The sequence below is a fragment of the Coenobita brevimanus genome, chromosome 42, assembly GCF_032717465.1.
Source record: "Coenobita brevimanus isolate Jiangsu-jjx chromosome 42, ASM3271746v2, whole genome shotgun sequence".
NCBI classification, from domain to species: domain Eukaryota; kingdom Metazoa; phylum Arthropoda; class Malacostraca; order Decapoda; family Coenobitidae; genus Coenobita; species Coenobita brevimanus.
The window spans coordinates 861071-933159 of NC_136995.1; the positions used below are offsets into that span (position 1 = coordinate 861071).

At 42.1% G+C, this 72089-nt stretch overlaps 2 protein-coding genes and 1 long non-coding RNA gene across 3 annotated transcripts in view; 2 read left to right on the forward strand and 1 right to left on the reverse strand.

Annotated features, from left to right (window-relative positions):
* The window catches only part of LOC145397622 (uncharacterized), an 8852-nt gene extending 2629 nt beyond the window's left edge, over positions 1-6223 (forward strand). Inside the window, exon 3 of the long non-coding RNA XR_013897008.1 lies at positions 5613-6223. This is a non-coding gene — a long non-coding RNA (uncharacterized LOC145397622). The remainder of the gene's footprint in view (positions 1-5612) is intronic.
* A 6410-nt stretch (positions 6224-12633) lies between these two features.
* spel1 (DNA mismatch repair protein spel1) lies at positions 12634-43047 on the reverse strand. The gene is made up of 21 exons (XM_080270690.1): positions 43011-43047; positions 42876-42925; positions 40353-40476; positions 39347-39489; positions 36259-36369; positions 34069-34236; positions 31086-31271; positions 29296-29542; positions 28412-28559; positions 25569-25674; positions 23802-23916; positions 21785-21930; positions 21018-21189; positions 20129-20350; positions 19722-19871; positions 19073-19155; positions 17566-17657; positions 17037-17181; positions 15657-15734; positions 14481-14573; positions 12634-12795 (listed from the first exon to the last, which is right to left on the reverse strand). Exons 1-21 carry the CDS (start codon positions 43045-43047, stop codon positions 12634-12636), a joined length of 2778 nt encoding a protein of 925 aa, XP_080126816.1.
* Positions 43048-50304: 7257 nt separating this feature from the next.
* LOC145397623 (uncharacterized) overlaps positions 50305-72089 on the forward strand; it is a 24414-nt gene continuing 2629 nt past the window's right edge. Inside the window, exon 1 of the mRNA XM_080270662.1 lies at positions 50305-50344. The gene's annotated coding sequence lies outside the window, so the exon portion shown is untranslated. The remainder of the gene's footprint in view (positions 50345-72089) is intronic.

Below are 72089 nucleotides of genomic sequence, written 5' to 3' on the forward strand. Positions count from 1 at the left end.
ACTTCTTTTACCATGTTCTGAAAGTTATATCATACATCCATACCCCCATTACTGGTACACTGAGGCCCGAATACAAGAACGAGGTCTGAGTGGTCAAGTCACTGTTGAGAGAGGCACTCCAAAAACAGATTTGCAGAAACAAGGCTTGGGTCTCTTGCAGGCCGAGCTGATGCTCGTAGTCCACACCACCTGTGAGTGGACTTGAGCCTTGTGGACCCATTATTTTTGTTGGGCAAATTCACTGAAAACTATTATTTACCAACAAACCGTGGTACAACAGTAGATGGTGGATGCATTAGATCCTTACCAAAAATATTCATCCATCCATCCTATGTTGCTCCATGAGGAGCGTAGGAGCCCGGGGCTAGGCAAGTTGGTCCTGACATTTAAGTTGCGAGTGACCAGCCTCACTTATCCATGAGTGGCATTATATGAGCAGTAAACCTCAACCATCCCTTGGATATAAACCTGCATAGGCTCAGTCTGATTTGAGCGCCATAATTTGGTTATATGGTTACCACCCAGCGCAGTAAATGGTTTCCTGGTGTATAGGAAACCATTTGGTTTGTCACTCAGTGTAGAGTAACCCACAGGCGGGAAGAGGAAAGAAAGAAAGAAGAGGTCGGGAAGATGTGTGCTGTATTTTGTATACTGGTTTATATTTTACTGAAATGATTTTCCATCATTTGATATTACAAGTGTTGCAGTACAGTTTGTTAGCATACAGCTGGCAGTGCCTGTGGGGCACTACCACCATTTTCAGACACAGTGGAAGTAATATTATCACCAAAGCTTTTGCCTGAAGGAAGAATACTGCCCCTATCCCTGATTTTCCTTTTTATTGCCTTCATGGCAAACAGACATAATCTGTGATCAATATAACCACCAGTGATTTTGTTTGTGACGTTGTGGTGGGGGGGGTATCAAAAGCTTTGCTAATGTCTAGTGTGACTAGGAGAGTTCTGTGTGGTGGCCTAGCTGAATTCATGCCATCAAAAACTCCCTGTGTAAGGTCTGTAAGAAGAGTGGTTGTGGAGTGTAGTGGCCTGAAACCATGTTGTGATGGGGCTACGGGGGTGTGAGGTGTAACTAGTTGTAGTACCAGTCATTCAGTGATTTTGGAGGGGGTGCAGAGGAGTGTGATGGGGCGGTGTGAGGAAGGTAACGTGGGGTCTTTGTTGGATTTGGGGATAGTGATGCCATGCTTCTAGATGTTGGGTATTATGTTGTGTGAGTAGCTGTAGTTTGATATGGTGATGAGTGCTTGTATGCCTTGTGGTCCAAGGTGTTTAAGGTGTAAGTTGCTTATGTTGTCTGGTCCACAGGCAGATGAGTGCTTAAGGTTGCTAATGATGTGCTTTCGTCTGGTTGTAAGTGAAAGGTGCGAAATCTGGGTCTGTGGGGAACTGTCTCTTACATCGGATGATACATCATTCGTCGCGATGAGGGTTTAGGTGACTGACGTGAGGAGTGATTGATGAGAGTGTTTGCCTGTTGTTTTTGTGAAGGTATGGTGTCTTGTTGTTGTGTAGGCAAAGTGTGATTGTTGGAGAGTGTGATGCTGTTTAGTGTTTTGTAGCATTTGCTGGTGTTTTGTTTTGTGGTCAGGTGTTTGGAGATAATTATTCCAGTTTAGTGTTTGCTGTTCTGATATTTTATTGTTTATCTGAGTGTTGAGTTCTTGTATTTGTTGTATGATGTCTTGTGTATGGGGTGTTAGGGAGTGTCGTAGCGTGTCCTGTTGACTGATGAGGCTTTGACTTTCGTGTGTGAAGTTGGGGTCTTGTCTCTTTTCTGTTCCCTCTAGGGATGTGTCTTTTGTCTGCATTTTGTATAATTGTATTGAAAGTGTGTGCAGCAGTGTTGATGTCTGTGATGGATGTACTGTTTAATGTTTCAAAGTGTTGTTCTGTTTCATTTGTGAAGGCCTCTCAGTTGGCTCTCTTAAAATTAGTGTATGTGTGTCTGTGGCCAGCTGGGGTGATTCTGGTTTTGGTAGTGATGATGATTGGGGGGTGATCAGACCCAAGGGTTCTGACCACTCTCCAGGATGTAGTGGGGGCGAGGTTCGTGGAGCAAAAGGTGATGTCTGGGGATGATGGGAGGAAGAGGGCTTGGTGTGGGGTATGGGTATGTTAACAGAGATTGTTCAGTATGAAAAGATGACCTGTTTGGGATTGTAGTACTAGCCCTCTGTCTGTGTCAGGGTTGTTGACATGCCAGGTTGATGCCTTGGCGTTGAAATCACCACCCAGGATGTGTTGGATATGTCAGTGGTGTGGTGTATTTGTGGAGAGTAATTGTGTGGTACTGTGGGGGACGACTGGGGTGGAATGTGTGTGTTGGCGATTGTTATATGTGATTTGTTACCAGCGCGTAAATTGATTGAATTTCTGTTGCGGTGTCGTGTGGGGAGTAGTGACTTTGTGTGTGCACTGGTATCTGAAAAGTTGATGGATTTGTGTACCAGGGTGATGAGTCCACCGCCACCACTATCGGCCCGGTCTTGTCTAATGGTTTGAAATAATGAAATGTAGGTGTTTTTTGTGTTCTGTATTGCTTTGTTTCTTTTAAGATGGCAGTGTGTATGTTTTGTTGTTTGATGAATTGTGTGAGTTCTTGTTTTTTGGTGTTTATGCCATCTGTGTTTAATTGAAGGATGTGTACAGTATGTTGTGTGCGTGATGTGTGTTGGCTGCTGCAGCATGGGGGGGAGGTGGTGGTGTGGATGGAGGGGAAGGGGTAGGAGAGGGTTGTGATGGAGGTAAGAGTTGGGTTGAATTAGGTTGGGCTTTTATGGGATGGGTTTGGGGATTGGATTGATGGGTTAGGCTGAGGGAGTGTAGGAGTAGGGTTGGTGGGGCAGTTAGTGGGTGGGGGGAAGGAGCATAAGGAGCAGAACCAGGTGTTTGTGTAATGTTTTCTGGATGCAAGTGTCATGCAGGTGTAATGGGTCCAGTTCTTGCAGGAATCGTACAGAACTGAACCCTTTGTCTGTCGGCTTGAAGTGACAGGTTTTGAGCATGTTGGACATATGTATTTGTTGGTGGGTTCTTGATTGCTCTGTGTCCCCGGCTAGAAGAAGTCGTCGAGAAATGACCACCGGGGAGTCATTTCTCGGTGTAGAAAAAACGGTGTTGTTGTATGTGTTGTGTTGAGAGATGTGGTACTTGCCCGGGCGACCGAAGCCACTCCCAGGTTCTCGGGCCCATGATGGGCCGGTGGGGAGGGGTTGCGGTGGTTTGGTCCCCATGCTGTCCTCGTCTTCTGCTTCGACAGCCTCTTGGGGGTAGACCCACGGCGAAGACAACACCACTCCAGGTCCTGCCTAGTAGGTTGATGTGGTTGGCTGTTTTATGTATACAGTATTTTAGGTTCTTGGTCTTGTGAGTTAGGTGCTCAAAGGTGAATGTGATTTGACTCCATTAGCACAATGTAAGTGGATGAAAATGTAGGATACACTTTTTTAACTGAAGGGGTTAGATATGGCCATATTAAAGTCTTAGTTTGTGAAACATATACTAAATTTGTGTAATTATTGTAACCCCCCATCCCTCAGTGTCTAATGTTTATATTTTAATTTTGCAGGTGAGTGACCTCTAACTAGTATGAAGATCTTGTTCCTGTTAACAAGATTGATCCTTCTGTATAGGAAGTGTCTTAGGGACCAAGAAGATTTGGTGATGTTAAAATGTTATTGTTTTCTTTTAACTTTGCCCAGAACTGCCATGTCCATCACGAATGCTTAGTTTTAAAACTAGGAATATGCTGTTCACAAAGTTATGTGAAAGGATGTTGAATCATCATTCTTTTTTGCTCTTGAGCTGTGTGAAGATCAGCTGCAGAAGGATAAAAATCTGGTCAAAGCAAAGATGAAGGAACTGTTGTATATACAGACTGCCCTCGTTTATTTTTAAATGAATAATTTACAGAGAAAAAAAGCAGCTTAAATTGACCTGAGTCTGAAGTTGCCATTCTCATGAAAGTCCACTATCCTCCTGTGAGGGAATTGAAGGATACTTAGTATAAATGGATTGTGGAGCTTTGTTCACCAGTGCCCCCTTGTGAAGGAATGAACGTCTACTGCTGTATAAAGTTCCATTGCAGTAGTGATATTTTGAGCTGACAAAATCCCTAACCCATTTTGTCATAATATCAGGGTGGATATTATTGGAGAGCTGTAGTTAAAGACCAGTCTTTCTTATGATTGTCTTGCATCATAAAACCACAGTGTTGTATTTGTTTTTAGGTCCAGTACCTTTAATTAATAATGTAATGCCTATAAAGCTGATTTCCCAGTGTAGAAAAAAAAATTTAAACTACTGGATGTAGAGAAAAGGTACTATATATATTAAAATATCTTTAAATGAGGATAGTCTGTATATCCAGCACATATTTTTAGATGTAGAAGCATCTGTGGATAGACCCAGTCAGTACCCCACCCTGCCAAAACTGACCCAATCAAACCCCACTCTGCCAAAACCGACCAAATCCTAACCCACGCTGCCAAGACCAACCAAAACCTATTCTATACTCTGTCATAACCGACACAATCCTACCTCACCCTGACAAAACTGACCCAGTCCTACCCCACCCTGCCAAAACTGACCCAACCCTACCCCACCCTGCCAAAACTGACCCAACCCTACCCCACCCTGCCAAAACTGACCCAACCCTACCCCACCCTGCCAAAGCCGATCCAACCCTACCCCACCATGCCAAAACCGACCCAACCTTATCCCACCCTGCCCAAAAAAACTCAACGCTACCCCACCCGGCCAAAACCAACCCAACGCTACCCCACCCTGCCAAAACCGAACCATTCCTACCACACCCTGCCATAACCGACCCAGTCCTACCCCACCCTGCCAAAACCGGCCCAATCCTATGCCACCCTGCCAAAACTAACCCACCCGGCCATAACCAACCCAACGCTACCCCACCCTGCCACAACCATCCCATCCCTACCCTATCTTAACCAAACCAGTCTTATCTAACTCATTGTCCACTTTAACACTTTTTTCCATTTTCATCTTTCTTCCTCCAGACTATTTTCTTCAACTCTGGAGAGAAATTTCGTACTGGAGGGGTTAGTTAGTCACCATCAACCCCTTCACTACGAGGGGATCTCCTAAGCTGAATAAAATCGTCTGGTTACCTAGAACAAAGTAACTAAGTCATTCTCTGTCTGAAGGGGTTATTGTGTCTGTCCCATCATCCCGAGAGGGTTTCTTTAAGCTCCAGGAAATCGTCTAAAGGTAGCAAAGTGTAAACATGATGTCAGCACTTGTTCTAGGCGCCACAGATCGAGTCCCAGAGGTGAACAAAGGTTTTTATATCATATAGACGTTTTATATTTTATATTTTGCAACTTTCAGAGGCATTTACTCAGCTTTAGGAGTTTTATGGATAGGCTCAATCAAACGTATCGAACCTCCCATGTTAGAAAAAATAGCTTACAGAAATGCGTCCTCGTACTGAAGGGGCGGAATGGACAGATCGAGTGACTAAGATATTGAATTATGTATATGACTGGTTTTGTTGTTATTTCTAATTATTATTATTATTATTATTATTATTGTTTCAGGCAAATGTCCCAATTATTGTTTCAGGCAAATGTCCCAGGCTTCTAGACTGGCTGACTAGCGAATATTATTAAGTCTCCCGTGGCTCTGTGCTCCTTCCACTCAAGAGCCTGCACATCACGCATTCCACACACAAGATGGCGCCACCGCTGCATTCCTGCGAATACGAGAGGTCAAGAGGACGACACTTGCTTTTTGTTTGTTTGTTTACTGTAATTGCTTAAAGTTGTGATCCCTCCAACTTGAATGCTCAGTTGTAACTATAGATAACTAGAATACGATGCTAGTCACGAAGAAGGGCTATGAAAAGATACAGAGCTTGTAGTATTTTTTTCTTTTAACTAAGATACATGAAATAAGCTACAAAAATACGAGCTTACTTAATGTAAATGAATTATAGTACGTTCAAGATGGAGGGAAGGCATTTTGTATTTTGATGTTATAGTGTCTCTCAGGATCCTAGGATCCTCTCTCGGCTGAACCAAATTGTCTGGCGTCAGCTGGAACATGATGCTAGAGTTATGTCGGTCGTGAGGGGGTTAATGGTGACGGTATTGACACTGTCAGGCTCCTATGACTCAGTCGAATAAAATCGTCTGAGTCAGCTGAAATGGGGTACTAGAGTTGTCCCGAGCATCACTCAGGGGGTTAAGATTCTTAACCCTCTGGTGCTTGGGACAACTCTAGTATTCCATTCCAGCTGACAGACGATTTTGTTCGGCTGAGTGAGTCGTAGGAGCCTGACAGTTACTACACTGTCACCATTAACCCCCACATGACCGGCATAACTCTGGTATATCATGTTCCAGCTGACGCCAGACAATTTGGTTCAGCCGAGTGGGTCTGGGGCCTGGGGGGCACTAAATGAAAATATCCAAAAAATATTAAAGGGGGGGCTATATCAATTTTGCCACAGGAGGTATACCAAAATTGGACTTTTTAATAAAACCCCCTCCTCTCTCACTCCCTGTGTTTTGTATATGCCCCTCTCTGTCTGCCTGCCTGTGGTGTGTCTGTTCCATCCTCTCTGTCTTACTGTGGTGTGTTGACTATGTGAAGGTGGCTGTGGCTATGTACGTGTCTTAGTGTGCGTATGTATGTAGTAGTGTGTGTCTTGATGTGTGTATGTATGTAGTAGTGTGTGTAAGTGTCTTGGTGTGTGTGTGTCTTGAAGTGTGTATGTATGTAGTAGTGTGTGTAAGTGTCTTGGTGTGAGTGTGTGAGCTGAAGTGTAAGTATGGGGCCTTGTGGTTTTAAGGAAAGCCTGCTATGCAAACTTCCCTCAGCCACATTTTAAACAAACCTCTATCACATCGGGACTTGAACCCGGGTCCTCCTGATCAGCAGGCCAGCACCATGCTGACCTTGCCACCGCGCCCCCTTAATGATACCGGCTAAAACTTCTACTGTATTTTATTTCTTTACATGTTACAAAAAATGGGAAATTGAATTATCATGCCCAGACTAAACTAAATTGTCATATACCTATTAATGTCGCTTTAGGAGGAGATATTTCGAAATTTCCTGAGCTACTTGGAATACCTAAGCCTGCAGTTTAATGCTAATCATGAACAAGTGCTATGGAAAGAATATAGAGCAGTTGCTACTTATATAAAGGGAGAAAGTAAAAACTGGAACTTAGTCTGCTATCCAACAGCAGGACTTAAACGATTAACCATATATTACATAAACTTAACACACTGAGTGACACAGAAACTAAACATATGATACAAATTCTTTAATGAAACTTACAAATCACTTTCATTAGCCAATGCAAGATTTTGTTCAACTTTTGCAAAAATACTAAGTCAATAGCATTAAAAAAAATAAATAAATAGCCGGCCGCTTTACCGTATTATATACTAGGCTACAGTTGAGGCATACTTGGTCTTAAGAGAAATGAAGAATGATCCTTGGGAATGATTGAGTGTGACACCACTGACCTAAACAGACAAACACAAGTAGGCTACCAACAAAGGCACAACATAAAACATAATTGGAATAACTCTTAGACTTGCTACACCACCTGGGAAATTTCCTTATTATTGTTACTCTAACCTGGCATAAAATAACATTCCTTCATCCTAAATACCAGAACTAATAGCAACAGTATTACACTAGTCATGAAGAAGTGCAGTTGGAAGGATAGTTTGCCGGAATTCCTGGAGAAATTGTTCACAGCCCTTTGGTTACTCTAACCTGGCCTGAAACTTGCTATTTTCTTTGTCTCCTTCACCTTGCCTACTTCCACATCTTGTACTAAAGAGGCTAATGAAGCCTGCATCTTACCTCACCAGCTACAAAATGGTTTCCTCAGTAGAACAAAATCATAAGGTGGCAGGAAAAAAATATAAATATACAGGGTGGTTCATATATAAAACTCTACTTTCACTCCACCTGGCAGTGTGTGTGTGTGTGTGTGTGGGGGGGGGAAGGGAGATGGGAGAGAGGCGTTGAGTCAAGGTTATCAATACCTAGCCTACCCTGCATCATCTATTTCCTACTCCCTCTGACACACCCAAGCCCACACCAGCACAATAAGCCTTACCTGCAATACTTGGGATACTGCTAGCTGAGTTTCTACTGCTGTGCTATTATTGGACTATCCTGTGTATCACTGTTTAGAAAGCCATAATCTTACCATCTTCGTAGGTGCCTGATAAAAACTTGGCCACTGGCATCCACTTACTATGCTTGCTTATTTTCACAAGCAGCACTGCCATTCCTTGATTAACACTTTTACTTCACATATATTCACTTTTTGTTGTTTTCAACATTTGGATCATTGCTTAACACACTATTATTCACCATTAATGCATTACACTATCAAACTGTTATTCAGCACTGAAACACTTCATGAACACACTCTCATTCACTTGTTTTTCACTATTCAAAGGTTAAGCAACTCAGAAACACTTTTCATTAAAAAATATATTATTCACTATTGTTTTCCACTTATTAACATACAATGTTTTCCATTAATACATTTTATTCAAAATTAACATACAGTAATCCCTCTAATATCCGGACGCCCAATAACCGAACATCCCCACTAACCGAACCTTATCGTCCTGGGATCAAACATTCCCAGAATGGTCCGAAAATCCAAAAAAATTGGAAAAAAAATCGATTTTTTGCCGTCCGTAATTTGAACTTGCCGCGCGCGCCGCGTGAGAGCATTGTTTTGGTTCGTCATTCCTCCGACGTCCGATAGAGCGCCGCTGCATCCTCCCCACTTCCCGCCTGTCTCTCACCGCGACAAGACCTACGCTCTTCGTCATGGCTGCCCACGTGCTCGCTTTTGTGGTGGTGCCGTACCTGCTGCAAGGCCTCCTGCTGCTCTCTGCCCTACTCTTAGTGTGTGTGATGATGGCCCCGCCTCCTGAGAAAAGGAAGAGAGTGGTGTTGACTCTGGAGAAGAAACGGGAGATATTGGAGAAGGTTGATGCGGGTTGGTCTTCCTCTCGCATTCTCCGCGAGTTCAACCTGGCCCGGTCGACTTTGTTTGATATCAAGCGTTCCCGAGACAAGCTCATGCAGTACACGGCTGACTTCTCGTCGAGAAGCAAACGCAACGTGGAGAGGAAGGTTATGTTTACTCCCAAGTATGCAGAGATCGACCGCTCCACGTTGATTTGGTATCGACAGCAACGTGAAGCTGGTGTGATGGTACGTGGAACGGAGCTGAAGGCTGCTGCTGAGAAGTTTGCAAGGCTTCACGACGCCCTAGACTTCAAGGCATCCGAGGGTTGGCTCTCTTCGCGTTCAAGTTGCTACATGGCCTGACTAACCGTAAATAACATTGCGATGCATTGGACGCTATGGATGATGGAGTGGACGAGTTTCGGCACAAGGTGAAAGGCTTGATCGACAGGGAGGGCCTCACTCTCGGTCAAGTCTATAACGCTGACGAAACTGGCCTATTCTATCGCTCGGTGCCAACGAACACTCTCGCCGATGAGACGGAGAAGCGTGTACCTGGCCGCAAGCTTTCTAAGGAACGGATATCTGCTTTGTGTTGTGCCAATGCTAACGGCATGCACCGGCTTAAGCCCGTTATTGTTGGCCGTGCAAAGCAGCCTCGGTGCCTTCGTGGGGTGATGGATGTCCTTCCTGTCGTATGGTACCATTCTTTGAAAGCATGGTTCACAGCTGTGATTTTCAAAGACTGGTTTCACCATCACTTCGTCAAGGAGGTCATACATTACCAGACGAAGACACTGGGAATTCCTCGCGACCAGGTAAAGGCTCTCCTTCTCCTCGACAATGCACCTGCCCACCCGTGCGACAAGGACTTGGTTGCTGAGAATGGCCGTATTAGGTGCATGTTTCTGCCACCTAATACGACTGCTCTCATTCAACCAATGGACCAAGGAGTGATCGTGGCAACAAAGCGCCTGTACCGTCGGAAGTTCCTGGACGAGGTGATGGTGGTTCTCGAGGACAGACGAGCGCAGGGAAGGACGTGACACTCGAGGCAAGCGGACTTTGGAAAACCTTCGCCGCTACAACATCAAGTCTGCGCTGTACAACTGGGCTAGTGCATGGAAGGAAGTCCCTGTGAAAACTCTTGAAAATGGTTGGTCTCGTCTGCTTCTCGGAACAGATGTGGAGTACGATTTCCTAGGGTTTGACGTGGATGACTTCCATGCACGGCTGGCGTACGCACGGCGACGATGTTGATGTGGACGATGTTCGTGAGTGGTTGGACGACGACGAGGGCGATCCTGGGTATCAGACGTTGTCTGATATCGAGATCGCGTCTTCGGTTGCTGGTGTCAGTCCCGAACTTGAAGATTCCGACGACGAAGGCGATGATGATGCAGACTCCGCCTTCAGCAGGACACTACTCCAGCCATCCCCAAGCTGAGCGCACTCCGGGGAACATCTAGAGTTCGTCCTAGACTACCTGGAACACCCGGACTGCGACAGGGAGATGGGGCCCTTGGGACTCGTGGAGGAAGTGCGTGCTTTCCGGCAGCGCATCATCAATCGCCAGAATCGTCGGTCCTTGCGTCCAGTCAACGATTGACAGTTTTTTCAGGCCCGTGACCCCCGCTGTGCCAAGCCCTGGTTCCACTCCGTTGCCTCCCCAAGACAGGCCCTCATGCTCCGAGCCACAGCCCAGCACATCAGCTACAGTGGAGTCACCGCTCGACGTGAGTTTGCGGCTGTCTTCAGAGTCTTCTGTAGTCGGTACGCCCATCACCACTACCCACCGATGCACCCCTTGGACGCCTGCCAGTGATACTCTCGGGCTCTGACAGTGAATAAACAGCAAGAACTTCTCCACTAGACCACACGGGAATTTTGAGTGTTGTGCAGTGAAAAACGGTGTGTTGTGTTAAGGTTTTCAAGTTGGGAGAAAAGACTAAGTAGAAAAGAAATTTAACGTAACTAACCTTTCTTTGTTTTGGCTTTGGAAACTTAAAAAACTTGGGAAAAGTTAATGTGCAACACTTAAATTTAATGGAACATTATTTGGACTAAAGTGAACACTGTGAAAAGAACGGACTTCTGTGTGTTAGTGACTAAGTTCAGTGCAAGACTTCAGGAAGAGTGTAGTGCAAGTGCTTCAGGAAATCGTTCTTACTGTCAGAGTCCGAGAGGAGGCGGTTATTCATCGAGGTGGCCAGGGACTTGCTGTAAGTACCCAAAATGTTTCATGTTGTACTATTTTCCATACTATATTTACCAGAATGTTTCATATTGTATTTTTTCCCATACTATACTTACCAGAAAGTGTCATACTGTACTTCTTTCCATACTAAACTTACCTCATGCATGTGCAGTAGGAATATGTTTTTCAGAGTTCGGTTAGGTTCGGTTAGGTTAGGTTCGGTTAGAGTCCATAAGTACCAGAATGTTTATTAATGTATGAACATACTTCTAAACCCACATTTTATGTGTCTATTGCATTTATTTCAGTCATTTATGTGCCTTATTGGTGTGATTTGGGTGTTAAATAGGTGCTATGCATGTCCGGAGGGAGTTGTATAGGTGTTTCTCTGTGTTAGGGTCCGTAAGTACAAGTCCATAAGCTGGGGCCCAATATCCGGACAAAACCAATATCCAAACCTACCGATGGCTCTATTGATCCGGATATTGGAGTGATTACTGTATTTTACTTATCAACTGAGGAATGACTTTTCACTATCACAAATATATTACTGATATCACTAGTAATGTTTTCCACTATTAGGCTTTTAATCAACAAAAAACATTTTCATAAACTTGCTATTATTCACGATTAATGATTTTCACTGTAAACTGGTCAGGATGTGCAGTAATGACCACGGTTGATACGAGTAAATCTCACAATAGCAGATCTCAATATATCACTACTTCTATGATCTTTACTATTTTATGCACCAACATAAAATCCATTCATAATCATTTGTAGTCTTTTATCTGGATTTTCTTATCACAAATTTTCTATATATATATATATATATATAAGAAAACACACTCACCACAATTTTCACATGCCTGTTTTCAAGAACACATCCATATTGCTAACTAAGGATTACATACTGGTAGTTCACTTGCTGGAGTGTTGGCACTGAAAACACAACCACTAGCCACAAACTTTTCAAACCAGTAACATATTTACACAAGGGAGATGTCTTGTAGTGAATGGGTTAACAGAAACTGAATCTCAGTTCTCCAGTTCTAGAGTCTCACATTCGGATCAAATGGTCTGACAGTAGAAAAATAAACTCCGATTGACACACTGGGTTTGAAACACTAATTTTGCCGTCACTACCCCGCACTTGCTGCCTCAGTTTGCCCACCTCCAGCTCCAGCTGGTGTTCTGTCATAGTGATGGTGCAAGAAAGCCATGAACTCATGAACACTTTTCACACTCATCAGGCCACCACTGGATATAATAATAATAATAAAAAATAAAAAAAAAATAAGGAAGCTGTCTTGTAGCAAAGGGGTTATTGAAAACTATAATCTCTCCAGTACCAAAAGTTTCTCCATAACAGAATCAGACAGTCCAGTTACAAGAGTACATAACTTAAGAAAACACTCTGAGGTTGAATCAATCCTCTGTTTTCAGCAAGTGCCTGATGTACGGGTTGTCACTGGCCCGCACCTGTTCCCTCAGCTTGGCCATCTCCTCCTCCAGCTCCTTATCAGTCAGGCTGTCAATGTCTAGGGCAGCTGCCTTGGCCAAGAATTCATCTATCAGCTTCTCACCATCCTGTAAGGGTAAATAAACAAGTCTGTAGTGTGTTTGGTCTCACCTGATAAAATCCTCCAATCCATTCTTGGCTTGATGGGCATGTAGCCCCTCTTCAGCTTACTTTACAGCCAAATGTGGTCAGACTGGTGGGAAAATCTGATCAGAAACCAAGGATCCATTACTGGTTCATAACTTATGCTAACTGAATTTCATGCAACCACCAATTAGTATTCAAGTTGTGGGAATGGCCTAGTTCCACCTGATGAAAACAAACTGGCTATAATCAAATCAATTTAACTCCTTCACATCACTTTATTCCTGCTACTTCATGATGATTTTGCTTAGTTTAGGAGAGTCTCCTGGTAACGAAAAGCTTGATGTAGACTACAGTATATCACAACCCTCTAATTAGAAAACTGTCCAAGGCTAAATAAAACTGTCTGCAAGATTGCAAGAATACAATACAAACCGAGTAACTGGAATGAATGGCGAAGTTTTCTGAAAAAATATCAACCACTATGTGCTTCCTGAAAAGGTTGCACAAAAATGCCTATCCTTTCAACATAACCTGGCATAATTCATCAGTCCGTTTCTCTCTGTCCTATACAGCCAAATGAAGAACAATAATGATTATGAAAACTTATTTGCCAGTCTATCTACTGAAAGATGCCCTAATCTCGCAGGAGGTGGCCACAAAGTGCTTCCTGGAAAAACATTAACACCCACACCTATACTCTTTTCAATTCAATTTGGCCTAAAACTAACACTTCTCCATATTAACTGCTGACCAATAATATGAATTAACACAAGAACATACCAGGAGTCACAAAGAAGTGCTGGGGAAAGAATGGACAGCTACCTTACTGTATTTCTGCCCTCAAACTAGGAAATATGATACTTAAGGACACACAATCTCTGACTATACTTTCTCTTTAAGCTTAGTGTAAAACTGCCATCTATCCACCTTGAATGTTGAGCCCCAACAAGAAAGTAACACTAGAGTTAGATGCTAGTCATGAAGAAGTTCCATGGACAGGATGCTGAAACGTAATACTGTCTTGTTTTGCCACTGAGCGGGAAATAAGCTGCATAATAATGTAATGCACCTGGCTATAATGAATGAAATACTGATAAGGTGACAGAATACATCTGGTAAAATGAATGATGGCAGACTTGCCTGTCATTTTTTTTTTTCCCTTCATTATTTTGTTTGGGACACACATCAGAGGATGACGTGTTCTCCAAATATTCTTCTCTATCTCTCTCTTTTTAATAGCTTCATTATTTCTTTCGGGACACAAATCAGAGGATGTGTTCCCCCAAATATTCTTCTATCTTGTGTCACAAGCGGGACAAGTGTACTGTCATTAATATAATTCAACAAATAAATTTTTACCCAATCTCTATCTCTCTCTCTGCATGTGACTGTTCAGGTTTTCACCCAACTTCTAAGCTAAGGTATAAAATATAGCAATCTAATAAAAGTCAATTCCATGTTACCCTCTAAAAGGTGTAGGGACCCAAGGTTAAGATACTTTAGTCCAAAACATTTACCGGTAAGGATATACAACCAGCATATTTCCCTGATGGAATTACAAGACTGAAAAACTTCCAGTCACTTCCTTGGGACTGAACTTGAGCAAACCTGTCACTCCAAATGGGGCATTCTAACCACTAAACCACCAGGCACCTCACACGCTTACCTGTCGTTGCAACTTCCTCCTTTTGACGGCTTCTTCAGAGTCATCTTCGTCACCAAAGTCATCCTCAAGCTCACCAGCCTTCCTCTTGGCGTACTGTAAAATAATAATAATATTAACAACAATAACATCATCATCCTGTCTCCTCACCCCCCCACACTCAAAGGTGGGGTGAGGTAGAGTCGAAAGAGGAAGAAATGATAAAATCAATATAGAGGGAGACCTAATCAACAGCATACCTAAAAGAAATAGGTGGCACACTCATTCACGCACCATTCAGGACTCTGGAATCTTGACTCCAACTCGCAGATATAACCATCCACAAATATGCTCTTCATATTGCGTGCGAGTGCGTGCTCCAATCCAGTCATGTACTCTTCCATGTAAAATTCTTTCAACAGACTCAATCCCCTGTAACGGACTCGACAAACAAATGTCCAATGAGGTAACTCATAATGTCGATTCCTTGTTAGATTTAGCCCGTATTCTCTTCAGTCATGGAGGTTCTGTAGCAGCTCCTATTAGTTTACCTCAGTAACCTGATATGACTGATATATTCTTGCATACTATTTATGCAATCTATGTCCATACATCCCCATGCAGTTCCCAGTTTATCAATGTTATCCGGTACACTAATACACCTATATATTATTTATGCAAATAATATTCTATCATTTATAAAGGCTCCAAAATGCTTGCATGCATTGGCCTTGTTCAACAAATAGCAGCTCTCCATATACAAGATACAAACAGCATACAAGATGAATCAAGTGTTGAAATAAATAATCAAGGAAGATGTACAAGGGAGCCTTCTGACTTGCATGCGAAGGAGTTTTTATTGTTCTTACCTCTAAACAATGCTATAACTTTGGAAAAACTACTAGTAATACTGTTAGAAACATTCCTCATTAACCCATTCACTGCCAGATACTTCACGCTGTTGAATATAATCTGTTAAGCTGGCAAGAAATATGCAGTAAGAACGTCACTGCAATGGAGGGGTTAACCAATGTGAATATGCCTGTGTGCCTTCACCTCAACGACACTGGGAGAGAATCAGTCTCCATTAACCTTTTCACAACCTGTTATATTGCTAGAATGATCTGAAGTTTGCAAGAATGATATAATGTCATCACTGTGAAGGGATTCTACCAAAGAGACTGATCCTTGTGCCCTCACCTCAATGACACTGGGAGGGAAGTTGGCCAGCTCAGCCACATGGATGCCAAAGCTTCTGTCACAGGGCCCAGGCTTCACCTGCAAACATCACCACCCATATTAGTGGTCCAAAAAGAACACTGTCCCTATATGTCTTCTTCTTCCTGCAACAATAACTACAGGTCTAAGAAGAAAATGCTATTCATGAGTGAAAAATTTGCATCAATTTCTAGGTATGAAGAAAATTCACCACCACCTATACTGTACTCTATTCACTTAAACTAAATGAAATTTTACCACCTCTCCACTTTGAATTTTGAGCTGTGATTGGATGACGATGATGATGATGATGATGATAACGACAGCAGATTAAAACTAGAAAGTGATGCTAGTTATGAAAAAGTACTACGGCACGGACAAGGAGCCTCTGACAACGCCAGATGAACACTAGAATATGATGCTAGTTATGAAGAAACATTAAGAAAAAGGATGTAGAGCCATGTCATCTTATTCAGCAAGAGCATTGGAAAATAAGACCCCACATGTCAAAAATCTCTACCAAGTTAAAATGAAAGCATTCTAGAAAAATCTGCATCAATTATTAGATATAATTGTGATGAAAATTATTATAAGCCTGAAGGGAAGACTAAAGCATCTTCCCACATCTCACATCTTAAGTGGCTTTGAATTTCTTAAACCTCTTGGTGATTTATTCTGCACCTTTGTATCCTCTTGTATGTTATTTATGCACACTATACTGTGGTAATAAAATTACATAAAACAGCATATAAGAGAATGTTAATATGCAAAGCAAATATCTAAGGAAGAGTGATGCAAAGGTTCCTATGCCACCTAAAATACAGTCCTTCATTAGGGAATGAAAGGGGTTACATTCAGTCTTATTACCTCTAAAGTTTTTATCCCATCCTCCTCTACTTTTAGTTCATTATTCATTTACTCTCCCTATTTTACTCTTCCTTTGTCATCATCACAACCATCATCATCATCATCATCACCACAACCACCCCATCATCATCATCATCACCAATATACCTGACCTTTTTCCCACTCAAACACTGGTGAGGTGCTGTCTAGAGCAAGAAATGACAAAAACATTATAAAAGGTTACTAATCAACAGCAAGCCCAATGAAATGGGCCACAAACTTATTCACTAACTATTAGTCCACTGATTCCTGACTACACCTCAGAGGCACAGCCCTCTATTCAAGTTGTCAGAGCAGCACCACAGAGCTCATTAGATTCACTCTCAAAAGGTGTTAGAAAGTCACTAAACAGAAAAACTAATGCCCCCCCCCCATAAAAAGGGGGGGGGGCACCACCCCTCCATACACACATGCTTCATCTTGGCTCCACCTTACATAGAATCCAGGACCACATACCTTGTAGAGGAGGGTGAGTGCACCGTGAGCTGTGGTGGCAGTAACGTGGAAATTGCGTACAGATGGCACCTCATCTGCCAGGGTCGTCAGCTCATGGAAGTGTGTGGCAAACAGGCAGTATGATCCCAGCTCCTTGGCTATGTGTCTGAGGGGGAAAAGACTGCTGTTGTTGTGGCCTTACACTCACCTGCATGTGATCTCACTGTTCTGCACATTTGACCCTTTCATTCAGATGCCCTCTTTCTTCACTCCTATTTTTTCTGTTCTTTTTTGCACTACCTCTACTGATTTTATTCAGATTAGGCTGTGCAGTAGTGAAAAAATTAATTAAGGCTATGTCTAACCCCTCCAATCTGAAGTATTTGGGAAAAAAAAAAAAAATGGATGTGGGGGATGAGATAATGTGGGAGTTGACAAACATTTGTATATACAAATAAATATACACATAAACAAGGAAAAACTAACCATAAATCTGGCCAACTGAATAGTTATAATAGTAAAAACTATGACCGCTTGATGAGAAACTTACTCAGAAATAGCCCATGCCAGGCCGAAGCCATCGTATGTGGAAGTACCGCGCCCCAGCTCGTCAATGATGATTAGGGAGTCATTGTTGGCAGACTGAAAAGCAAAGGTTGTACAGTCTATCAGTATACTGTTAACCTTCTTAAATACTGAATATTTTTCCCATTAATGTTGCTGCTAGGAGAACTATCAACAGCATCACCAATGAAAATGGTCATACACGTCATTAAAGGTCGTTTTTAAAGGCTCCAACGTGGTTGCATGTGTCGGCCTTGGTCACCTAATGGCGGCTCTCCACGCTGCACGATCCATTGCAGCCTCCCTGTTCAGTCCCTTAACCCTGAGGTCACACTTAATGACTTTCTCGGTCTACCCCTCATAACCCCACCCCCAATATTAACACTTCTCACCTTCCTCACCCAATTATCATCCCCCATCCTCTCCACATGTCCAAACCACCTCAATCTACCTCTCCTCATCACAACACCAATACACTCCAGTCCCATCCTACCTCTCAACTCTTCCATTGTAATAAACTTTTATGTTCTTCCTAGTTAACCTTTTAGTTACATTTGATGTCAAGACATTTTATGCAACAATATGCTAGAGGTAGGGCTGAAGCTAGCTCTGTAGCTAAAGTGAAGAGTGATTGGAAGAACTTCAGGAAGATGTTGCATCTCCTGACACTGAGAGGACTCTCCCTCTGTGCTAAGGGATCTTTCGATGCAGCATATGTTACAAATGTAATGCTGTATGGTAGTAAGACCCCGGCAGTAAAGGAAGAGGATATTCATAGGCTCAAACATACAGAAATTGCAATGATTAGGTGAATGTTTAGTGAATCCTTGAATGTGGGGCCTGGGGAGGCCAGGTTTACAATGGAAGAGTTGAGAGGAAGGATGAGACTGGAGTGTGCTGGTGTTAAGATGAGGAGGGGTAGAATGAGATGGTTTGGGCATGTGGAGAGGATGGGGGATGACAACAGGGTGCAGAAAAAGAGAAGTGTGAATGCTGGGGATAGGGTTGTGAGAGGTAGACCGAAAAAGACCAGGGATGAGGTCAATAAGCATGACCTCAGGGATAAGGGATGAATAGAGGGGCTGCTTGAGATCGCGCAGCATGGAAAGCCACCATTAGATGACCAAGGAGGACACATGCAAGGATGTTGGAACCTTTAAACACAAAAACAACTTACATTTGATATCCTCCAGTATATATGGCACTGATACAAAGTATGTTGACATTAACAGATAAAAATAATATACAAGAAATTATTAAAGTGCAACATGCAAAATAAATCAATAAGAAAGCGGCACTATGAAGCCCCCATAGCCACCTTGAATACTAGACCTCAATATCCTGAGGCAGACTACGTCAATGAAACAATATTAATAAGATACAAGAGAATTTTCATCATCAAATGACGGTTAAGGCATAATAGGAAAACTGAAGAGCAATGGAAAAGGTGCTATAAAATCTCCTATCACTTAACATCTGATGCTATAACTCACTCTAAGGATACTGGCCGTCTCCAGCATCTCAGCCATGAATGTTGATACTCCCTTCAGGAGACAGTCACCGGCACCCACTCGAGCTGCAGACAACACATTATTTTACACCAGCACCAACATCACTACTGCCACCAAAGGAATAGGCATTGTCCTCATTATATCAAAATCCTGATCTTTTTTCCCATCGAAGGATGGGGTGAAGAAGGATCCAGAACACAAGCAAAAATATTATACCATCATCATCATTATTACCACCACCATTATCATCACATGTCATCACCACTACTACCATCATGACCCTTACTTTCAAGGGTGGGATGTACGATTATTTACTTAAAAATCATCCTCACCATTTTTCCCATCTAAAGATGGGGTGGTGCAGGATCCTGAAAACTAGAGAAAGGGAAAGTACAAAAGAAGGAAACCTATCAAACAGCAAGACCAGTGAAAAGGGCCATACACTCAATCACGAACCAGTCAAACCACCAGAATCCTGGCTTCCCCTCAGACTGAACCATCGGCACATATCTGAGTATTTTTCTTTACAGAAGCAGTTTGTACATGAAAAATTTACCTTGCCATATGGAAATATGAATTAGTAACAATACAACTAAACAGAATAAAAATATGTGAATACACGCCAACTAACCCAGCACAGTGTCGACGATAGATATCTCCGCCTCTTGACATGCAACAAATGAACCCATCTGTGCCATGAGTACAGCCACGCCTACTGATCGCAGAAAGGTGCTCTTGCCGCCCATATTGGGGCCTGTAATGATGTGGAACCGACCAGCATCTGTCGGCAAAAGTTATTTAACAGGGGCTGTAAGAAATGGTGGTAGGAAATTTAATAAATCATTAGAAGAGGTTAATCTCATCCATCATTTTTATGGATTTTAGCGAACAAAAACTCACAAATAGTTAAAAAAAAATACATAAATATTAAAATTTAAAAATCACAAAGGCTCCCCATGACATGATTTCACTACTGTAAATTATGTCCCACATCACCATACACTGTATTAGAATCTACACTCATGCTCACTTCCTCACCTGGTCCAAAGCTGCAGTCGTTTGGTATGAAGGAGACGTCATCCTGGACCTCAAGGCAGGGGTGACGCAGGCCAATCAGATGCATCCTGCCTGACCCCTTGGCCAGCACTTTTGGCCGCACATAAGGTACTGGGCCTGACACTGCAGCTGAGGCCAGGGCATAGATGCAGTCCAGGGTGGCCAACACTTCCCCCAAGGTCTGTATCACCTCCACATAACCAGCTGTACAAAGAAAGGTAAAGGGTAACTTGGAATAAGAAAATTAGAGATAATAGATGAGAGGAAGGAGGAAGAAAAAGAATGAAAAAAGTGCTTGGGCAGACACTGCAAGTGAGGCCAGGGCATAAACATCTCTCAAGATCTGTATCATTTACACATAACCAGCTGTTCAAAGAAAAGCTGAGGGTCAGGACATAGTCTAGAGTGGCAAACACATCCACTAAGTTCTGTATGGCTTCCACATACAGTACTTAGACACATACAACACCAAAAACCTCATAAGCAGAATGAAAAGTCTGAAGATACCATGGATATAATACAAAAATGTCATCAGAGTAAAGGGATTAAAACCGAGTGGCAATGAGGACAAGCCTGCCAACTGTTTAAGATAATTTCTTTAAACTATACCGTAGCACATTTATTTTAAACTGACAAAGATCCCTACCTTCTTCCAGCTAAATTGATGGCTGAGTGTGGTCAGGCTGGAGGGTCAAGACCTCGAACTAAGGAGACTCATTTCTGCCTCATGGCTAAAGATCATTGCATTGTAAGCAATAATAGTAGGGTTTAAGCTGTGGGAGTGACCCAGTGCTGTCAAGAGAAAACTGACTATAGTACGCCTTGTAATAGAAGATCAGGAGAACATGAGTCCCCGAGTTCAGTACTGTACCTGCAATGTTCATGATCTCATCCACAATGGCCTTCTGCTGGCCAGCATACTCTTGCCGGGCATCCTGGTACTGCTGATTCAGGTCCTGCAGGCGTGTGTTGCGAAATCTCACACCTGTCTTGTTTGTGTCCAGGATGTGGTAGGTGCGGTTGTTGCGGATGGCTTTCTCTTCCTGGAATTTTACTTGGTGTACATTATTTTGTACAGTAACGGATGGATGCAGATGGGTGGCTATCATCAACCCAGGAAGGTACTAACTTAAGAGCAAGGTGTGGCTACAAGCCTGTTAACTAGCCACACAACTGTTCCTCTTAGGCATAAAACACTCAGCCACAAGTATATACAAGTTCAAGCTGAGATTCTAACAGTTATAAATATGAGATTTCTCATTTTCAAACATTCCAGCATATGTTTGGAAGTAATTAGCTCGTTTAGTGTATATACAGCATATATCCGTGTACTGAACCTTTAAAGTTGTCTTCAGGAAATATCCCAACTGATTATTGGATCAGCTTATGATCTATTTTTGATAAGAAAACCCCAAAATAATATTTGTTACCATGTTGCTGTGGCCCCAAGTTCATCTGAAATGCGAACCTACTTAACTGCAGGCTGATGTTCCCCTACTCACGCCATCCACCATCGTCCTTTGGGGGGATCGGGAGGAACCTGAGGGATGTTTGCATAGCCAGGCAGTGGAGCCACTCAGTCATAGCAGTGCCACCACATGAAGGAATTTCTCTCAAACATAAGCCTGTATACTGTACCTTAAGAGTGATTCTGAAAAAGTATCCAAACTGGTTATTGGATTCCAGCTTGATGCTCTTGCCTGGGTCCAGAGAGAGGTCCTTGGCCGCCCTCCGTAGCTGACTTTGAATTTCCTCATCCAGCCCCGTCATAGTGTTACGAAGCTCTGTTGGTAAGCAAACTTATCACCACCACCTTCATCAATTTCATCATCAAAATCTACTTTATCATCACCATCACCATCACCATCAATCCTCTTCTTCCTACCTAAGGATGAGGTGGGACCCACAAAACAAGGAAAATTTTAGTACATAAGCATAAGAATTATCACATTATACCCAAATACTCGTCTTCACATACTTTTTCGCTAAAGTATAGGCGAGGTAGAATCCGGAAAACAATGAGGGCAAGTACTGTGTAAAACATTCAATTGCCATTCAAGCTTCTAGAAGCCATCTCACAGGCCTCTCAATCTACATAGCTATATATCCAGGATTTTTCTTTACAAATGAACTTCACATACACCTGCCTGACTGAATCAAATCATCATCATCATCATCATCATCATCATCATCCGGACCTCCTTTCCCACCCTAGGGCAAGGTGAGGAGTAGCAATGTCCAGACAGCCCAAATTTGCCCAATCCAATGGGTCACGCTTCCATTCACTCATCATGCAAGTCCCCGGAATCCTGGCTCTATCGGATACGCCAAAAACATTAACCAAATTCTGTAGCTTCACATAATCGTATCTGATTAAATCATGGCAATTGACTGAATCAAACCAATAACTGCCAAATTAAAGCATAACTAGAATCCTCCTCACAGATCTATCTAAATAATTACGTATCCGGTATTTTTCTTTACTGATGAACTTCAAATACACCTGCCAGGGTGAATCAATGCATTAACAACCAAAACCTAATTACCGAACCCTTCTCATGTTTCCCTTCACACTTCATACCAACTCAAATCCCTGTAAATTCCCTAATCTCAACTTCCACCTCACTTTCTCACACACTCGTATACCACAGCCATCAAACTTCTTCTTGGTCTACCACCACCTTCCATCTTCAAATTCACTCATATATAGTACTTTACTCCAGCACAGTACTAACACACTTTCTGACACTCTGTAACATTTCTGACTAAGATAGCCTGGCCTAGGGTCCCTACACTTCAAAGAGGATTTTTTCTTTTTTCTTTTTTTATTATTATTACTATTTAACTCCTATTTTATTTTCATAATTACTGCTGTTTTTATGCATCATCAAAACATGTTGATCTTTCAGCAAATCTTTGCTTATGGGTTTAAAAATCAGAAAAATTTAATTTAATAAAGCAAGCAATGTTGGCTCTGGTTAGTACTTGGATGGGTGACCGCCTGGGAACACCAGATGCTGTTGGCATCCCTACGTGTCAAGTGGGGTTGGTGGAGGATTAGTGCCCCTCCCTGTAAAACAATTAACTCTAAGCCCTTGGCCACCCCGTCTGGGATACATGGCATCTGGCAAGGAATGAATGAATGAGGTTCAAATTATAAATGGCTTTTTGTGCACAAGCACTCTTCCATCCACAGTAAAGTGCAGAAAATTAACTAAATAAATTCCACTGCTACTAATAAAGCTGACCTGCTAATTTCAACAAATCTAGAGTACTGACTGCATGTAAAACTGGCAATGCAGTACCTGCATCTGTTTGTTTCTTTGTGTAGGCAACATGTCCTACGTTCAAAGTAAACGGGGTGGGAAAACAGGCAAACTTTTCCCCCCAAGCATCAGGGAAAATCCTACAGCCACATGAATACAAGTGAATGTGAACAGAATATCATATAGGTGAACATGAAGAGTACAGGTGAATGTGAAGTGAACAGAGGTGAACACAGATGAGAATACAGATGAATATGGGAGAGAATATACTGGCAGCTGAACATAAGAGAATACAAGTGAACACGGAAGAGAATACTAGTGAACATTACTAGAATACAGGTGAATTAAACGTGAAAACAATATACAGTAGATGAACGTGAGGGACTAACCTCCCAGCGTATCATCAAAGTCAGGCTTAATCACGTACTCCCCCTGGGCTGCCTGGTCCATGTCCACTGTTGTCTCGATCATCTCTTCAAACTTACCAAGGTCTGCCACCAGCTCCTGTGGCATCAAGTATAATATTAAGACCTTCAATACACTAAATCTACACATAATTAATATCTTCAATACACTGATCATATTGTATGGAAATAGGGATGACACTTTAAAAAACATGCCTTTAAATTAAGATCATTAGGTTGTGGAATGTGGAAAATATTAAGAATATATGGAGCAAATGGGAAGTTGTTGAATGCTGTGAGGAGTGTACATGAGGGGGCTAAGGCTGCAGTGCAGGTGGATGGTGAATTGAGTGAATTTTTCTGTTTGAATGTTGGACTGAAACAGGGATGTCATGTCTCCATGGCTGTTTAATCTGTATATGGATGGCAGGGCTGTGGATGCTGGAACGGCTTTAATGAGAGAAAGCAACATTTGGAAACTCCCTGTACTGTTGCTTGCAGATGATACTGTATCGTTAAATGAAGACTAAGGGGAACTGCAAGGCTTGGTGAATGAGTTTGGAAGTGTGTGGGAAAAACAGAATCTAAAAGTGGATGTAGGGAAGAGTAAAGTTATGGTCTTTGAAAGAAGTGAAGCTACTGAATGTACAGTGAGGCTGGATGAGGAGTTAATGGAAAATGTGAGTGCATTTAGGTACTTGGGCACTGTGATGAGTAAGGATGGAAGTTTGGAGGGTGAAGTGCTTGAAAGGGTGCAACAAGGAAGAAAAGCTGCTGGTTCTTTGAAAGCAGTGATAAGAAATAGGGAAGTAAGCATGGAAATAAAAAAGTCGTTGCATGACAGTATTGTGATATCAACTCTAACATACGAAGGTGAAGCTTGGACCCTGATGGAGGGACACAAGTCAAGTGTGACAGCAGTGGAAATGAGTTATGGGAAAGGAGCATGTGGGTTATATGGAGAGACAGACTTACAAATGAGGAAGTGAAGGCACGTTGTGGGGTGGATGTGGATGACAGAAAGCGTTAGAGAAACACACTGAGGTGGTCTGGCCATGTAATGAGGATGGAGGGCAAGAGACTAACGAGGAGAGAGTGTGTGAGTGAGATGGAGGGGGGAGGGGGAGGGGGTGGCCAAGAATGAGATGTAGGATGGTGAGAAGAGGTATAAGAGAGAAGTGAATGTTAGCTGAGGGGAGGGCAGTGAAATGGTGGGGGACTGGGTGACATCGGGGCAATTTGTTAGTGGTCACTACTTCGGGGATTAAGGCAACAGGCAATAAATAGACAAGTTCATCAGCTAGTTCTCTCAATTTTCACTAACAAATGTCAAGACAGCATTATATTCAAGAACATCTCTTACCTCTTAGGCCATCTATGGACGCATTACTATTTTTATTATTTTTTTACAACCATAATAGCAGTGAATTCTAATAATCAAAGAGGTGAAAATTATCTTAACCCTCTGATTATCTGATATGGTACAGGAAAGGGAAGCCTTTATGTGGTGGGACTATATAACTAGAATTGTTCTGCTACTCAGTTACACAAATGTTTCTCAATTCCCTCCTTATCTCTCAAAAGAAGGATGGTGGACCACAAGAGAGGGCAACTTCCACCTGCAGGCCACTAAGTTCATGTTAATACTCCTAGACATTTTTTCTGCTGAATTAAATTATCTAGATTTAGTCCATATATAACTAAGTGGGTCCATGGCAGTGAAACAGGTTGATCGAGGCTGTGTATACATACCATAAGTGGGGTGGTGAATACAGCAGAGAGGGAGGCAGTGTGTGGGCCATCATACCTGGCAATGGCATCACACAGGTTGGGAAGCCGCTGAATGCACTGGTACAGCCTGAAACGTTTATCAGCAATCATCATTACAACACAGCTTCAATGATCAACACAGAAACACAACTCACAGACAGTTGATTAAGTTATGCCATCAATGTAATGCAGACACACACCACACCACACTTACCTCATGCATCTAACTCTCTCAACACGAAATACAACTCACAAACAATCCATTAACTTATACCGTCAGTGTAAAGCAGCTCCCCACATCATAACACACTTATCGGTATATACCTCACTCTCACAACACAAAATACAACTCACAAACTGCCCTCTATGCCTTCAGTTTAATGCAGCCCCCCTTGCACACCAGACTTACACTCGTCACTATAAAAAAATCATCATCATCATCATCATCATCCAGACCTCCTTTCCCACCCTAGGGCAAGGTGAGGAGTAGCAATGTCCAGACAGCCCAAATTTGCCCAGTCCAACGGGCCATGCTTCCATTCACTCATTACTCAAGTCCCCAGAATCCTGGCTCTATCAAAGTATAAATAAATAAAAAAACACAAACAATCCACTAAGTTATGCCCTCTTTGTACTGCAGCCCCCTACACCATAACACACCCCATGCATCTCACTCTCACAAGACAATATACAACATACAAACAATCCACTATGGTCACACTACACTGCAGCCACACCACCTCAACAATACTTTACCTCATACACCTGACTCACAACAAGGAAACAATCAACTCACTATTCTCTCACTTAAATAGCGCCCTTCTCACCACAATATTCACTCCACGAACCTCATTCTCACGATGCAAAATACAGCTCAAAATTTACATCAATGTATTACGAATATAAGTTTGCATCCATAAAACACATGAGGGTATTATGGCACAATGAGCAAAATAAAATCACTAGTGGAACTCTTATTAACCCAAGGCATCCTGTCGACGTATGGGTACGTTGCAACATTTTGCATTTGCCAGTCCCGACGATGTACTGGTATGTTGCGCAATTGCAAGGTTCATAATTTGCACAATTTTCAATTTTCGCGCGTGATTTTTCGTATGTATACATGGGACACCTTCCTCTATTCCTCTACAAGATGCCAAGCAGGTACAATGCCTTACGCCGCATAACTTCCCCCCTCCCCCCATTGTCTCAGCAATTCACCTGTTACCAGTGACCTGGCCAGTAAAGATATTAAGGGCCAGAGTGATTCCCCAGTCGATGACAATGTGGAGGACAAAGTTTACATAGCATTAGAGGAAGAAACAGTCAGAAATGATGATCAGGTAATGTGGCAAAAAAAGGTCAGGTATGGTGATGAGTTAGCGAGTGAAACAATGCTTATAATGCCTATACAGTATTACTGTTTGAAAACCAATATACTCTCGTTCTACATATAAATTCGTACCAAGTAAATAAATAAATACCGTTTATGAGTGGTGTGAAATAGTTACCCTCCCATAGAACTCGTTTCTTTGCAGCCAGCCTGATAGAAAACCCTGTAAGGTAAGGAGGTACTGCTACCTGGATCGAGTATTTTAAACCTCAGGTGAGCGATTTCTCTATGAATTTTCGATGTTTCTCACCAAAAGCGGAGGTTTTGGCCAAAAAATTATTTTCGAAAATACCTTGGGATTGAGGGGTATCGGAGGCGCAAAACAGCTCGGGACGTGACGGGTTAAGTCTCCTATGCCACTACTCGTAGTACCATATCAAGTTCAAACAAAAATCACTCTAAACTTCCCTGGTTACCACCAGCCCAACTACCACAATTTTAAATGCTCTTCCAGGAAAGCTGGACATTCGTGGGAACGTTCTTTCTCGGTCCTCAACGGGTTAATCATCCTCACCATCATTTAATTCATGTCATTCAAAACAAATCAAATGATGCCCTATGTCTTCTTAAAGACTCCTCCTACTGAGAGTGGCAAAGTTGCAGTTTTCACTAAACTGTGGACTAATCTTGGTGCCCAAACCAACTAATTACTTCCCAACAAATCATGGGAATAGTTGGAAGAAATCTAAATATGCTATCCTTCTTAAGCCCCACTGAGCCTTGGGACATCTTCAATAATTTTATTCTTTGTATCTCATGATGATTCTGTTCAGCTTAAAATAGGCTTTTTGAACTGAAGGGGTCAGATATATAACTAATGAATTCCCTCGATATGAGTGGCCTCTTGTCACTGAATAACATGGTCGGCAACATGACCAAACTAAAAAGGATGCCATACAGATCTTATTTATCAAATTATTGTCAGACACCTTAATCCTATAAGGAATGGATACACACGAATCACCTCCATGTCATCCCGTCCTCTGCCGTCTGGCTGCCGCCTCTCGAAATAACACCACCATCACTCATCGCTCTTCGACCCATTTCTCCATCTCATCCTTGGTCTCCCCCCCCCCTCTCTCTCTCTCACATACTCTCTCCTATTCATCCTCTCCACACGGCTAAACCATCTCAAAACCTTTCACACTGGCTATCCCACCTGTAAGTCCTGCAATATGGCAGCCTCATGAGCTAATTTATAACACTTGGTGGTTCCGTGTTAGAGCTCTTGGGTTGGAATGGGCTGTGACTCATGTGCTATGGTTTAAATCCTAGAGGTGGTCAGAGATCCTTCCATCATGTAATGCTACCAATGGCAAAGGCTGGTCACCTTCTCTTAACTGTTCTGGATTACAATAGCCTAGCCTTGGACTCTTCACTCTGAAGGGGAAAATATGGGACTGGCTATCGCTGTTTTACTTAAGAGTCTTACCTGTATAAATCCTGCAATGTGCCAGACTTTCGGGCCAATTTACGAGCCAAACGAGCCAGGTCAGGAACACGACGCAAGTGTTCCCCCCCCAAGCTGTGCCGCAACTCAACAGATGACACAACCGCTTCCACCAGATCGTGGCGCTCATCTGAAACAAAAATATAGGCATTCCTCACTATATGTTAGAGATGGGGGCCAAAATATCACCATTTATCTTGCAACTAGTATTGTAAATTGGAGAAACTGGTAAATCAGTTTCACGAATACCACTGGAACTATTTTGACGTAATTTTTCATTAATTTACTGTGGAAGTAACAGCGAAATACTTTTCCATGACATCCACATTAACACAATGCTTATTCCCCTAACTTTTGGCTTGTGTCCTTCAAACAGAGTCCAAGTTTCACTTCCATATCATGTGGACCACAGTACCCCCATGTAACAAATTCTCTGCTTCCATGCTCACTACCTACCTTACTCTTTGTCACTGCTCTCAGTTACACACTCCAATTTACTTTTGTTAATATCAGAGAGGAGTTGTGAGGGCCACTTTAAGATGGTTCAGTGTTCCAACTGTGCGAGCAGGTAGTGGTGGTGATGGGGACATTATCAGACCCCTCCACCTCACCCACATCACTCTCCCAGTCAATCTTGCATTTTCCATTCTCTCAACATCTCAGGGTACTTCTCCAGACACTTTCCTGGACATCCACATCAACACCACAACACTCCTTAACTTTCTAATTTGTCTGCCACACTCTCTCACTTTTCAATACAGTATATCCACATCAACACCAACACCACAGCACTCCTTTACTTCCTAATTTATCTGTCTGCCTCTTTCCACACAGTTCCATGTTCCTCTCAAATACCTCCAACTTACTTATTTTGTTGATATCCACCAGGGGTTGTCGCAGCCACTGTAAGATTGTCCGGTGCCCTAGTGGTGTGCGACATTTGTCCAACAGTCCCAGTATGGTGTGGGAGCGGGCAGTGGTGTTGATGGTATTGTCAGACCCCTGGGGTTCCAGGTGTAGGGCACGCGCTGCTGATGCATCCAGCCGCACAAACTGGCTCAGGTCATACGACGAGAGGCTATATTGCCCAAAGTTGGATTCGTCACCCAATAGCTACGGGAGATAATATCAGACACAAGTAATTATCAACATCATCATCCCAATCCTAAGATTATATCAGGCTGGATCGTAAGATATATCAAAGTACTTATCATCATCATCATCATCACACTGCACTACCCAAAGTTGGACCTGTCAACCAACAACTGTGGAAGATAATACAGCACACAACGTATTACTGTACTGTACTCATCATCCAAGAGCTAAGGGAGGTAAACATCAAATCACACATTTCCACCACCACCACAACCACCACCATCCCATTATACTGTACTTCTCACAATAGGACTCATCACCACCCAGCACTTAAAGATTTATATACTATTAATGTGATTGGTTTGGGAGTTGCACAGAGAAGGAATGCAGTGTCAGGAAATGTGACACTTGCACAGGTGAAGAACGCTGTGAAGTGACTGAAAAAAGGCAAAGCAGCTGGGGCTGATGAGGTGTATGCAGAGATGATTAAGTGTAATGGAGAAAGCAGAATGAAGTGCTTGATGGAGATTTGTAAGAAAGCATGGATGAGTGAAACTGTGCCAGTATTTGTACACTGTACAAAAATAAAGGTGAGAGAAGTGAATGTAAGAATTATCATGGCATATATACGTCTATTTAGTGTAGTAGAGAAGGTAAGGAAGAATTATTATAGAGAAAGTAAAAGAGAGATCAGAAGTCCTAGTGAGTGACGAACAGGGTGGCTTTAGGAGTGGCAGAGGATGTATGAATTAAATATTTGCAGTAAGACAGATAGTCGAGGTGTGTGAGAAGGACTATAAGATGTTTATGGCATTTATGGATCTGGAAAAAGCATACAACAAAGCAGACAGAGGAGACTGTGAAAGGTTTTACGCATGTACGGTGTTGATGGTAAGCTGCTAGGCACCATCAAGAGTCATGTATTCTTTCTTTTCTGCATAAAAATATACTGTAATAATAAATGTGATTCGTGAAAGATGCGGAGTGAGGAAGTCTGTGGACACCAGAATCAAAGAAAGCGTTCTGAGATGGTATGGTCATGTGGAGAGAATGGATAACAATAGAGTGGAGAAAAAGGTATATCTGAGCAAATCTCAAGGAGGAAGGAGGCGAGGTAGGCCAAGAAGAAGGTGGAGGGATATGGTAGAAGTGTGTGTGAGGTAGAGAGGTATGGAAGTCGGTGAGGCTAGGGGACTAACGAGATCGAGCTGGCTGGATGAATGTTGTGAGAAGTCCATGATCAGGGACTTGGTGCCCCTTTTAACGTGACAGCGTCCAGACTGACTCTATCAGATACATTTTTGTGAAGCTACAGAATGAAGTGAATGTTTTTGGCATATCAGATGGAGCCAGGATTCCGAGGGCTTGAATGATGAGTGAATGGAAGTGTGGCCCATTGGAGTGGGCAAACTTGGGCTGTCTGGACGTTGCTACTCCTCACCCTGCCCTAAGGTGGGAAAGGAGGTCTGGATGATGATGAAGAAATGCTTTTATTTAAACTCTTTATGGGTCACACCTGTTAGAGAGCATCAGCTCACTAAACCACTGGTCATCCACTCACTTCCAGATATTTAATAACAGCAGCAAGGGCAGATATAGCATGGGTTTTGTCTAGCTCTGGGCGTGCCATGATGCCACCAGCCCCACTCTTCACACGCACTAGTCGCCCAAGGTCCTGCCCAGCATCTTTATTGGAAAATTCTGTACGTTTTCTCTCAGTCACCAGCAGAGGGCTTCTGGACAACACCTGTTGGGGCACGAGAAATGTATTTAGTTCACCACCACCACCAGTATGTTTTCTCATAGACACCAAGAGAGGGCTTCTGGAAAACACCTGTTGGGGCACAAAAAATTCATTCATTCATTCATTGCCAGACGCCATGTATCCCAGACGGGGTGGCCAAGGGCTTAGAGTTAATTGTTTTACAGGGAGGGGCACTAATCCTCCACCAACCCCACTTGACGTAGGGATGCCAACAGCATCTGGTGTTCCCAGGCGGTCACCCATCCAAGTACTAACCAGACCACCACCACCAGTTCAACCAGAGGGCTTCAAGATAATGCCTGTTGGGACACAAAGAAATTTCATTCATCGCCACCACCATCATTAGTGCATTTTCCCTTAGTCACCAGTAAAGGGCTTCTATGGAACACCTTTTGAGGAAGGACAGAAATAAATTTGATTTATTTATATCATCACGTGTCATGCATGCCTGCAATTAATTCACTGTAATCATACACTACCTCAAAGGATATGCAGAGCTGTCTAAATGACTGAGCAGCTGCAAGATCATCTGGATAGTAAAGCCAGCTAGTAATATTTGTACAGCAAAAGCTCGATTATCCAGGTTTTGGTATTTCCATATCTGGACTGTGACCAAATGATTCAGTGGTACGGTAATACATAAAATTATCCGAACGATAGCTCCAGTTAAACAGCGAGCATCCGGTTGCTAGCAAGTGAGCCAATGGTAAACGAGCCTAAGCCTACCCCCCACCCACACCTCCTCCTCACAACTCGAGCACAAGGGTGGTGGGGTGGAGTTTGGTGAGGCGACTGATAACCTAACCTAGCTTAACTACCTAATAATTAAACCTAACCCAACCTGCGCTCCAGTTGGGAAACTGGGACACGAAATCCACCTTTGATTACGCTCAGTAAGTTTCTTCCATGACGCCAGAAACAATCGTTGGTACGGCTTAAAGAACAAGACGATAATAAGGGAGGAAGTCTTTCAGCAAGAAAAAGTAATTTACCACCCTCAAAATAGTCAGAAAAATACAGAAAGAAAACTAGAGGAATATGAAGAGAATTGGTAAGGTCTTTAAGCTGTATGATTAGATGACTATTTATGGGTTTCACAATTTTAGGGGAAGAAATGGAACACAAATGTTTGGTAATAAAAAAAAAAAAAAAAATCTTTCATCCCACATGTTCTTGTACGTTAGCATTCAGTTCCACATTCTTTGTTCAATATCGCGCTTCCCAACACATTTCAGACTGACTGAGCATACATATATTTCTGCTCCTTAAGTGTACATTTACTGCTCATTCTTCTGTTCGTTCGTATGTGTGTGTGTGAGAGAGAGAGTACTGACATTAACAATAATGTATTCCATTAACCCCTTCGTAGCTGCCAGCCTGGAACAATGCTCTACTGTAACGGTGTCAGTGACGTTGAGTTACAGCAAGCTATAAAAAACTGCAAACAATTATGGGAAGGGAACGAAGGTCACTGGTATGTTTACATGACCCTACTCTACAATCCCAAGCAGTCAGGCAATCACCACATCCCAGATGTATTCACTGACATTTACATGTTGGTGTAACGTGCGCCTTAAATTTATTCTTTCACGAATCATAGCAAACCACAAGATGGCTTTGGGGGGGAGGGGGGGAAGCCAGGTGAGTCAGATGAGTCTTTTCACATCCGTAAGAAAACGAACTAAATTTCAGAACTTTGAAAAATGGTCCTGAAGCTGGTCGTGGGAGCATGCAAATTTCTGAACCCATGGCCACTGAGGGGGATACACATACACTTTACTATAAGCAGTAAATGCACCTTACCAAATCAGTTCTTCCTGACAGTGTTATATTTTTCTGATTACTGTATTTCCAGGTTAGTAAATAAACATTTCTTGCTGAATCTGCTTCCCCGTTGTTTTTAGTTGTTCTGCTGTGATAACTCGTTTAATTAGTCAGTGTATCGGCAGAAGGGACTGTCCTAACCCAAGTTTTTAACTAAATCTGACCTAACCTAGCTTATAACTGTACCTACTAATTTAACCTAACCTAACCTCCAGTTAGGGAACTGAAACAAGTTCACCTTTAAGTACGCTGAGTTTCCTCCATTGTGTGAAAACAATCGTAGGTACGGCTTAAGGAACATGACGATAATAACAGGGAGGAAATTTCACAGCAAGAAAAAGTAATTTACCAAACTGAAAATAGTGGGTTAGAGCGCTCCGCTCTGACCGAAGGGTCGGAGGATCGAATCCACCCAAGGGTCATTGGTAGACATCAGGAAGGGCATCCGGTCATAAAATGCTACACGCTCCAATCCAAAAGTCCTCAACCCAGGGGCAACGCCTTAGCCCTTCAGGGATACCTGGCGTAAAACAAAATTATTATTTATATTATTATATACAGAAACAAGCTGGAGGATTATGGATTGAATTGGTAAGGTCTCTCTGCTGCTTAAGTGTAAAATTACCAGAAAATAAATCAGTCTAACAATGCTTGTGTTTTGTTTCTGCCGGATTTATCGTGATTTCGGACTACAGTATTTGGGCATCCCTTCACACCATATAACCTGGATAATCGGGTTATTTCTGTACTAACAACTACTACCATTAACTCTCTCCCTGTCCGGCCAACTCAAATATCTATTCAACCCAATATTAGACTATCTGATTCACCTGAATCATAGCAGTTGCCATGTTATCAATTCAAGGGTAACTTAAAGATAAGCAACACAGAGTAGAAACTTTATGAGATAGTGAATGGAGTTAAGTGATGAGTGTCCTGAATGCTATCCACACACCTGCTTGAGCTTGGCACCATCTGGGCCGAGATCACCAGTGGGCAGCAAACATTCTCGTGGCCCCAACTGCACCAGGAGGGCCGCCAGGTTGCTGAAGCTTCCGCCATCTTGGAACTCGCTCACACGCAGCACTCGACCACCAGCGTCAACATATCCAACACCAACCATCTGCAGGTGCACATGCAGAAGACACAGTGGTATCAATGCATTAAGACAACCACTACACTCATTAACTATACTGTACTTGGTCATGTGCAACACCCCCCACCAATGTCATCATTTCAACCACCACCTGAAACAACACACGCAGAAGGCACTGTAGTATCAATGCCTTTGGAGGATCACTATATTCATTTAATACACCAGCACTCTCAACACATCCTCCCTCACTACACTTACAATCAACACACAGCCCACATCTCCCCCAAACGTCAAAATATCCAACACCTACCACCTGTAGGACATGAAGGAGACACTGTAGTATTGCTAATTTACATGGATCACTATACTGTTACTATGCTCACTCATAATATTCATTATACTCACAGCACCAAACCTACAATAGGAAAAATATACAGTAATCTCACTGCCATAGCAAGATGACTATGCTCCCTCACACATAACACACTCACTAACCTCCTTCATACACATCCATCCCCTCCCCATCAACATGGTGCATCCCCACCACTTCCAGGGAGGAGCAAGAATCAAACACTGTAGTATCACTGGTTCAGATCACTATATACTCAGTCACTATACAGTATTATAGTCGTGGCACCGGACGTTGAGGTTGTCATTAACGTACCCTGGCTACCTATCTGTCAAAAGCACATCAGATATCATTTCATATTATACATGAATCATATTATTATACACGAATACATTATACATGAACACATTATAAACAAATCACAGGTGTATCATGTTATACATGAAATCGGAAGCACTGTTAACAGGTAGGTCGTCAGGGCACAATAATGACAATCTCAGAGTCGTGCACAGCAACTATAATAAACTACACATATTCACACACAACACCTTCACTATACTGCATACACCATACTTATTCCATCCATCCATCCATTGCCAGACGCCATGTATCCCAAACGGGGTGGTCAAGGGCTTAGAGTTAATTGTTTTACAGGGAGGGGCACTAATCCTCCACCAACCCCACTTGACACGTAGGGATGCCAACAGCATCTGGTGTTCCCAGGCGGTCACCCATCCAAGTACTAACCAGACCCAACGTTGCTTATTCACTCTACTCAAATGCAACACACACATCCAATGTCAAAATACCCCACACCTACATTCTGTATCACTGGTTTTACAGAATCACTATATTCAAGCCATGAGATTTTACCAATTACCATTAAACACTGGAATGCCTACAAACAGCTAAAACAATGGATGACTAGGTAGCTTAATGATCATATTCTCTGATTTTGCATCACTTTCTGCACAGCAAAATCTTCTGTACATTCGCATCATATCATTTACAAATGCTCCATCATGCTTGTATACATTGGCCTTGGTCACAAATGGTGGCTGGATCTCCTCACTGCTCAATCTCTCGCAGCCTCCCTATTGAGTCTCTTATCTCTGATCTCACACACTATGACCTTATCCCAGGCCATTTTCAGTCTGCCTCTCCCAACCCAACCCTCATTGTTCACACTTCTCACCTTCTGCACCCAACTGTCATCCTCCACCCTCTCATGTTTATGTCAATATTAAAGAAATATAAACAACACACAAGAGGATGTCAGAAGGCAACTTGCAAATTACTAAAGGTGTTACATCTATGCCACCTATACTCTGTTTACTCTAACTTGGCCTAACACTGCCACCTCTCCACCTTGAATGCTGAACTGTAACACAAGAGTAACACTAGCTCATGATGCTACACATGTAGTGCTATGGGAAGGTTATGGAGCTTTATTTATCTCTCTCTCTCTCGTCACTAAGCAATGTGAAAGGAACCAAAAATGGATGAAAATCTGGGCCAACTTAAGGTCAAAAGGGAATAGAGTGAAAGGTGCAATAGGATGAAAGTCTGGGCAAATTAAACAGGGAAAGAGTACAGACACTGAGCTGTATGAAATCATTTGCAAAAGAGCACAAACCCTGGCCAAGCTAAATAAAAGATGGCATAATACATAGCTGTAATGTACATCTATCTTATCTCACCCGCTGGCCACTGTCGGAGCCAAGCTTGATGGCAATGACGCCTGTTGTCACTGTCTGATCTGCATTGCCGAACAGAACCTCCTCAAACTGGGAAAGGTTGCCAGGGGATGCCTGAAACAAAAACAATGCCATGTTAACTTACTATGACATGTTCCACCACCACCACCATCACCTCAACCACTTTTTTTCCTACTCAAAGTGGGGTAAAAAAAAAAAAAAAAAAAACAGCAGAAGGAACAAAGACATTACTTAACTGTACTGAAGGGGATATATGATGCCTGCTTCTCACTACTCAAGTTTGACCTAAGCTTAACCCCTTAACCGCGGGGTGTCACAAGGGCGTCACTTTCGTGATGCTTGGGAGCAAGGGATCATACCGCGGGGCGTCACTTTTGTGATTCTGTGTTATTTTGAATTCTCCCGGGCTTTCAAGTGGTGGCTTGTATCATCTATCAGTACTGCCAATGTCCAACACTAGTCAGCACTCCTAATTTCATCTGTATTCCCATCCATTGCTGACAATTTAGCCATTTCTCCCCGTTCTTGACTCCCCTCCCTACCTTCCCTCCATTACCCTCTCCTGTCGCCTGCCAGCCGTGCTACGCTAAGTAAATCTTCCCTGGAATTTTCCACTGATTTCATCCATTGAAATAAGCTCATGCCCTATTCTTATACCAAATAATATATACCAAAAAGAAATAAGGTAAGCCATACACCTGGAATTGGCTAATTATCACCTGACAACACCTCACGTGCGCTCGTTCGCTAATTTTCGCTGTTTATTTCCCCTTGAAATATGCCATATAATCTATTCTCGTACTAAAAATATACATAAGGAGGGAAGGAAGAAGCCTAAGTGATATTTACATTCACCTGGAACTACCTAATTTATAATGTATTGTCTAGATTTCCTGCCAATCATTTCACTGCTATATATTAGCAGCTGTCAAGAGGCTGACGTTGGCAGTAACGCATTTCCCTAGGTAGGCCACCCCAGCCCACCCCTATCAGTTCACTGTTATCTTCCAAGGTGAGGGTACGTCTGTTTGCTCCTGCTAACTTTAGCCACTTTTTAGTCCCATGCAAAGGGCCCTGTGACCTTTACCCCCTACTAAACCTCGTGTGGAAAGAGGTAAAGGGCTGATAATTGAAAGAGTGACTACGATCTTTCTGTTGAGTAAAACAGTGCAAGTGGAATTGTAAATACTGTAATGTGTAAATAATGTGTAAACAGCAAGTAAAGCAATGAATGTAAATATAACTGAACAGTGGAAAATAGTTTTATAAGTTATTTCAAGTGACAGTGCATAACACAATGTAAATAAAATAGAAATGTAAATAATGTAAATAAAATAGAGAATGTAAATAGAAAAGTAAATGAGTAGTATTATAAGAATACGAGTATATATACTAGGAGTAATGAAAGTGAAAGTTTCACTCTAGCATGTATGAATACTATGAGTTATGAGAGTGAAGGTGAAAGTGACATTCACTCTCAATGCTAGTATACAGGACGAGAAAGTGAATGCTACGTATTTTACCGAAAGAAATTGAATGCCTAGTGACAATAAACTACTATTACTGAAGGAAACTTATGGATAAAGACTGTCGATATATATAAGTGTTATATAGTAATAGAAATATAAACTGTGAGTGTTTTTATGAATAATAAGTGACAGAATACCAACAGCGAACTAGTGCAAGTGGGAAGGTCATACGCACTCATAATTTTCATTGCTTTCACAGTGGTTTTTATTTGGAGTATGGATTCTGAACTATTTGAGATTCATAGAATAGTGTTTCTAGTGATAACATCAGGCTGTGGTAATCATATTACGGGTTGTTGGGAAGTGTAAAGTGGAGACTTTGTTAACCAACTTCAGAGGTCTCCACAAGTCCCACGGTAATCGACGAAGGCTCAACAAACATCCCAGGAGAAAGTTGAAGGTATGTGCCATATGCATACCAGTATGTAATTTTAATATTCTAGGACTAATAACTGATTTTTGGCAAATATTTTTTGAGAGTCTGTCGGAGCCCGAATAACCCCGCTGGAGACGCAAAACATTGGGAAACATGCCCGCGGTGTAAGGGTTAATGATTTTCTTCTTGTCTTCAACACTGTACGTTTTCACTTGGTAGGTGCGGCTCACTCACTAGATGAGACTCGCTCACTAGGAAAACAAGTCAAAATGTCCCTCGCAGCTCACTCGCTAGACGACGATTGCCACGGAGTCACTAGTTTCGAGTCTTTTTTCGCTAGTTATAAAGATGAAGACTGTTTCTATCCTATTGCTAGACTTGAAATCGCTAGTCAAAAAAACGTTATGTACTGTACTAATAATACAGCATGTGGACATGATGCAGGTAAATGAATATTATTAATGAATTTTGATAGAAGCAATTCTTAAATCTTTATTCTTAATTCCTACTTAGAGTGCTTGCATAATAGCAAATATACAGTTATACATGGTTGTAAAATAAACTGAATAAAGTATTGAAAAAACAGGATTCATACCATTTCAGAACCAAAAAGTTCAGGGTCAGAGCCATGAGAATTTTACCGACTCTGACTCCAACCAACACAGACAACTGCACAAGCCAGATTTATTCTTTCATTCACCACCTAATCGTGTGTTGCCCATGAGAAGTATAGCAGCTCAGCACTAGGCAAGTTGGTCCTGATGTTTAAGAGAGTGACCAGCCTTACTCATCCCTGAGTGGCATTATGTGAGCAATAAACCCAACCCCCCCTTTGGATATAAACCAACACAGCCTCAATCTAACTGGTATGCCTTAATTACCCACTAAATCACCAGGCACCATAATCTGGTTATATGGTTACCACTTGGGTAGCAAATGGTTTCCTGGGTTACAACAAACCATTTGGCTTGTCACGCAGTGTAGAGACCATAGGGCAGCACTACACTGGGTGAGTGGATGGTGAGTACCCCCACCAGTAACAACTTTAGCTTTTCATAATTTTTAAAGTTCAAACTGACACAAACCTTCTAAGTAAATGTGAATAGTATGGACTATGAAAATATTCACTCTGGATCACATATTAAACAGAACTGTGGTAATATACCTTATATTCCACTTCCCAGTCATTCTTGCTGCCTGTCTTTAGCTTGTACAGTTCCACACGGTAATGCTTCACCAGCAACAGGTCACGTACAATCGACTCAAAGTTGAGCCGACTGAGCACCACTGATTCAAGCTTGTTGGAGCCTGGAAGAAGGTGGAAAGAGTAGTAGTAACTGCAGCCCAAGGTTACATTAAAAAGTAAACTCAATGGACTGCAGGCTGAATTTGCTCTTCTCATGCAGCCCTTTTGGGGGTCAAGGAAGGAGTTGGGGGACATTTACATTACTGAGTAGTGACGCTGCCAAGTTAAATCAATGCCACCACTGAAGGCATCCCTCTTCAGGACCAGTTAAGCTGAACTTCCAGATACACAGGGACGTATCCTAGGTGGCAATAGAGATTCTGTAACACCTCTCCTGTAACAATTTGCTCTACACATCACACCACAATATCCTTTTGTATATTACTGATGTAAAATATGACAATGTTAACAAAAGACATTGCTACTCCTCACCCTGGCATAGGATGGAAAAGGAGGTCTGGATGATGATGATAAATAAAAAAATAAATACAGTAAGACATCACTATAAAGGACTAATTGGGGCCCAAACCATTCCGAAAAATGCAAAATTCCGATAAAAGTGACATCCAGACTTCACCCTGCTAATCCGAACTTTTTCCGATATATCAGACATTAGTCCAGATCACATGAACGGTTTTTAAACTGTTTTGACTACCACTGCGGTACTGTACTGTGTTATAACTTCACTACATTAATCAAATGGTACATTCATTCATTCATCATCCAATCCTATGATGCCCCATAAGGAGCATAGAAGCCTGGGGCTAGGCAAGTTGGTCCTGACATTTAAGATGAGAGTGACCAGCCTCATTCATCCCTGAGTGGCATTACATGAGCAATAAACCCCAATCACGCCTTGGATTAATAATAATAACAATAATAATAATAAAGATAAATTAATACATGAAATAATAACTTCACTCACCTGAACCCAAGTGCTTAATGACAGAATTAGTGCGGAACAAGTCTTTGGCGGCAAGTACAGCATCCTGGCCATGGACAGTGTAGTATTCGCCACGGTCAAACACTCGCACCGTTGTGTTGGGTTTCTGACAACAGATACGTCAAAGGAAGGAGTCACTAACAAAAAACTTATGATCAAAGCTCTTTCATTAAGTAGATTTTATTTACTCATCATCTAACGCAGTCTTGCCCCAAGACAAGCGTAGCAGCCCAGGGTTGGGCACGTTGGTCCTGACATTTACGATGATAGTGACCAGCCTCACTCAACCCGGGTGGCATTACATGAGCAATAAACCCCAACAACTCCTTGGCTATAAACCTGCGCTGCCTGAATCTGATTGGAACACCTTAATTACCCACTAAACCACCAGCTGCCATAATTTGGTTACATTGATACCACCCAGCATAGTAAATGGTGTCCTGGTGTACAGGAATTTTACATGAAAAATTAAAGCTATCAGATGTTTCTGTGTAATCTTCCTTCCTTCCTTGCTCCTCCTAAGAAATAAATTGCAGTAACAATGGAAAAAAAAGCAAGAATATGGAATGAATTGGTATTGTCTTCCTGCTACTTAAAAGAATTCACACTTTTACCAAATGGTGAAATGAATGAACATACTGTCTGAAAAATTTATCACATACGTACAGGAAAGAACACTTCTGATGACTCAGTTGTGGCAATTCGTTCAATAAATTAACATGTATGGCAACAGCTACAACATAACAGGCAATGCCACTCAACAGTGACTTATTACATGTCTTAAATGTCCGAACTAAGCTGCCTAGTCCAGGACACCTACACTCCTAATGAGATATTTAATAAAGGACTTGATGATGGATAAATTTGCACCAAAAAAACACTCCGATCATCCTTAAGGAAACAGGACAACTTTATTTTGCAGTTTTCTTCCCCTCCACTTTCCTTAGGTCATGGGATTCTTTAAGTACGATATTTTCTTATTGCATTTTCAAGTTTCAATGTTTTATATATATATATATATATATATATATATATATATATATAAAAGTGGTGAAAAGCATTTTTAAAAGCTGTGTTTGTTCACATAAGAATGCCATTTTATGGTGCGTGAAGACTAGTGGATGCCATCTTAGAATGAAACCACCCTTACCACTGCCTATTTATCCAAACCTACCCTGAATTTTCATCAATTAACCTAATATATTATATTTTATGCAAACCTAACCAAACTTACCCTAAGCTAACCTAACTTATTCCTCATGTAATCATATTTTCCTTGTTTACTGATGGATCTTCTTGACACACAAACATGTACCTCTACACACCTTTACAGTGCCAGTGAATCATGTCCAAGTTAAGTAAAAACTATTAGTTTTTAAGAGGTAACCCTGTGTCTCCTTTAAGGATTACAAACACACTGAAATACGAACAAGAAACATGAAAACATTAGCAAAATTATATCTCCAAGAAGCAAGCAACCAGTTACCACCATAGTACGAAAAATATAGAAAACAAGCTGGAAGTATAAGAAATGAACTTGTAAGTTCTTTGTTGTTTAAATAACATTGAACATTTACTCCAAAAATGTATGGACAAACAGCAGCAGAGCTCCCATTAACAAAAAGATGAAAATTTTATGACATGTGTTATCTTTCATAATTGTATAATTCATCGACACACACGTTTTGCACATATAACATTATCAAAGAAAGAGCACCAAGTTTGGCTTGTTACTGGCGGCAGCATCCTACAAAAGGCAATGGGTTGATTCAGACCCGAAACTCATTCCTCCTCAAGTCATTTTGATTACAGTAGTTGGCTTACTCTGAATCAAATTTGGTTTGGTTAGGTTAGCTTGTGCTGCCCTGGGTTTGGTTTGGTTTCATATCAGGTTAGGTTAGGACAGCTAAACAATTAGTGACAGACTGACTGTGGAGCCGAATCACACTGGAAGTCCAACGTGGTAAGTGGCCACTTATGTTACCACAATTTGCAGGTAAAACTGATGAGGTTGTATAATGGATGCAGCATCTTAATGCAAGTTTTTAATTCTATCAATTATAAAAAATACCACTGTATATTCAATGCATGACAGCTCTCCTGCAGTTTAACCATATATATTATGGGCTGGCCTGAATGCAGAGAAAAGAACTCAAGCAATGAAACCCAGTTGGGGCAACGTGTACAATAACTTACACGTACGGCAGCACCTACGATGTAACAATGCCATTTAAAAATGACTTAGTCCTTAGTGTCTGGACTGAGTTACCTAGCCCAGCAACTCCAACATTCCTTAAAAAGACTTAATAAAGAAGTTTAATGGATAAATTCACACCAAAAACACCCACACAGAAACGGTGCCACTAATATTTTCATGTCAGCCGCCCACGACCATATAATAATCCTGCATATTTTGTGCCCTGTTAATTTATACATTCCTTGCAGATTAAATTACAATGGTACATGTAATATCGGTTACCGCCGCAGCATCCATGATCAACTCACCTCTGGTAGATTGCGGTAGAAAGCGAGGAAGCCCTGTTCACTCACGCCGTCTGGAACAGTATGAAATATGTAAGATTTCCTGGTATACGAAATGTCATATCAAATCCCAAGTTGACGGAAAACGAGGCATATTACCAAGGGAAAGCTGCTCCTTCGGCTGAACGGTGGCCATGATGTTTGTTTACATGATCCAAGTTTTCCCGCGCACATACTTCGTCGGTGTTAATGCGTGGATTTAAATATTAATAAATAGTTGCTTTTGCAATTAAAACTGCATATGCTGAAATTTTAATAATTAAAAATGGTCTTCAATTTGTCAGGTAAGAGTTTCTATAGCACAGGCGGTTTCGTACAATCCTACGCTTCGTACCGCTCCTCAGCGACTGTTTTCGTATTACACCTATCTTCTTGTATGCTCCTAAAGCATATTATTGTTAACAATCAAAATACATGAATAACGTAAAACAAAAATAAATTCCACCAACCTTCGGAATAAACCCTTAAACCCTTTGAGCCACATCCGACGTCACAATACTATCTATCTATCTATTGTCAGACACCACAATCCCGCAAAGGGTGGCCATTTGACACTGAGTTAGTTATTTTACAGGGAGGGGCACCAACCCTCCACCAACCCACTTGTTGACACGTAGGGCGCACGTATGGTTTAGCTATATGGTTACCACCCAGCGTTGTAAATGGTTTCTTGGCTTACAGGAAACCATTTGGTTGTCACTCACAATGTAAAGCCACCTGTAAAGGAAAGAAATGGAATAAGAAGTGACAGGAAAGATAGGAGAAATAGGAAGAGAGGAGGGCAGGCACAGAAAAAGAATGATAAAAGCTAAGGAAGTAGGCAGCACTACATCAAGTGAGTGGATGATGGTCGCCACCACCTACCACAAACGTCACAATACAACTTACAATAACTCTTGCCCTAACAGAGCCATCCCTCTACATTGAATACTGAGCTGTAATAACAGATTTACACTTGAACATGCTGCTTAGATAGTCAAGAAGTGTTCTAGAGGGTGTTGAATCACTGGACTACGTAAAATAATATTAAGTCGTGGTTGCATATCCCAAAAGCGTTTGCTGTAAGGTAGGAATGAGTCTCCTTGGTTACTATAATTTTTACTCTAACCTACCCTACAGTTGCCGCCTCCATCTTAAATGCAGAGCTGTAACAATGGATTAACACTAATTCACGACGCTATTATAGGAAGAAGTGACATGGATGGAGAGCCGTAGCACTGTCATTTTCCTGCCAGTGAACTACGTGAAATACACTAGAAAAGGAGTAGGATCTGGACCACATTATTAGATAAAGTCAAATCGACCCTCTAATCTGACTACACTTGGCCATCGACTGAGCGAGCAGAAATGGCTCACGGATATCTTGTCAGCTGAAAACAAACCAGTAAGTCACATATGTATTAAAAAAAAGGGGGGGGGAACAAAAAGCAAAATATGAGGGCACCGGGACTATAATCAACACACACAAACGCAAAATCCCACCTTTGATCTCCTTGCGTACATAATATTAATTTCACACGGTTTTTGCTGTTGCCTATTTCGAATCTTAAAGTATTAATCAAGACGAGGATGATAATAATAAGTTAATTGAGCTCTGTGATATATGTTAATGTGTATGTATGTGTGGACACTCTAGAGTCTTGTATGATGATGATGATGATAGGCAGGATGATGATGATGGACAAATGAATACTCGTGTAATTGTTTTAAAGTGTGTGTGTGTGTGTGTGTGTGTGTGTGTGTGTGTGTGTGTGTGTGTGGCTACTTAGCGGTTCAGTGGGTATGTATTTGCCTGCTGAACCGTGTGACGCCCTCAGTAACGCCAAGACCACCGTGACGTCACACCTGCGTCACAACCGCCCACACACACACACACACACACACACACACACACACACACACACACAAGACGGTCTCTCTCTCTCTCTCTCTCTCTCTCTCTCTCTCTCTCTCTCACACACACACACACACACACACACACACACACACACACACACACACATAACTGGATGGATGTAACTGTCAACTATAATTTCGCATTTGTTTCATACACCGTTCACACTCTACCACCACCTTCCGTTTAATCTACCTTGACCTAAAATTGCCATCTCTTCATCTTGACTGCAGTTATGTGACAGCTGATTAGGACCTGAATATGATGCTGGTCACGAAGAAACGCTATAGGTCGGATGCAGAGCCGTACGTAGCACTATCATATTCTGCCACTGAGCTACGTGAAATAAGCTGCAAAAGTACGAAAATCCGGGTCGTTAAGGTGACAAGACTATACCTCCCATAAAGCCTTAAGTGTACGAAATAACCAGAACCACTTGTAATTCGTCCACTTAAGGGTGGTTTTGGAGATTTCGCAACATTCATTCTGTAGCGATTTATTCTTCACATTACACCTCCGTAGACTCTTGTATGCCACTGATAAAAATTATGCCGATATTAAAGCAATATTAACATATACGTGAGAATGTTAAGGTGTAATGGGCAAAATAAATCGCATACGAAGAGGTGCTACGACGCCTCTTATGCCACTAAAGTCCCCTTTCAGTTCAGCTGATGGCCAAGTGAAGTCAGATTAGAGGACTGATTTGACTAGTAACCAAGGAGACTCCTACCTTTTAGCAATGGCTCACCGAATTTCAAGCATGCACAAAGTACTGTATCATACAAGTTATGGTTACTGATCAGTTCCGTCTCAGAGCAAACGGCTTCAGCACTTAACTTCCTGAGTAACACCTCAGCACTCCACGCTAATCATATCCTTTTAAGAGTTGTATTTTAACTGGGCTTTTCATTTCGTAACACGTCTTCCTCAGCGATTTATTCAGCATATTACGTCTCAGCATTGTCTTCCAAGCTATTTATATTCCTAATTGACTAGAATACATAACTAGAGCGTCTCCCTGATGCCTGGCAAGTTCCCACAGCAATTCTTGCTTTATCGCTACAGCTCCGCAGTCAAGATGGAGAGAAGGAAATTTTAAGGCAATTCAGAGTAATTAATAATGTAGCACCTTATTCTTACTGATTTCTTCCCCACATAACCAACCAGTCTTCCATGCTCTTTATATGCTGTTAATACTGACCAACACACACTTCAGCAACTAACAAAAGAGAGAATGTTTGGGTGTTGTATACGGGAAAAAATATATATATATATATATATACTCTTTTTACTCTAGTTTAGCTTAAAATTGCCAACCCTCCATCTTGATTTTTGAGCTGTCACACTAGATTAACAGTAGACCGCGTGCCAATCACGAATAAGTGCTAAGGAAAGGATATGGAGCCATTTTATTACCTTTTTCTTTCACAGGCATTAATCATTTCCTTGGCCCCATGTTCTCATCAGTTAAGGGAACTCCCTAACACCTTTTCCTTAGCAATTTATTTTGCTTATTACACCTTACTGTCCACTTGTGTTACATAAATCATTCCAGTATCACCATATTCATAAATACAGTACAATAGTATAGCAACCTGCCACATCCAAATATAAGTCAATAAGGAAGGGGTGTTAGGGAGCTTTCATATCCAACGAGGCTTTCTTGATCTCTTTTGTTTCCTCTCCGTAACAAATGGAGACGTACGAGTGAATGGAAAGAAAAGTGTAGATGAGCAAGAGGGAAGGAGGAAAAAATGGAAAAGAATGGAGGACTGTAGGATTGCAGAATGAGACAGAAATGGACGGAAGGCAGGAATAAAGACAAAAGAAATAAAAAGACAGTATGGAAATGAAGGAAGGAGAAAAATGGAGAAGCATGTGGGAATCAAGAAGAGAGGACGGAGGAAGAATGTAAGACTGAAGGAAGGAAGTTTGGGTGTTAAGGAGGAAAAAGTGAAGAAGGATGGAGTGAGGTGAAGACAGGAAGAATGGAGGAGGAATGTAGGACTGATGGAAAGAAAGAAAAAATGAAGGAAAGAGAGAAAAAGTGTAGGAGTGCCGGAGTGAAGGAATGAAGGAGGGGTGATAACAGAAGGCTGATCATATATTCTCTCCTTGAACTGCCCCTTTCAGGCCAGCCTTCTTTCATCTCTCTCTCTCCCCACACACACACACACACACACACACACACACACACACACACACACACACACACACATCCACGAGTCTTTGAAGAAATAAGACATTGTACGCTAAAGGAACTCAAGATAAGAAACAGGGACTGAGAGATAATAGATATAGATTGACAGACACATACACAGATAGATATAGATAGATACAGAAAAAATAAAGAGAACCAAAGGTTGGAATAAAAGGTACATTATCCTGGAAAAAAAATTAACAAGACAAATTCCATATTCGTTCATTTCGAGATGTCTGGACACAGTGGGGAAAAGGTGGATGTCAAACGCAGAGAGAGAGAGAGAGAGAGAGAGAGAGAGAGAGAGAGAGGGGAGAGAGAGGAGAGAGAGACAGAGAGAGGAGAGACAGAGAGAGACAGAGAGAGAGTGCTGACCTAGTGCATACAGGAGGAATGGTAACTCTAGGATTGTCTCTCAGTTTGGACAGAATAACAGTGTCAAGGAGTCATATAATAATAATAATAATAATAATAATACAAAAACTAGAATGGTACTCAGTAGAGCGCATACCTCCGCCAAGGCCCAACATGCAGTTTCTTTAATTCAATCAAGTCTAATCCAGCATCAAACTCATAACCGTATAAGTTGTAACATCCAGGTCAATCTGTACACATTCGTAGATTCCAACATTCTAAATATGCCTGATTTTCTTTTTTTAAATCAAGATCCAGGCAATATTCACTGAAAAATGTACGAAAATGTCGAAAAACGCCTCTCTCGCAATGTTAAAGAAAGTGAAAAAATAAAAACATTCCTGGATCCGCACATTTATCCGGATCTGCACCAAAATTTAATGGGAGTCTAAGGGCCAAGGCTCATTCTTCTACCAAGCTTCGTGGAAATCCGTCCTGCAGTTTTTGTGTAATCTTGCTCACAAACCAACAAACCAACAAACAAATGGACAGGGGTGAAAACATAACCTCCTTAGCGAAGATAATAATAATATAATAATCAAAACAACAATAATAATAATAAAAATAATACAATAAGATAATAATAATATAATAATAATAATAACAACAACAATATCAACAGGAATAAAAGCTAATAACAATTCACTCTCCCTTGTTTTTTGTCTTCTTTCTCATCCTCCCTCCCTCTCTACTTTTTTCTCTCTCTCCCTCGCCCCCTCTTAGATTTCCCTTCCCCCCTCTCCCCCCTCCCTCATTATTTTTGCTTCATTTTAACGTAAAGTGACAAGAGCAGCCGTACAGGGAAAGGGGGGAGAGAAGGAAAGGTAGGTAGGTGGGGGGAGAGAGAGAGAGAGAGAGAGAGAGAGAGAGAGAGTATGGAATGAGTGAAGGAGGGAATGGAGAGGGGAAACTGGAAATAAGGGAGGAGAAGGAGAGGGAGAGAGGAAAAGTGGGGGAAATGGGGAAGGAAGAGAGAGAGAGAGAGAGAGAGAGAGAGAGAGAGAGAGAGAGAGAGAGAGGGGAAAGGAGGGGAAGGAGAGATGGGATAGGTGGAAGAGGCAGACGGATAGCAAAATAAAAAAAACGTAGACATATAGATAGACAGACCAGCCAGAATAAATAAACACTGAGTTTGAGTGTTTGTATTTACACAGCAATATATATGGTGGATTTACGAGAGAGAGAGAGAGAGAGAGAGAGAGAGAGAGAGAGAGAGTATACTGTCTTACTCTGAGCTACGTGAAATAAACTGCATAAGAACGATAATTTCCAAGTAATTTTCAGGCTCCCATGACCCTCTCTGAGCTGAATAAAATCGTCTGGCGTTAGATGCAACATAACACTAGAGTTATCCAGACTATGTGAGGGTTAAGGTGGATGACTCTCTCTCTCTCTCTCTCTCTCTCTCTCTCTCTCTCTCTCTATCTATCTATCTATCTCTCTAACGCAGCCCTAGAATGAGCAGAAATCAGTACGTCATATTCTCTAACACCACCGAGCTCTGATTGACGGCTACCTTCTGAGTGCAGTTTGAAGGAGAGTATATTTTCGTTCCATAAGATCATCATTAATTGCAGCTCTGTCACGGCTGAGACTTGGACCCATGTTAATATAGCAGCCAACGAACAACCTCTTGATATATCTCTCACACACCTCGCGAGGCTACTTATATATAAAAGGTCGGCGAATTCAAGAGGTTAATTTGGTACTCAGGGACGCGACTATCTCACAGGTGCGAGTATTTGTGGCGTGGTAAATAAATTCGCCTAGTACCAGCATATAAAATAAATACATAATCAAATCAAATAATATGGGGCTTATAATACTGAGGAAGTTAAATGGGGTGTCAGATGTCCATAGAAATATTTAAGAAACTCCGAGGCTTTGTGTGTGTGTGTGTGTGTGTGTGTGTGTGTGTGTGTGTGTGTGTGTGTTACATAACCTTCTCGACCCACAAAACAATACTTATTTTTCCCATCCGTAAGATCCCCCACCCCCCCAGTTAAGCTCATATAATCGCTCCCTCTTCCACCCTGACAATTCCGTTAATGGTTATAGTATTTGTACAATCTCTGGTTCTTACATTCGATCCCAGCTGAATAAAACTCACTGGCGTTGGTAGAAACAGAGTACTAGAACTGTCCTGACCATGAGCGGGTCCACGGATCCTAACCACATATACCTTGTTCACACTAACCTGACAAATATCCCCAACTCCATTCAGATCAGTTGACGGCCATATGCACTCAGACTGGAAGGCTGATTTAAGTATAACCAAGATTCATTCCTACCTTATGCCCGAGGCTCGACAAAGTTCACTTACGCACGACAAACTATTACAGTTGTGGAAGTGATCAGGTTCCGTCAGATGAAAACAAGCTATCATACCTATTACAACTTAATCAGATATCGTACTCTGTCATACGTCAAAGGCAGATCCTTATTATATTGAGTAAATAAACTTATTAACCATATCTCAATACATACAGAAGGATATTCTAAGGAATATATACAACCAAATTGCAAAATAATTTGTGGATTGACGGTAGACTGTAAATAATACAGTATTATCTTTTAAAAGTTATAACTTATTGTTTTGTAAGTAATTCTACTGCATTACATATATAACATCTTTATTACCACAACTTAGTATTCAAGTTGTATGATCAGCTCATTTTCGCCTCGTGAAAACAAAGCAACACTAGTAAGTCTCCCTCGTACCCGACAAACCGTCACTCCCATCTCCGCGAGGCTGTTAACACAATTTGACCTGCGGGATTTCAGTGCGCATGTCTTGCCTGGCGTGGGTGGGGGTGGAGGGGGTGACTAGTGGCTATAAAAGACAGTGCCAGAGGTTCCTTCGTCCATTCCTTCACCACCTCCTGGCTCTCCACCCTCTCCTCCACACCAAGTAGCCAAAAGGTCAGTAGTTCGAAACAGATGCAGAAATTACAAAATATTTGTTGCGTTCATGCTAGACTGAATTTCACTTATATTCTCTTTCTCTCATTCATTCCTCCACACCACGCTACCCACAAGGTTAGTAAATTGAAAGTAAGAGGTATATGTGTTTAAGTTACAATGAATTAAGCTGTGTATTGAAATTCTGACTTTAAAGAAGAATTCCTGCGCTCTCTTCGTCCACCCCTCTTCCTCTTTCCTCTCCACCCTCTCTTCTACACCACACTAGCCACAAGTTTAGCAGTTTGAAATAAAAAGTCCGACTTTTTGAATTATTACAGGATTATCATTTTTTTCATCGCTGGGAATTCAAACGTTTAGGTAAATTTAAACTTTCCATCCTCTTTCATTCACTCTTCCTCCACACCACGCGAGCCACAAGGTCAGTCTGATTTTTTCATTTGTTCGTTCCAAAGCCTTTCTGATCTAATGTTCATAATGAGATTCGAAGTACATATTGTTCCCAAGGTCTCCCGTCCATTGTTCCTCGCCCGCCTTCATCTAAGCCACAAGGTCAGTTTAATAATTGTGTGTGTGTGTGTGTGTGTGTGTGTGTGTGTGTGTGTGTTTACCCATCCAGTACGGCGACTAACTTAATTCTATCTTCAGACAATTTTATTCAGTTAAGGTGACTCTTCGTTCAGGAGGACTTCGATACTGCCTTACGTAATCTGTCATTGCGCCGGGGAAAAAAAAAATCCTGTGGTAGCTGATTAAAATGAAATTCAACACACCACACCACACCACCACCTCACACACCACAGCACACCATACCACAACCACCTCACACAACACACCACACAAAAATCACCCTCTTCCACCACACCACACCGTACCATACCATATGAAGATAAAGTTGGACATTGGAACGCTGGCTTTTATATTCACACTTCCCGGATTCTCATTCTCTTCGTTTTCTTGTCGGTTAAGGAGGCTACAGCTCGTATTATCGACGAGTAACGAGGCTACCTAACACCTGTTCCTCAGCGATTTACTTCTTAATATGGGTAGTCAATATCCTTTTGCACGTTATTGATGCAGAGTATGGCGATGCTGGAAGGGTTTATGCAACACAGAAGAGGACAGTAAGGTGTAATAAACAAAAGTCGCTAAGGAAGAAGTGTTAAGGAGCTTCCGTAACCAGTGAGAATACCTGCCTACGTAGCAGTTTCCTCAAGGTGGTCGGTAAATAGCGCTTCACTAGACTCACCAGGCCAGATCTTGTGTTCCCAGGACGGCTCAGTCAGCTGGTGTGGGCGTGGGTGTGGCAGCAGGAAATAAATACAAGATAGTGATGTGCTCAGTCCGCTGGTGTGGGCGTAGGTGTGGCAGTGGCAGTAGGAAATAAATGATGCAGGAGAGACAATGATAAGCTGACTGAGCCACAACACATGAGAAATCACCCGGCGGAGCGAAGAGGGGCACTAAATACGAACTGCCCTACACGAATATTTCTCTAGTTGCTAAGTAACCTAATCTTGGCTATTTATGGTATCATGTCTATACAAAAACGACATACTTAGAACAGAAAACAATGTGTAATATACCAAATTAAATATACTCGCTTTGTTTTCTATCAGTGTTTGAAATGCAACGTTCCCGTGTTATGAGGTAGGAATGAGTCTCCTTGGTTACTACTTAAATTTGCCTTCCACTCTGACAACTGGCCATCAACCGAGCAGAGGAGGATTAGGGGTCTGTCAGGTCACGTAAAAACAAACTGACTATAATAACAGGCAGTAAGCTTCCTGATTACACCAGACAACAGCCCAAGGTTAGTATGAGTAAATGATCTCGATTCGTATCTGTCTACCTACCTACCTATATACCCAGCCATCTACCTACCTGTCTACCTATCTACCATCAATCTATAGATCTATCTATCCACCTGTATACTTTTTTTTTTTTATGTGACCGACTCTGGGCATAGGCTTTACAGCCTGCTTTCAAGGCCCAGTAGTCCTCCTACGTACCGCACACCTCTACATATCACCACTTCGGCGCTAACACCCACCGTCCATACTGAATACATACTAGGGCTGTCTCATATAGGACTGGTGTGTTGGTATTAGCGGGGGTATTTTTACGACATGTCGGCGGGTCTTCTGGTAGATCAGTAAAGTCTGATTTTATGAAATTCAAATCCTTAAACTGTTCCCTGCCCCAGCGGGATTTGAACCCGGGTCCGTTAGGACTGCAGGCCAACTCTCTACCGATCGAGCCACCGCCACATGTCTATCAATCTATATATCTATCTGCCTATCTATCTAACTTTCTTTGGCCCACCATCTGCGTAAAGGCCCTGCGACAGTCTAATTAGCTCAGATATAATGAGTATTCAGTGGCTTGTCTCTACGATATTATGTAAACACTGAACCCCAACCTTCCCTCAAATGCAAACCCTCACGAGACACCCGGCTGGAGCGCCTTAATCCACTTGACCACCATGGCGTCCACTTGGTTACACAGTTTACATCCAGGAAAGTATATGGCTTCCTGGGTAATAAATAAAATCATCCTCTCACACCACACCACATCATACCACAATAAATTCACACAACACACCACACAAAATCACCCTCTTCCAACACACCACCCTCTCACACCACACCACACAAAATCAACCTAATATCACCCTCTCACACCACACAAACCCACCTTGTCATACCACACCACTCAAAACCACCCTCCCACACCACACAACCCCCCCCCCACAACATCAGCCCACAAAGAATCACCCTCCCACACCAGGCGAACGGCCGTGATCTCAGTATCAGAAGTTAGGAATTCTAGGCTACATCTTTTTTAGGAGGCAGAGTGGCTCAGTGGTAGAGCGTCTAACTCGAGATCGAAGAGTCGAGAGTTTGCGCCCCGCCCGCGTAGCTGCCTTGCTGGGAGAGGTAGCACTTTCCTGTCACCTAGCTGGCTGTACCCTGACCGAAGGGTCGAAGTTCGGGTCCACCAAAGGGTCACTGGCACACATCAGGAATCAGGTCATAAAGTGCTACACGCTAGAAACCAAATTCCTCTACCCAGAGGCAACGCCTTAGCCCTTATCGAAAAAAGGGGACGAGACGTAAAAGTCATATATATAAATGTGTGTGTGTGTGTGTGTGTGTGTGTGTGTGTGTGTGTGTGTGTGTGTGTGTGTGTGTGTGTGTGTGTGTGTGTGTGTGTGTGTGTGTGTGTGTTCTATTCAAACTGCGACAGACGATTCTATTTAGCCGGTGCCCTTAATCCTGTTATGGCGAAGACAACTAAGAAATTATATCTATTAACCCTTGAGAGAGAGAGAGAGAGGGAGAGAGAGAGAGAGAGAGAGGGAGAGAGAGAGAGAGAGAGAGAGAGAGAGGGGGGGAGAGAGAGAGAGAGAGAGAGAGAGAGAGAGAGAGAGAGAGAGAGAGAGAGATCCATCCGTACCGTCCCCGCCTCCCAACACAACAATTACATACTCAATCCAGTGCACTGAATTGCTCGGAGAAACACAACTAAATTTCGCCGCCGGAGTCCTTAATTATCCCGGAGTTTCCCGATTAATTCGCATGTTCAAAGGTAATGAGAACTGCGAAGGACTAGGTGCAAATTCTGGAGATCTGTAGGTTTCGTAGCACATTTGAGTGATTTATTTAGCACAGTATACCTTAACTTGTTCATTTATTCTGGGTGACACAAAACGATCATCCCCTACGTGTTCCAAGGCTTCGCAGCACCTTTGTCTTTGCGATTCATTTAAAATATTACACCTAAACTTCTTCATTTATTCTGGCTGACAAAAGCGATCTTGCTACCCAACGTGTCTTAGCTGACAGAGTGGGCTTCGTAGCGCCTCTGAATTAGCGATTTATTTAACATACTCCACCTTAACTTTCTCCTTATGCACCTGATGTTGAAGAATAGCCAGTTTCCATTAGTGATAAACAAAAGGATACTGACGTGTAATATGGAGAATAATTCGCTTAGGAAGAGGTGTTGCGAATCTCCAGACACTTATAATACGGTTAAAGTCTCACGAGCTTAATAATACCATAGTCACGTGAAAATATATGAAGAAATTTATTTATTATGGAGAATAAGTCACTTAAGGTGAGATGTTACGTACTCTCCAAAGACATAATACGGGCCTAAGTCTCACGAGTCTAAGAACACCCTAAGTCAAGTGAAATAAAAAATCTATTTATCATGGAGAATAATTCGCTTAGGAAGTGGAGTTACGTTCTCTCCAGACATAATACAGGCCTGTCTCACGAGCTAAAAAATACCACACGTCAAGGGAAAATAAACGGAGAAATATATTTAACTAACACAAAGCGATTTTCTCATAGGCGTGTGTTTATATGAGGCCCTCCTGGTTAAGGCTGAGAATAGTAAAATACCAGGTGTAAATATAAGAATAGTAGGCTACAGTATCAGGTGCATATATAGTACAACATCAGGTGCAAATATAAGAATAGTACAGTATCAGGTGCAAATACAGTACATTATCAGGAGTGTATATAAGAACAGTGCAATATCAGGTGCATATTTAGAACATCAGGTGCAAATATATGAACAGTTCAGTATCAGGTGCAAATATAATACACCAGGTGCAAATATAGTACAATATCAGGTGCAAATAAAGTACAATATCAGGTGCAAATATAAAACCTGTACAGTATCAGGTGCAAATATAGTACTGTACAATATTAGGTGCAAATATAAAACCTGTACAGTATCAGGTTCAAATATAGCACAATATCAGGTGCAAATACAGTACAATATCAGGTGCAAATGTAACACTAGTACAATATCAGAAGCAAATATAAGACGACTAGATTCCCCCCTAACTTCAACCCTACAGCCGTTCAAGTCCAACTATTAGATTTCTTAGGCACAGAGGCCACCCGTAATCTAGCGTATGGTATTTTTTTTTATTTAATCTGTTCTTCCTTCCTCTGTTCATCAATAAAAAAAATATATATTGATATCGGGAGACGGTACTTAATTCAGGACAACGAGCGATTTTATTTTCCTACGCCCTTCCTGTTCTTCTTTTCTTCAATCCGATTATCTATGTATTTTATTTATTCCACTCTTGTCACCTCCAGACGATTGTGTTCAGCTTGGACTTTTTTGTAGTGAGGGGGCAAGTGCAGACGATTCTGGAGAGACCTTTTGTAGTAAGGGAGCAAGTGCAGACGATTTTGTTAAGTTTAGGAGGCCTTTTGTAGTGATGGGGGAAAGTACAGACGGTTTTCTTAAGCTTTGGAGATAGATTTTGTAAGAATGGACAAATACAGACGATTTTTGTAGGCTAAGAAACTCTTTTCGTAGTGAGAGGGCAAGTACAGGCAATTTTATTAAGCTTTTGTAGTGGAGGACCAAGTACAGGCGATTTTGTGAAGCTGAAACGCCTATTGTAGTGAGGAGACGAATACAGATGATTTGTTGAGCTAAGACCTTTTGTAGCGAGGGAGCAAATGCAGACGATTTTGAGTTAAGAGAGACTATTTGTAGTGTAGGTACAAAAACATTCTCCATTCACGCCTTCACAAGATCTCTCTAAGCTCAGTAAAATCTCTCTCTCTCTCTCCCTTTAAGTCTCCATTTACACCTTCACATGATTCTCTCTCTCTCTCTCTCTCTCTCTCTCTCTCTCTCTCTCTCTCTCTCTCTCTCTCTCTCTCTCTCAGTCCCCACTTACGTCTTCACATGATTCTCTCTCTCTCTCTCTCTCTCTCAGTCCCCATTTACGTCTTCACATGATTCTCTCTCTCTCTCTCTCTCTCTCTCACAGTCTCCCATTTATGCCTTCACAAGATTCTCTCTCTAGGTAAAAATCTGCCTCCAGTCACGCCTCCACAACATGATTCTCTCTAAGCTAAGCCAAATTCTCTCTCCTTCTCTAAGCTGAATAAAATCGCCTACAGGTACCAATAACTAAAAAATAATAATAAAATAAAAATCAAGGCATCAAAACGGCGATCACAGGCCTTCCTGATAAATGGTTATATTAAAAGTTGATTTTGAAATTTCGTAACGGTTTCTTAGCGATATATTTTCCCTAATACATCTACTTATTCTCTTGTACGTTACTGAATTAAACTACGTCGACACTGGAAATATATATGACAGAAGAAATATATATGACAGAAGAAATATATATGACAGAAGAAATATATATGACAGAAGAAAAAGCCAAGATGCAAAACCTAAAATAAATAGCACAAGAAGAGGTGCTACGGAGCCTCCTGTCACCCAAAATACGCCCTTAACCCCTTCAGTTCCAACACGCATTTCCCCATTTCATTCTTGCTACTTCCAATTTAAATCAACCTAGGTAATCCAAAATAAATCGCTACGGAAGAGGTGTTACGAGAAGCCACATATAATACTGCCTTAAAGCCTTCAGTCCCACGGCGCCTGTTTCCCGTTTCTCTCGTTAATCCCAGACAATATAAATCATCCTGGGAAATCTCTCTGGCACTAGGGGATTTAATGAAGAATATATTTCATCCTTATAATCCCTAAATCCCTCACAAACTGAAAAAAAATCTCCATAATTAGAAAGAATAGTGCGAAAATACGTCATTGAATTGAAAGGGTTTATTTTTAAGATTGGTGTGTGTGTGTGTGTGTGTGTGTGTGTGTGTGTGTGTGTGTGTGTGTGTGTGTGTGTGTGTGTGTGTGTGTGTGTAATAAGGCGATGTTGTAAGTTAATGAGGTGTAAATGACGCCCTTCTCTCTTGTCACTTACACTGCACTGCTGAGAGAGAGAGAGAGAGAGAGAGAGAGAGGGGGGGGGTGGAGGTGATGGGGTAGGAGAAGGGAGGGGAGGGAGAGATGGGATAGGGAAGGGGCAGAAGAGGAAGGGAAAGAAGAAAGGAGAGGGGAGGGAAGAGGAAATGGGGGGAGCCAAGATGCAAGGTTAGGGAAGGGGAGAGGAGGAAGAGATGGGTTAGGGGAAGGGAAGCGACGTGGAAAGGAAGGAAAGAGAGAGAGAGAGGGGGGGGAAGGGGGAGGATAGCCTAATAGGGAAGGAAAAGGATGGGAAGAGAGAGATAGAGAGGAAGGAAGGAAGAAGGGGTGAAAGGATGGGATGGGAATGGCTTGGAGGATGGGAGAGAGTGAGTAACTGGGAGAGGGAGAGAGGAGGGGAGGGAAGAGGGAAAGAGGGAGACGGTAATAAAGGAAAAATAAATAAATAAAGAGGAATAGTAACACCACCAACACCATAGCTACAACCATCATCACTACTACCACCACCTTATTAATAAATATATATGTCTCCACCACCACCACCACCACCACCAATGCCACAATTACAACTACCATCATCACCAACTCCACTACCAAGACAACTATCACCACCACTAAAACTTATATGGTAAAGTAACCACAGCCACTACTACCATCACCACTACCACCATCAGCATAGTTGGCTCTAAGGGTGTGAACGATAATGACTTAAATATTGACCAGAGGGACTGCACACATACACACACACACACACACACACACACACACACACACACACACACACACGCTACGGCATTATTCTTTATTCCTGCCACCAACATACGATTTTATTCTGCTTAGAAAGTCTCCATTAATCCTTTCACTACGACGAGAGACTGTGTGTGTGTGTGTGTGTGTGTGTGTGTGTGTGTGTGTGTGTGTGTGTGTGTGTGTGTGTGTGTGTGTGTGTGTGTGTGTGAAGACGATTAATTTTCAGCTTATCTTTTTCACTTGATTTTATTCAGCATTGGGCACACGTCCTCCTCCTCCGTCTTACCAATCCTCCCCTCCACTTTCTTTTCCCTCATCTTCCACCTCCGTCGCCCTTCCTCCTCTCCTCTCTCTCCTCCTACCCCTCTCCACGCCTCCCCCCTTTCCTCTTTGCTTCCCTCCTCCCTTCATTTCCTCTGCTTCTCCCCTCTTTCCTCTTCCTCTTACCAGTCTCCCCTCCTCTTTCTTTTTCCTCCACATCTCCTTTCTTTACCCTTCCTCCTCTCCTCTCCCCTGCTTCCTCTTTCCACTCGTCCTTCCTTCCTCATTTTTCCTTCCTCTCTCTGTCCATTTTTTCCTCCATCCTCCTGTTCTTCTTTCATTTTTCCTCCATCTTCGTCTTCCTCTAGCCCTTCCTCCTCTACTCCTCCCCATCCCTTTCCCCCCCCTCATTACTCCTACTTTCCTTCACTTTGCTTTTCTTCCTCGTGATTTATTGAGCATCACCATCTCTCCCCTCATGCCTCCAACCACCCCCCCTCCTTATCTCTCTCCTGCCCTAACTCAATGCCGGCAATTCGGCACGGCGCAGATTTAACCATTTTATTATCCGAGCGACAGATTGAATGGCGAGTGAGAGTGTGGATCTTTTAACTGGACAGACTTTACTTGCCTTTCCTTCTATCACTCCCCCCTCCCCTCCCCACCTTGCTCTCTGGACCCTACTTTACCCTAGTCATAGTTGAGCAAAAGAGGTCTGGATGGTAAATAGTCTTAGCTGGACAAATGAGGTCTGGATGGTAAACAGTCTTAGTTGCGCAAAAAGAGGTCTGGATGGTAAATAGTCTTAGCTGGGCAAAAAGAGGTCTGGATGGTATAATGACAACGAGGAAGACGATGATACAGAACAATATACACAGGATGTAAAAACAATAAACAATGCAGTGGTGATCTTTGTCCTGTGTGGCCTCATCTCCAGCGTGGCAGCAACATATTCCTCTTCTGTCAGGGATACTTTAAGTCCTCTGCTGCCTGAATCCTTTAGTCTACAGTTCCTCTGGTCCTTGCTTTCTTCATTCTGAAACTTATCTACTCCCTAAGTCCTTCGCCTACAAGCTCTTCAGTTCCTAGGGTCTATCAGTTCATAAGCCCCTCTGTCTTCGTCATCATGTATTTCTCAAAGTCCTTTCTATTGCATCCTCTCTCTCTCTCTCAGTCCTTCAATTCATCCAATCTCCCCCTCCCCGACCAAGACCTTCTGTCCATGTCACCTCCCTCATCCCTCCCCAGTCCTTTCTTCCTTACTCCTCCAACACCCCCACACTTTCCCACCAAATACCAGAACTCATTCCTGCACTTCCCTCGCCCCCTCCAAGTCTTTTCTCCACTTCCTTCCCTCCCTCCAACTCTTTTCTCCACTTTCTTCCCTCCCTCCACCATTCCTCTACTTCCCTCCGCTCCTTCAACTCCCCCCTCCACTTCCCTCTCTCCCTCCAACTCTTTCCTCAACGTCCTTTCTCAAACTTGTTCCTTCATTTCCTTCCTCCAACTCCTTCCTGCATTGCTCTCCATGCCCTTCCCTCCTTCATTCCCCTCCTCTAACTTTTCCTTCCCCCTCCTTTTCTTCCTCTAGGTTTTCTATCCCTTCCCCTGCCTGGTCCCTCTTTCCTCCCGCCTAAAACGTCCTCTTCCTTCCATTCCCACATCGCTCTATTTCGTTTACTCCTTTCCTTCTCCTGCCGGCCAACCCCTCCTCTCCTTCCTCCCCCCCTTTCCTTCGTCTTCCTCCCTGTCTTTCTTTCCTGCCCATTCCCTCTCATTCATTCCTCGATTTCCATCAGTTTTCCTCCCTCCCATCTCCTATCCTCGTGACAATGTCTTCTACATCTAGTCAAACACATTTACCTTCCAAAAAAAAACCGGTGTTCTACCTTAATCAACAAGCAGCCAAAGCACCTGGGGATCTCGGTCTGCTATTATGTGGGAGAAAGACCTAAGGCAAAAAGATTATTGATGGTCGTGGAAGGGTTTAATGACCTAACATCCCTATCAACGAGCAATTTAACACTCACCTCCGACGATCTTCAAAGAACCGTTGGTTTGGTTGCTCCCGCTGATGGATGCCATGAAAAAGGTAGCCCTCTATTTCTGTCACGCATTATTATTACATTCTTGCTATTTACTATTCAATTTTTGATTTTCATGATCATTATTCACTCAATCCTTACTAGTTTTAAGTTTGAAGTCAGTGATCCCTCTTTATTCATCTTTGGAGAGACCTTCTTTAACCCACTGCCCACTTATCCAACATTCACTGATATCAGATGACAACTTTTTTCGATCTCTTGTACACAAATAAATATGGGTGAATACAGAACCTCCGTCTAACTTCGCTGGTGGAGGAAATATAATAATCTGAATGTAAGAACAATACTGTACATGACACCACAAAACGGGTTAATCTAGTAACATAAGAGGTGAGCTAAATAAAGCGAATTACCTTTCCACGCAACAGTAATGCCTTTTAAGTAAGGAGAAGGCGCAAGACACCAACCCTTCAGGTATTTAATAATTTAGGACCTACACTGTAGATTATCCAAGCAATCAGACAAAGTTTAGAGGTCATGCACATCTGCGACTATGACCTGTGGTTTTAAACATGTATCCCTAACAGTTTGGTAGGTTCATAAACAAAAATCGCTGTAGTATTTACCTTATCCAACGCGAAGAGATGTGTGTGGTTAAGCGGTGATGAAGCCACGTCAGCAACCGCACCAGCATCACTCCTTGCCATCACAATCCATCCATCCATCATTCAATCCTTTTTTGCTTAGGAATCCTGGGCTAGGCTACCAGTGCCGACCGCTGAAAAAAATAAAAATAATAATAAAAAATACAGTTGGCCATTCTCCCTTACACCACCATACCTCAATATGATCTTAACCTCCACAAAATAACAACCTATTTAGCCCAAGGGCGTCTTACATATCCCAATTCTCAAATACCAATACAGTCTAGCGTTGCTTCTGGTTCACATAAGTCTCTCACTCCGCCATGGGTGGTTAACATGGGGCCAAGATGAGCAAACCATCTCCATAAACTAGTGTTACATAAAACCTGAGATAGTCAGCTGTAGGCAAGGTAATTAACAATCAAATTATAATATATAACTCCACAAGCAAGCTATTAAGAGTACGAAGTGACAAAATTACATCGTTTTAGGTGGGAAAGGAATGCTGTGAACGCGCGTCTGTACCTCTAAAGAAAACTACAGGCAAACTTCCCTGCATCACATGGTAGGGATGGATGAAACTTGAGGACATGTGTTCCAGTATTCTGATTTGATTTAGCACACCACAGAACTATCATCTAACCTCGAATTTCTGATATTCGGATGCATTTTAGTTACTAAGAATGGTATTTTGCTCTGAGGTCAATAATCAGACCTTCATCTGCAACTTAACTGAAAATTTCACCACTCGATTACTCTGACTCAAATTCCTTTTCTGTCCCATTTTCACTGCTGCCACTCGACACATTTCAGTTAATTTTAATGCCATAAAAACGTCTCATGTGTTAATGTGGACAGTAATACCAAGTAGTCTCTGGCCTACCTAGCTACCAATCTTTAGCCAGATGCTGTAATGCTGGAGGGAGTGGCCATCAAAACAGATAGCCTCCACGTCACCCTATCCAACGTCATCACGATGCCCTTCCTCCAACTCAAACCACCCTTATGTTTACACGCCTCACCATCTCATCCCTCCACCTCATCCTCTGTCTCCCCCTCCCCCTCCATCTCATTCACACATATACTGTTATAATCAATCACCCTTTCTCTGTTCTCACCACACTGTCTCTTTCCACCTCTTTATTCACATCCATCATATCTAGATACAGTATAACCGTACTCGTCTAAGCATATTTCTTACACTCTGATACAGATCACCTTATGGTCCTCTACCTCACCGGTTAACCAACTGTCCCATCCACTCTATGCAACTCAAACTCCGTAACTTTTTTCCCATTTCCACTGCTTTCATTCTACAGCCAGTTTGTTTTCACCTAATAGAACTGGGCCATTCCCACAACGTCAATACTAAGTGGTGGTTGCATTAAATTTGTCTAGGCTTAATTATGAGGCGGGAATGAGTCTCCCTGGTAAATGTTCAAAATGACCCTCTAACACCCGGCCATCAACTGCACTTAAAATATGTTAGGGATGTTTGTTGGGTTAGAATAAGCGTGATATTACTTCATCTACAGAAATAGGAAGATAACATACCTGTGCCGAATTGTAGCTAAGTCTGTTCAACCAGCTGTGTGATGGAAAGGTTTGGGTTTGTCACTGGTGGGTAACAGCTGGAGATGTTGAGTCCAGTCTTCACGCCAGGTCACTTCCATAACGGGTGCCAGGGAAAGTAGTTGCAGTAGCCTACACCACAAGATGCATGAACGGGTCTTGGTTTATCCCAGTAGGTAAGCTCCACTGGCCGGTTATGATTTGACAATCTTGTCTGCGCTGACACCACTCCATTATACTTCTACCTGAAAGAAGAAAAAAAAACTATGCATTAACAATTTTGGAAAATGTAGGTCGGCAAAAATCATATCCACATATTAAAATCTACCTGAATAGTAAAAATATATACAGTACATTAGCAATTATGAAAAATGGAAGTTGGCAAAAATCACATCCACATACTAAAATCAATACAAACTCATTAGAGGTGAATACATCAATACATCAAGGGCTGTCTGGCATCACACCCATATAAAACACAGACCTAAATACAAAACTCTAACACTGTCATTACTGAAGAATATACCAAAATGCCAACAGCTGTCCCATATCATATCCATATAATACACATAAGTCATTACTGCAGAAATACACCAACACGTCAACAACTGTCCGCTATCACGCCCACATACGCAGCCTAATAAAGCAGTACACCTACCACTCAGTACATAAGAATACAGTAATCCCTCATTTATCTCAATAAAATAGAGCCAAAGACATGTCCGGGTTGTGGCAACATCCGGATAATGACCACTATTCCCTTATCATACCCAGACCCTACCTATACCCACCTACAACCTCTACCTAACATATTTGTCCGGTACCTATGCCTAATTTGGCAGTGTGTTCCGGTCATTCAGGCATATTTTGACATCAAAACACACATAGGGATATCAAAAGGAAATGGCAAACACCAAGAAAACCATGCAGGAAAACCACTGAAACCCAAAAAACACCCAATTTATACACTACTGTATGTACAGTACCCCTCCTTATTTTGGTAGTGTTTTCAAGTCATTCTGGCATATTTTTGACATCAAAACATCCATAGGATTATCCAAAATAATTTTCAACACCAAGAAAACCATGAAAAAAAAAAAATGAAAACCAAAAAACACCCTGCCTAAACACTACTGTCTGTACAGTACCCCTCCTTATTTTGGCACAGTTTCCCGGGAAGTCTGGCATATTTTGACATCAAAACATATATAGGATTAACCAAAATAATTTTCAACACCAAGAAGACTATGCAAAAAAAACACTGAAAACCAAAAACCACACACTACTGCGCATACAGTACACCTCCAATTCTTGGCACTGTTTTGGGGTCATTCTGCCATATTGTGACCTCAAAACACACACAGGAATATCCTAAATAAATATTAGCACCAGGGAAACTATGAAACAAACCTACAGTTACCTGCCAAAAAACATTCGGTTGGGGTACTTACCACCCAGTGCACCACCACCAGACTTTGTAACCCGCCACCTCCAGTAGGTGCAGAGTTGTCCCGTGTTGTCTAGTGGCAAACAGTAACACCTAACAAAGGTCTAAAAACTCCTACTTGTCATCCTCAACCTGCCGTAGGTGGGCAATGAACCGTGACGTGCAGTGTGGTGATGGTGGCCTACCCACCCCAAGAGACTCTGAAGACAGCCGCAAACTTACGTCCAACAGAGACTCAACGGCTGTCGACGTGCTCAGTTGTGGGGCCAAAGGTGAAGAAGGGATACAAGCTGCTGCTGGTGGTGGTTGTGGTGGTGAGAATGGGCTGGCACTCGTGGGGGTCGCAGGCATGAAGAATGAGTCAATCCTGGGTGATGATAGGACCAACGATTCTGCTTTCGAGAACAGAGGAAGCAACAAGCAGCAAACTGCATACAAGGTTCACTTCCGTTTGCCCAGGCAAGGGTTAGTAGGTGACGGCAACAGTGGATGACCAGTAGATCACCACCTCAGGTAGTGTATGACTAATGCGGCCTGCCAGGTGACTCTGACCATTCGGTAGGGAAGTGGACAGGCACACGTGGTGGGTGGTTTCTGCACTAATCCCGCAGGCCAGGGACTCACGCCATTTGTTGTAGAGGTGGACAGGTGGTTTTATCACACATTTCCTCATGGCCTGTGGTCTGTGTTACATGCATGGTGTCCACCAGTACCCCTCAGAAAAACGTTTGCCTCGTCCGTTCAAAAATAACCATAGAATTTTCTCGAAGATATGCTTAGTGTGTTTCCCAAGCAAAATTTCAGAGGTTATCTTTACCTGGCCATACCAAACCTAACCTATCACATAAGGGCTGCTTGGCTAAGGTGGTTGACTGTAGTACTGAAACGAATACCCATACCACATGGAAGCGCAATGTACAGCATTGTACTGTACATACACAAATACAGTACTGTACTGTGTACAGTACAGTACTATCATATGCATTGGTACAGAAACTATTGTACTGATATTGTAATCATATCGTGGGAAGGAATCTCTCTCTTTGAGTGTGTGTGTGTGTGTCTCCTGGTGGCCGCGCAACTTTCGACCTTCAGTAGAGACAGACAGGTGCTGTCACCGAACATTTACTCGAGGCTTGTGGTCTCTGTTTGATGGTGGTGGTGGTTGGACTAGACGTTGCCCGGTGGCCGTGCGACTTTCAACGTTCAGTGGAGAGGCGGATGGGCGCTGTCACCGAACACGTACTCATGGCTTGTGGTCTGTGTTATAATCTCAGTGGCAGTTAAGAAAGAGTTAGTCTGCTGGTCACGCGATACTGGACATTTACTGGATGGTGTCCGATATGTACGATGTTTGTTCGGGGGTCCTCAAAGTATTCATTATATCCAATATCTGGTCCAGCGAGGTAAAGCACGGGTTTACCGTATATCAAATCCTGCACCCAGACTGGCAATGATAAAATCAATACAAACCATTGCCGAATGCACCAAAATGAGAGCTATGACACACATTTACACATGACAAATATCCTTCCTGTTTAAAAGACTGCCATCTGAATCATATACCGGTATTATGGATTATATACTTTGGACTAAGTTCACTGTTACTAATTCAGAAACATGGACATTGTCAAATAAGGTATCACAGCCACATACGGTTATACTAAAATCTACACAAATCATTACAGGGTACCTCCTAACTCAAAATGATAGGAGACAACCATAACTAATTCCTATCTTGTTATAGGCAATTCACCATCAAAATCTTGGTAATTCAGAAATATTCTATACCCTTTTCACTCTAACTTGGCCAAATACTGACATCTTTCAATCACGAACACTGAGTTGTAACAAGAGATTAACCGTACAATATGATGCTAGTCAAAAAGAAGCACTATGGAAAGGATGTAAAACCCTAACATTATCTTCTCAGCCACTGAACTACTTAAGCTGCAAAAGAACGATAATCTGGGCCAAGTTAGGGTGAAGAGGGTACAGCTGTTAAAAATCACCGCCACATACCGTCCGGTAATACTAAAACCTACACCAAATCATTACTTTCTAACTCAAAATGATAGATGGCTTCATGGCAACTAATTTCCTTCCTGTTCAAGCCAGTCTGCCATATGAATCCACATAATATTTAAGCCAGACTCCAATATCAGTCACCCTTAAAAATACAAGTCATCAAATACCATACCCACATACTATACTCTTTTTACCCTAACCTGACCCAGATTTTCGTCCTTTTACGGCTTATTTCAAATAGCTCAATGGCAGAAAAAGACAATACTATAGCTCTGCATCCTCTTCACAGCACTTCTTCGTGACTAGCATCATATTCTAAGGGTAATCTACTGCAATAAATCAACATTAAAGACGGCGATATGTCACCTTTACACCAACTTTGTTTTAAAAGGGTTTAATATATGCTGGCTACTTTCCAATCCAAAATGACAGGAGCGAGACACTGATATTCAACTAACTTCCCGTTCAAAAGCTGTTCGCTATCTAAACCTCTGGTAAATTTTTACTTTTACTCCCGCACGCCATTTTTGCATGGAATTTTCATTTTCCTAGTATTTTCAGCGTAATTCATTTTAATTTGACCTTCATTTCTGTCGGAAATCACTCGTTTTTGAGTTACACCCCCCCACCCCCAATGTTTCACTGTTGAACAGGAGGTTCTGGCAGGTTGGATTACGCAAAAACGAGTGATTGCCGACAGAAATGAAGGTCAAATTCAAATGAATTACACTGAAAATACTGGGAAAATGAAAATTCCATGCAAAAGCCTAACCTTGCTGAAATAAACCTAACCTAACCATACTTAAACCGGTAAATTTTTACAAGTGGACAATACACCCCCTAGGTAGTGCAATATATTTTTCTGGCAGTTTTTGATGCGATATCGAATGTTTCTGACCTTCATTTTCGTCGGAAATGCCTCATTTCCCCTCTTTTCCAATCATGAACTTTGATTGGACAAGTAGGTGAAATCAAGCATTTTCCCAAAAAAGTGAAGTAAAAAACAACTCAAATCGCATCAAAAACCACAGAAAAATATAATTTTAAGCTTCTTATCGACCTCGTGTTTCCTAACTGGGGGGCTCCGCCCCCCAGACCCCCCACCTGGCCGTGTTTCCCAACTGGGGGGCTCCGCCCCCCAGACCCCCCTTACATTAACCTAACCTAACCTAACCTATCCTAGGGGAATGCTTACCTAGAGATACGATGGTCCAGGACGAGAGTCGTCCGTTCTTTGCGTCTTTTCTTGGTCTTATTCAAATAAAAAGTATGCCTGCACAGCCAGATCTTGTCTTTTTCTCAAAAAACTAAGTCTGTATTATGTTCTGGGCACTTTGGAACTGTAGATCTAATTACTCCATGGTCTTTCAAGAACGATATGGCAGTATCTTCGTTTTCATAAAACGTAGCGAAAGCTTTCATGTAATTTAACTCGCACCAATTACAGACCACCATAGCGCAATGACTTAGTTCAGGGGACTGACGAAGTTTCAAAATTTGAAATTCGAGGGGAAATGAAAAGGATGCACTTGATTGGCTATTGTCTATTGAATGTGATTGGTTGAAGCCGACTTACATGCCTAGTTCCACCCACGCAGCGGTAACGCACGTACTAACACACACCCTACCCTTGCTAACGCACGCACGAACACATAATATCCTAGCCTCCACTCCGTCAACATGTCCGCCCGCCTTTGTCAGGTACATTAGTTAGTGGGTAATTAAACTAGTAAAATGAAATTTGCGACAGGTAGGACACACTCTGCGTTGCTAAGTATCATATTCAAAGTAAGATAATGGAAGAAAATGTGCCCGGTGCCGTACGGGAGTAATTATACAATAATACCAAACCTCCATTAAGGACTATTTACGCCAGAGCTCAATATTAATTCTATTAAAAAAAAATGCAGACTAACAAAAAAACATCACACCTGCATACTGCCAACAGCTACTCACTCATTACTTCTTAATCAAAATGAAAATCGAGACTAACCTTTTCTGTTCAAGTTAATACACCTCCCTCCATGCTCCTAACTATTTTCTCCCTTCCCTCCCTCCAACTCCTTCCTCCACTTCCCTCCCTCCAACTCCTTCCTCCACTTCCCTCCCTCCAACTCCTTCCTCCACTTCCCTCCCTCCAACTCCTTCCCCCATTTCCCTTCCTCCCTCAAACTTTTTCCTTCGCCACACTGCAAGTCCTTTTTTCCTCCCCTCTCCTTCCTCTATTCTTTCCCTTCCTCCATGTCTTCTGCCCTTCCTTTCACTCTCCTTCCTGCTTGCCTGCCTGCCTTTCCTTATTACTGACGCCAGAATTCACTAGTGCGAAGCTATATTATACCCGGGATTAGAGGATGATTCAAACATAGCACTGGGCATTGTTCTATTAGCACTGGACACATGAGTTAATTGGGAAATTCTTTTGAATCCGAGGGCGTTTTTTGCATTTCATTATTTATAACCTTTTTTTCAACTTTTTTTTCGTTCAGTTAAAGAAAGATCTCTTGCTAGAAGTAATTAATGAACACTATAGCTTCTCCAGCACACTCATAATTAAAATAGTCTGAAGTTGGTATAATCATGACATCACTAAATTCCTCAAAATTTATACAAAAATCTCTTATTTGAAATGATTCCTTGATAACTTTTACGGTATGTAAGATTTATTGCATTTTATCTGGTAAACAACACTGTTCTCGTAGGTATTTAAATAATCAATGGTCTGACCTTAAAGACTGGGATACGTCCCCACTTCTCCGATTCATTCGCACGTAAAACATGAAGACAGAATAAGTTCGGTTATGTCTTATTCAATATACTGCACATTGTCTCGTAGGTAGTTCGTTATTATATATCAATTACTGTGGTTACATCATTCACTAAGAATTACTGGCTGTGAAGGATCTGATATTTGTATAGGAAGATAAAAGCATTCAAACTGATAAATTTAGAGGAAAGACCCCCCCCCCTCCTTTTTTTACCTCCTTGAATCTCGAAATTGCACGATAAACTTTGTAAACAAATATATCCTAAATCTAACTTAACCTAAACATGACTAAGATGAACAGCTCTACAGTAATCTGCTTTGCAAATGAACATGGTACAGGTATCGTGCATCACCCCAACCAAAACACCCGCGTCTCCATGTCTTACACAGGGTGGTCAAAGAAAATTAAAATGCTCTCGGTGTGCATCAGTATGTACTCCATAAATAACATCCATAAATAACAAAAAGGCAGTACATTGAAGATTAGGCCTCTCAGAAATCTCAAACAAATCTACCAGAAGGCCCGCCGACATGTCGTAAAAAGACCCCCGCTAATACCAATACACCAGTCCTGTATGAGACAGCCCTAGCATGTATTCAGTAAGGACGGTGGGTGTTAGCGCCGAAGTGGTGACATGTAGAGGTGTGCGGTACGTAGGAGGACTACTGGGCCTTGAAAGCAGGCTGTGAAGCCTATCCCAGAGTCGGTCACATAAAAAAAATAAATTAAAAAAAAAAAAAAAATCTATTTGAGTGGTGCAGAAACCTACCTGCGAAGCTTTGTTCCCCCTCCAAAGAAAATAATATATAAGAGTAAATAAGTAGGCAAATAAATCAATCAGTACAGAACTCCAGTGTCTCGACTCCACCTCAAGCCGTGCTCGCTTGGTCATATGGTGAAAACTATATCTGCAATTTAAATTTTTTCAATGATAAGTTTTTGGTGCATACGCAGTTTAGGGTCGGAGGCTAAAGTCATGGGATCTTCATACAAAACTCAAGCACATTAATGAAAAAGATCTCTGGTGTTCAAATTAATGGTGAATAATCTATATTTACCTAATCCTACGCGAAGAGACGAGCGTGGATGAGCGGCGTCTAGACACATCGGCAACACAACCGCCATCACTTCTCGTCCGTTCCATTCCTTCAATACATCCACCTGAAAAACATGTGAAATTAGCCATTTACCCTACATAAACATACCTCAATGTACTCTTAACATTTAAAAACATCTACTCTATACGTCTTGAGGGCGTATTTCATATTTAATTCCCCATATCCAAACATATCCGTGGCTCATCGATGTGGAGAGGTTGGACAGCCTTCAGAAACGCCTATAACACGGGCTCCTTTCTAAGCTAAATGAAATAATATACAGTAAAAGTAATGAAAACCAAGAAAGGCATCCTCCATATAAGAGATACAAAGCCATAAAAAATCCACAAAGGCTAATGCAGAACCCCTGGTGGCTCGCCTTCTGCCGCGGCTCGAAATGGCGTCAGGATAAGCTAAACCATCTCAACAAACTACTCCAGTGCATTATATTAAGGTCAATCTCAACACAATATCATTATCAATCTAGTTATATATATGTAACTTCCACAAAAGGGCTATAAAAAAGGAAAAATAGTTACAAGATCTCACCATTTAAGTTAGGAGAGGAGAGTAGCCACTGCGCATAATCACCTCACGTTAGCAAAAGGTGAACTGACACGTGGCAGGTAGGGAGGAGGGAGGAGGGGAAGGAGGCATGTTCCAATTATTCAAATTTGAATTAGCATGCGATATGCTAAATTACACCACTTCTTTACAAATTCGAAAGCATTTTACTTACTTAGAAAAGCAATTACATCTCAAGACAATAATTAAGTAGCTATACTCTACTTAAAACTGAAAATAAACGAAACTACTAAAGTTTAAGCCTCCAGTTAAAGCACCCGAACGCAGATGTTCTCGGCGACTTGAAGTATGGAGGGAATGGAGGAGAAAGTAGAGAAAAGGGGAGGATGCAAGGAGATTACTCAAATATTTGGATTTCCACAGTAATTAAGGTTGATATTGTGTCAAAAATCTAAACTTTATCTTGACATTAGGCTACGAATTAATGAATATTGTGAGTTTGATACAGCAGAAGCTAGCAAAATGGAGGGCGGGGTGGAGGAAAGATGGGCAGGTGAGGGATTGGAGGAGTCGGGAGAGAAAAGAAAAGGGGGGGGGGTAAGGAGGCACCAAGTAAACAATTCAAATATTTTACATTTCCACAGCAACTGAGAATGAAATTATGATGGAAATTTGATAATCAGACCATTATCTTGACATTACACGATCAATTATCGAATATCTTGAGTTTCATCCTGGGCTATAGTCTTCAAACGCCATTTCAACCTGCAACCTGGGGGCAGGGTGGAGGAAAGAAATGGAAGTGACGACTGAGAAGGAAGTGGTAGATAAGGAGGGATGGGGGTGGATGGGAGACAGCAGAATTCAACCAGCTATACCTGAACATACTCAAACGTAGAAGTGTAATCAGACCTTCATCTGGCCATGAAGCTTTAGATTAACGAATACCTTAAGGTGAATCTTGAATTTAAATCTTCAAACGCAATTTTCACGAGAGAGAGAAAGAGAGAGAGAGATTTGGGGGGACGAGGGAAAGAAGAGAGGAAGTGTGGGAAAGGAGAAAGTAGGTGAAGGACGAAAGAAAGGATGTAAGGGAAGGAGAGAAACGAGGAGGTACGGGAGGGGGCAAGGGAAGGATGAGAAAATGGAGGAGAAAGAAGGTGAGTGATGGGGGGAGATGAGAAATATGAGGGATCGAGGAGAGAAAGGAGGTGAGGGACGGAGGGAGGAGGGAAAGGAGATGAGGGATGGAGGAAGGAGAGAATTAACGAGGTGAGAGAAGGCAGAGGCTGGAGGGAAGAAGGGAGGTGAAAGATAAGGGAGGAAGGAGGAGAGAAGGGAGTAAGTGTGGGATGAGGGAAGAAAGGGGGGGAGGAGAAGGGATGGAGGAAAGGAGGGAGGAAGTGATGGATAAGGAAGGAAAGGGGGAGAGAAACGAGGAGATGGGTGAGGGAGGAAAGAAAAGGGGAGGAAAGAGGGGGTCAGGGGATGGAGGGAAGGATAAGGGAGAAAAGGGGAGGGGAGGAAAACGGGGAGGAGCATAATTTCACGTATTTCAGATATTCAGACATGATACATACTGACAGACTGATGATACGTAATATTTTGATTCATATTACAATGATGATATATGACAATACATATAGATTGATGCTTTGATACAAGCTTTTATACAAGGATGATCTGATGATAGTTTGATGATACATAACGATACTTTGATGATATATGATACTTTAATGATACATAATTATACTTAGATGATATATAACGATACTTTGATAATACATAACGATACTCTGATGATACATAATGATACTTTGATCATAAATAACGATAT

Bases quoted from the DNA above. Each gene is read 5' to 3' on its own strand.
- spel1 (XM_080270690.1), bottom strand. From the start codon at position 43,047: ATGGCCACCGTTCAGCCGAAGGAGCAGCTTTCCCTTG. The intron at 34,237-36,258 runs GTGAGATAAGAT...GTGCACCTGCAG, and splicing joins GCTCCGACAGTGGCCAGCGG to ATGGTTGGTGTTGGATATGT. The intron at 17,658-19,072 runs GTGAGTTATAGC...TTTGCTTTTCAG, and splicing joins AGACGGCCAGTATCCTTAGA to TCTGCCAACAATGACTCCCT.